The 72,089-nt window shown below is 43.7% G+C and overlaps 1 protein-coding gene across 5 annotated transcripts; it reads left to right on the forward strand.

Annotated features, from left to right (window-relative positions):
- The first annotated feature begins 5,754 nt into the window (after positions 1 to 5,754).
- LOC123091936 (aminopeptidase P1) lies at positions 5,755 to 27,856 on the forward strand. Of its 5 annotated transcripts, none has more exons than XM_044513561.1 (17): positions 5,755 to 5,989; positions 6,158 to 6,221; positions 7,091 to 7,230; positions 7,622 to 7,906; positions 8,040 to 8,162; positions 8,233 to 8,493; positions 9,168 to 9,254; positions 15,301 to 15,368; positions 16,067 to 16,132; positions 16,300 to 16,363; positions 17,704 to 17,838; positions 17,918 to 17,998; positions 18,550 to 18,604; positions 26,278 to 26,382; positions 26,478 to 26,549; positions 26,671 to 26,795; positions 27,469 to 27,856. In XM_044513561.1, exons 1-17 carry the CDS (start codon positions 5,876 to 5,878, stop codon positions 27,634 to 27,636), a joined length of 2,013 nt encoding a protein of 670 aa, XP_044369496.1. In that variant the 5' UTR covers positions 5,755 to 5,875; the 3' UTR covers positions 27,637 to 27,856. The 5 variants fall into 5 exon arrangements, 4 of the variants coding, with proteins under 4 accessions (XP_044369496.1, XP_044369498.1, XP_044369495.1 ...); XR_006443874.1 differs by having other exon boundaries at positions 5,826 to 6,071; positions 26,640 to 26,795; XM_044513560.1 differs by having other exon boundaries at positions 5,827 to 6,071.
- Positions 27,857 to 72,089: the final 44,233 nt, after the last annotated feature.

Here is a 72,089-nt window from a genome sequence, read left to right on the forward strand (position 1 = left end):
GACCGTCACCTTGGATCTCACTACTATCTTTGCTATGCTAGTTGTCTCAATGCTATCGCTATGTCGCGCTATCTACCACTTGTTTATCAAGCCTCCCAAATTGCCATGAAACAACCTCTAACCCTTTTCACCATCCCAGCAAACCGTTGTTTGGCTATGTTACCGCTTTGCTCAGCCCGTCTTGTAGCGTTGCTTGTTGCAGGTGCAGTGCAGGTTGTTCCATGTTTGGGACATGGATATCATGGGATATCACAATATCTCTTATTTAATCAATGCATCTATATACTTGGTAAAGGGTGGAAGGCTCGGGCTTATGCCTGATGCTTTGTTCCACTCTTCTCGCCCTAGTTTCCGTCATACCGGTGTTATGTTCCTTGATTTTGCGTCCCTAACACATGAGGGTCTATGGGCCCTTCTTGGCAGTTCACTTTGAATAAAACTCTTCCAGCAAGGCCCAACATTGGTTTTAACATTTGCCAACATAATAATATTGAATTAATTAATTGGCATAGGGGGTCGCGTCCATGAGGTTCCTTAATTCAACATAATACAGGGGGGCCAATGCTGATGGTGTTGGTCCCAAACTAGAGTCGTGTGCGGCTTCCCTCGGGAAAACTCGGGCCTCAGTTGTTGTACGATGTGCTCATCCGGACGTGGCCTTAGACGAGATACGTGCGGCTACTATCAGGGTGTCGGCGCGCTGGGAGGTCTTGTTGGATTTGTTTTACCATTGTCGATGTCTTGTGCACCGGCATCCTGAGTCTAGTCGGATGTTCCACGATGGAGGTTTGTCTCCGCGGATCGTGAGCTTGTCATGAGCTAAGTTGGGACACCCCTGCAGGGTTTAAACTTTCGAGAGCCGTGCCCGCAGTTATGTGGCAGATGAGAATTTTTAATATCCGATTGTAGAGAACTTGACACCAGATCCGAATTAAAATACACCAACCGCGTGTGTAACCGGGATGGTCTATTTTCGAGTAAGTTGAGAAGAGAACACAGTGGGATTATGTTTGAACGCAAGTAGTTCAGGATCACTTATTGATCATTACTAGTTGGTGACCGTTTGCGTAGCTTCTCATCTTATTCCTGTACTCGTAAGTTAGGCACCATATAATGCTTAGTCGCTTGCTGCAACCTCACCACTTATCCATTTCCATACCCATTAAGCTTTGCTAGTCTTGATACCCATGGTAATGGGATTTCCGAGTCCTCGTGGCTCACAGATTACTACAACAACAGTTGCAGGTTCAGGTAAGCGATGATCCGACGCGAGTGCGGTGCTTGCTTGTTTGGAGTTTTTCTTCTGCTTCTTATTCGATCAAGGGATATAGGTTCCGGGTCGGGAGTCTGGGCTAGAAGGGTGGATGTCGTTCTTCTTTTTCGTTTGATTTCATCCGTAGTCGGATCCTGCTCTTTTGTATGATGCTTGCTATGTATTGATGTATTGTTGTATGAATGTTGTAGCTTGTGGCGAGTGTAAGCCTTTATCCCATACTCCCATCTATTAAGTACATGGTATGTGTAATGATATTCACCTTGCTATGCGCTTGAAATGCGATTGTGCCCCGATCATAAATTCATTACATGATTGGGAATAGAATCGCATCTTGGGTGCTACATGTCATTTGCTAGTAGGTGTGATAAACTGTCATTTGTCCTAGGTAGGACAAAATAATGTTCAATGTGTGATAATGTCACTACTAGTGAGAAGTCGTGACCACATCTTTAGTCGTTTGCAACCAAACGTGTTGTTTGTAACCAAACAACGTATTGTTTGTCTAACAACAACGACACAGGCAACCAAACAACATGCTAACTAATTGCTCCCTCATACATGGAGCCTAATACAGACAACCAAACTACATGCAAATGTTGATTTTTTAGTTTGCATTACGCAACCAGGACAATATGCAAAATGCCCTAAAATAGAGATGTGAACCAAACACATCCTAAGTATATCAGCCTAGTCCCTTATTAATGTTTTATCAAGAATACTTTTTTTTAGTAGAATCAAAGAATATTTTTTGTAGTAGTTGTTGTAATCAAACTTCAGGAAACTAGTAAGCATGCACGTGCAACGCACGTCTCAAATGTAATTCAAGTGAGATTAACATAATAAAAAAATTAATGTTTTTAAAAATATAAATTAAATGGATACACAATGTTTGATATCGCTCAAATTGTATTTTCAAAAGTGAGACACAATAGTGGTTATGTTGCTGCATAGAGTAATCACAGGAAAATATTCTCATTTAAATAAAATCAGCAATTATTTATTAATGCAGTAATATTGGCTTGTAGTGTAGTCTTCTCTTCGAGTGTAGCCAGGAAAAAAAGTATAAACTGCCTTACGGTGCAGCTATATTATTCAAGATGCTTAATTCTCGAATCTTATTTTATTCTACTAATCTGCATAGCAAAATATATACTTGTACTAATTTGGATCAAATTACATATATTTTTTGGTTGTGTGGATTGCCAAAATTATATAGTTATCTACTATGGATAATAGGAAATAGAAGATGATATGTGACTACAACGACTTCTATATAAAATAAAGATGATTTACAAGAACTAATTGAAATGTAAAAGGGCTAAAAGAAATCCAATAATTATCATGATAGAAAGTATTCAGCCAGTTTTGTATGTGTTTATGCTTTGGCAACCATACTAACTTACAATGCTGTAAGACGATCTGTACGTACATATACTGATGAGTTATGAAGAAAAATAAAATAGGTACATTTGTAACAGTGTAATACCTGATCCGAAAAAAGTTATTCATTAATATTATTGGAGGAAAGAGGCGCGCAGACAAAAAAAGAGAGGCGGTGCAAATAAGGCCTTAAATAGTATGTCCTCAAGTTTGCCGATGGTTGCCGTAGAGCATGCCCTGGACGTGGATGGAGTCGTCGCAGTAGCGGCAGAAGAGCACCTGGCCTCCAGGCAGAAGATGATGGTGGCGACAGCACGTGTGTTCTCGGAGAAAGATGAAGCTCCTCGCGCTTCCCACATCGTGGCTAGCGTGCATGATGGCGGCAGGCGGCTCGCGATTAGCTTCCTAATAGGATGGATGCGTCCGAGATAAGTTTTTTAATAGGATGGATTTGTGTGAGATTAGTTTCCTAATAGGATGGATGCACTCTGATTTAGTTTCCTAGAATAGGATGCACCTGTGATTATTAGTTTCCTAATTGCTTAGGTGTGGAGTTTCATATTTTCCTCCACGGTGGAGTACGGCCAGTCAATGTAAATTACTAAGTGCACACAGAAAATGGGTTAGGTTAAGGCTAACCGTTAGATTGATTTTACTTGGCCTAATCGTGCGGTTGTATTGGATCTGTGTACGCTTTGTGGGGGGTGCTTAAAGAAGTTCTTGTTTGATTGTTTAATAGTAGTATAGATGCACACAGAAAATGGGTTAGGTTAAGGCTAACCGTTAGATTGATTTTACTGGGCCTAATCGTGCGATTGTATTGAATCTGTGTACAGTTTGTGGGTGTGCTTAAAGAAGTTCTTGTTTGATGGTTTAATAATAGTATAGATAATCGTGCGGTTGTATTGGATCTGTGTACGCTTTGTGGGGTGTGCTTAAAGAAGTTCTTGTTTGATTATTTAATAGTAGTATAGATGCACACAGAAAATGGGTTAGGTTAAGGCTAACCGTTAGATTGATTTTACTGGGCCTAATCGTGTGTTGTATTGGATCTGTGTACGCTTTGTGGGGTGTGCTTAAAAATGTTCTTGTTTGATTGTTTAATAGTAGTATAGACTAATCGTGCGGTTGTATTGGATCTGTGTATGCTTTGTGGGGTGTGTTTAAAGAAGTTTTTGTTTGATTGTTTAATAGTAGTATAGACTAATCGTGCGGTTGTATTGGATCTGTGTATGCTTTGTGGGGTGTGCTTAAAGAAGTTCTTGTTTGATTGTTTAATCTCTATTCCTAATGGAGCAGTTGGTAGTCTCGCTTTCAGGTTTTTTTTCGTCCCACCTCACCCGGTTTTTTTGGTACTTCTTTGGTACTTCCTCCCACCTCCCACCCGTTTCATTTCGCTGGTTTTTTTCGTCCCTCCCCTACCCCACCGGTTTAGTTTCGCGTCACCCTCTCACACAACGAAAAAAATCTTAACGGATCATAACTTTCCATGCGTCACCCTCCCATCAATGCAATTTGATTTAGGAAACATATAATAAATTTTAAGGAAACAAATAACAGACTTTAAAGAAAAATCCAATTTTAAGGAAACAAATCAATCGATCCATCCAAATCAAACGATCCATGTCATCAATGCAATTTGATTTAGGAAACATATAATGAATGTGAAGGAAACAAATAATAGACTATCTAAATCAATCGATCCATCCCATCAATGCAATTTGATTTAGGAAACATATAATAAATTTTAAGGAAACAAATAACAGACTTTAAAGAAAAATCCAATTTTAAGGAAACAAATCAATCGATCCATCCAAATCAAACGATCCATCTCATCAATGCAATTTGCTTTAGGAAACATATAATGGATGTGAAGGAAACAAATAATAGACTATCTAAATCAATCGATCCATCCCATCAATGCAATTTGATTTAGGAAACATATAATAAATTTTAAGGAAACAAATAACAGACTTTAAAAAAAATCCAATTTTAAGGAAACAAATCAATCGATCCATCCAAATCAAACGATCCATCTCATCAATGCAATTTGCTTTAGGAAACATATAATGGATGTGAAGGAAACAAATAATAGACTATCCAAATCAATCGATCCATCCCATCAATGCAATTTGATTTAGGAAACATATAATAAATTTTAAGAAAACAAATAACAGACTTTAAAGAAAAATCCAATTAACTAATCTCTACTCTTAAAGGCCTCTCGATTGATTTTTGTCCCTCGCTTCCTTTCCCAGCACTTATACAATGGAAGGAATTATAATCCACCTATTTGTTCTCCTATATATCCGTGCAGGCAACACAACATAAACCGGTGAAAAAAACACTCACCTCGCACGTCCCCCTGCCTGCAATCCCGAAACGCCGCCATCGCTCCAGGCTCCAGCCTCCGCCGTCCTACATCTTGCCCCTCTCCAACCTCAGAGACCTCCGCCACCGCCGCCATCTCAGAACCCCAGTTCAGGGCAGGACTCAGAGAGGGTGTGGCTGTGGACGACGCTGCCGCCGTCGCAGAACCCTAGGGCAGGGCGTGGTCGCGTTGCGGGCAGCGCGAGCGATCGTGCGTCTCCCCCGTCAGGCTGTCCTCGGCAGGAACTCGGGACCTCCTCCTGACAGAGCTAAGGCCCTCCGAGGTCCAAGTCGCTGTGCGGCGTGCACAGTAATCTCCCCGGCCTACTCTGTCTTCACGTCAATGCTCATGTGCTCCGATCCTCCCCGACCCCTCCCAGCAAGCAGCAGAGTCTCTCGGGTTCGAGCTCCACCGGGCCGCCGGCGGCGGCGTCCATGTTCGTTGGGCGGAGCACAACGCTAGGTTTGAAATTCACCATGATGCTACTAATGAGGCTCTCCTTCTCCTTTGTTTCGTCTGGGTTTTTTCGTCCCCCTCCCACCACCCCATCTCGTCTGGGTTTGAAATCAATAAGAGCAGCACAAAGTCTAGGTCCCTGTCTCGGTGGCAGACGGAAGGAGAAGAAGGATTGATATGTATGAGAATATTAATATTGAACTCTTAAAGTTAATGTGGCCCCGTTGCAACGCACGGGCGTTCTTCTAGTAGCAGTATAGATATAGAATAGAATAGTTATAATAAAACTTCAAGAACAAATAGTCAATTTCCTCCGCGAACTCATCGCATCCTGAGCGAGCAACCCCCCACACCCTCCCCCCCGGGACCACGTGACGGAGAAGTTGAGGATAATGACGTCGTCGTCGGCGGCGAGGAACCAGCACCTGGATGAGCTCCGCGCTCTCATGGCGTCGCACTCGCCGCCGATCCACGCGCTCCTCATCCCCTCCGAGGATGCTCACCAGGTTGTTGCTCCTGCCGCCCGCGCCTATCGGAACCGATCAGGGTAGATCAGATCCTGTCGGGCTCGACTGCGCCGAGTTTAGGGTTTTGTGATCTCCTCTGCTTTACTGGTTCGTTCCTCTGCTCGATGGTTGAGAATTGGTTTGCTCATCTGGTTCGTGTTCGTGCAGAGCGAGTACGTGTCGGAGCGGGACAAGCGGCGGCAATTCATCTCCGGGTTCACTGGGAGCGCTGGTAAGTGTTAATCCATCCGTCTTCTTAGCTCTTAGTCGATCGCTCCTTTGCCAATTGCAACGAGTTCAGGTCGACAGCACCGCCTATTAGTTGATAAATACTAGGTTTGTGCTGTTGTAGGCTTGTAGCAACTTGTTTTGCCACTTGTGTGCTACATCAATTGCAAGCGGCAGCAGGGAGGTTTTCAAAGTAGCTAAGATAGCATGTCATTATGGTGAACAATTGATCGAATCCAGTATCAGCTTCGTGCTTTGTTGAGGCTTGGTTAGCTTTTATTATGCGATTAGTTGAGTTCCCGTTCGTTGCCATGGAACGACATATATTTTTTCCTCTAAGCGCACTGAGCCACTTCTTCTCCTTTCTGCAGCTGTGATGAATCCGTCATCACGTCCTCCAGTTGTGCACCGGCCCCTTCCCCCTTGCATACTATCTACACTTGCTGTCTTCTCCCTTGAATCCTATAGCGGATGCCCTTTCCATCGTGTCGATCTCTCTGACATCATCTCCTCCTGTCACCGTCGTTTACCACCAATCCCATTATTGTCTCCTCGGATAGCAGGTTGGGGCTGTGGAGCCTCCACCTGTATGAGGTGAACACCAGATGGCATGGCACATCGACGCTCGCCCCCATCAATTCTGTCATAAAGAGTATGGGTAGGGCTAGCTATATATCCGTGTGTTGCCATGGATTAAAATTTTGGATTTTCTTGGCATGTTTCATCAGAAAGGACTTTATTGATTTGAATTATTATGTTGGTATGGATATCTGAAAGTGTGGGTGTTGCAACATGCCGAGCCTGATGTTCATTATTTCCTTTTACTTAGTTGTCACGCGTCTTATTTGGTTCGTATCCTCAATTCCTATACAGGGTTGGCCCTTATCACTACAAAGGAGGCGTTATTATGGACGGATGGACGATACTTCTTGCAGGCCACAAATCAACTTAGCGATCGGTGGAGACTCATGCGCATGGGAGAAGACCCACCAGTCGAAGTCTGGATAGCTGATGTAAGTATTGACCACCTTCCCTTGCACATTTTTGGTTCAATTTTCTAATCTACCACACAGAACTTGTACAAATGATGAGGAACCTACTATGCTGTCCGTTTTGAGTTCTGCCACAATTTCAGTGATGTGAATCTGCAAATGTGGTTTTCTTGTTCACCATAGCAAGGTTATCTCCTCAGAGTTCTGTCTTCATAGATATGAGCGTTCAGCTTCAGCATTTAAGGAAACACACCAATCAATCTGTAATTGAAACTGCTTGTTATTTCATCAAGAGTTGTGGAATATGTCAAAATTGTGAACGCCTTAACTTCATTGCCATCTCACCATCTGTTAATTGAATGCTCGTCTCTAATTTAATTCGTAAAAACTAAATCCACTGTTGTGTTCTCAGAATCTCTCGGATGAAGCGGTTATTGGAATTGATTCATGGTGCATCTCTGTGGATTCTGCTCAGAGATATGAGCAAGCATTTTTAAAGAAGAATCAGACGTTGTTTCAGCTTTCCTCTGACCTCGTCGATGAAGTTTGGAAAGATCGTCCTCCGAATGATGCTACACCTGTAATTGTGCACCCTGTAGAATTTGCTGGGCGTAGTGTAGCACAAAAGATGAAGGAGTTAAGAGAAAAGTTACAACATGAAAAGGCTAGTGGCATTATAATTACTGCCCTTGATGAGGTACAGTTAATTGATTTGCATCTTGGTTTCACTCATTCCGCACGGTCTATTAAATTGAATCTGTTCTATTTTCTCAAATTTTATAGGATTTATGAGCATTTTAATTTCCTCTTTATATAAATCCCCATTTTAGGTTGCTTGGTTGTACAATGTTCGGGGAAATGATGTGCATTACAGCCCAGTGGTTCATTCTTATGCTATTGTAACCCTGCATGGTGCCTTCTTTTATGTGGATAAGAGAAAAGTAACAACTGAGGTCAGTGAGTAAACTGAATATTTAAAATTTGCAATCTTCCCATTGTGGTGTTAATGGCGATCTGGTGCAGGTTAAAAATTACATGTCTGAAAGTGGTATTGATATCAGAGAGTATGATATGGTTCAGCTGGATGTGAGCTTGCTTGCATCTGGACAGCTAAAAGGCTCTGCAGTTAATGGTAGCTTGCACATGGAAAAGGATATCAACGCGGCGGAACATTCCAAAATCTGGATTGATTCAAATTCGTGTTGCCTTGCACTCTACTCAAAGCTTAGACCAGATCAAGCTTTGATGCTGCAATCGCCCATTGCTCTACCAAAGGCTGTCAAGGTTTTTTCTTTTCTTTTCTATGCATGTGTGTTTAATAGAAATTCGTGTGCATGCAATCACCTTTAGCCTTTCCAGTAGACTACAATCACCTTTAGCTTTTCCAATGCACTATGACATACATACCATCTTTTTTTAACTCCCCTAAATCTAGTACTGTTAAGAAAATTTATGCTTCGTGATCAAGCATGGGAACTTGATATTTGCATGTGCCTAAATTGCGCTGGATAAATGAGCTCAGTAATTTCCAGGAGCACCAAGAGGACGCATTGAAAGAAAGAGAAGTGTTAACATTGAGTCACTCAAATGAGTTAATTTGGTATCAGCTATCAAGTATAATGAAGTGTTAAAAACAGGTTTTGCCATAATTGTGTGTACTGATCATATCCCTTTTGATTGTGAACATATATTATCACATTAAACAAATGTTTCATGTTAGAAGTACATCCTGTAACTATTATGCAGAATACAGATAAAAATAGTTTGCATGCTAAAAGTGTATCTTGTTCAAGCAATATTTTTTTTCTTATTTCACTTTGTATTTTTTTGCATAAGCACATAGTGTGCATTTCAGTTAGTACGTACGGGTATGTAAGATAAGCTATATGTCCTTGCAAGTTTAATCATTTAGTATTTTTTTGCCTAAACATTTTAAATTTGTTGTAATGATGATATAGAATCCCATGGAGCTGACTGGTTTGAGGAAGGCACACATTCGAGATGGCGCAGCTGTTGTGCAATACCTGGCTTGGCTGGATAATCAGGTCAGTTAATTAGACTTTTTACTTGTAAATGCTCTGTGACTTAAAACATGGCATAACCCTACTGCTTCCTAGGATCTGATCTCTAGGGTTTTAAGCTGCCTCCCTTGCCGCCATGCATGGGAACTCCAGCAAGAGATCCTAGTGATGCGGTTGCCCTGCTTCACGCCCCCCAACCTGCAGTTTCTACCATTTTCTCAGCCCAAATCCTCTTCTCACCGGGCTAAACGGCTGCGGCTGCTACCCTCCATGCCCTTTCTGACACCACAGGCCGTCACATCACCTCCTTGGGCTGAGTGGCCTCGACAATGTGGCTGCACATAACCCGACTTGGTCGATCTCGTCCTTGCCCTTGAGGACCATGCACTTGCTGGTTTCCATGGTTCTCGTCCGAGCCTACTAGCCCAGTTCTCTGCTCTGGCGTGCTCTCGGGTTTGTTAACGTTGTAAGAGAGGCGCTGTTCGTGAAGCTGCTCTTGAGGATGGGAGGAGGTGATTTACACATCAAAAGGTGGTAGAGCTTTGCCAGCACTAGGGGAGACATATGCCTTGATGGCTCCTGTGCTTCCCCAAGGAGCAGGAGGCCAAGGCTGTGTTTGGTTGAGCTGCAGATTCTGAAAAAGCTGTTGTGAGCTGTGACCTGTGAGAAAGCTGCTGTGAGCTTTCAGCTGTGAAAAAGCTGGAAGCTGTTTGGTTGAAACAACTGCGAAACTATAGATTTGACTGAATTGTCTGTAATGCCCCTGAGACTGTTTATATGCTAATTGACGGTAAAACACTGATATGCAAGTTAATTGACATATAAATTACTACTTCGGGAAGAAAAAAGTTTATTTTTTAAATGTTGCACTATATGTGTACATACAAACATGAGAGCATTATACATCTTTGATTGCACAAGACATGCATAAACAGGAGAGCACTATACATCTTTGATTTCATAGGACATGCATAAACAGGAGAGCAATTTATTTTCATACACGCATGATATACAATGTAGCTCTGGATCCAATTGAGCCAAAGGCAAGACAAAAGATTAACTAGATCCAATTGAGCCAAAGGCAAGACAAAAGATTAACTAGATCCAATTGAGCCATGAGTTTGTTATAAGAATCTGACCATAATCAGCTCAACTACTAATAAACACTAAAATTGTTGGTGATCTCCTAGCTTTCTTCAATTGCTCATGTAGCACCTGAGCTCATATGCAGCAAGCCAACAATCATGCTGAATTAACAATCTTGAAGGCAAACTTTACTATGCAATGATGTCTTCAAGAAAATACTTTATAGGCAATGCTTCACAAACTCTTGTGTTGTCGTCACACAGATCGCCAGATTTTACCTGCAATCTTTGAGCACAAGGGGTCAAGAGTCGTGTGTGTTCCGTCTCAAACAAACAAGAAACTATACTGACGACAACATGAAACAACAACACTATGAGCATGTTTCTCTCCTGCACTCGTGCGAAAATATGGCATCAATGTACAATTTAACAATCAATCACATGCCAATTAACCATTATGTACACACATCTCCCTCTTGCACTGACACTACACACATCTCCCTTCTTGCACTGACACAACATTGCAGAACAAACACTATTCTTCCTGCAGGCATTCTCACAAACACCTTGCAAGCATACTCCATACCATGTACTAAACAAACAGAAGATGATGGAGGGAGGGAGGGGATGAGGGAAGATGGAGGCGGACGCGGGAGGCGGCTTCGGCATAGCTCCCGGGGCGTTGTTGTTGGGCGGGAGGGCGGCTTCAGGGAGCGACGACACTGCTGGGATGGGGGCGGTTGCTCCAAGGGAGGCGTCGAGGCGGGGCAGAGGAGGGTTCGGCGTGGCGGCGGACACAGGAGGCGGCGCCGGCGACGGAGGGTAGGCGGCGGCGCCGGCGACGGAGGGTAGGCGGCGGCGCTTGCGGCGGCTAGGAACCCTAGCTGCCCGTGCTCTGGACGAGTGGAAAGAGACGGGGACGAGGCACTCTCGTGTCGTCGTGGTGGGCTTACGTTCGTGGGGAGAGAATAGATCAAAAGGTTTTCCACTTACCAGTGCCAAAGGTGGGTAAATACCACACAAGCTATCAGGGGACAGCTAAAAACGCCAAGCTGAAGTTGAGGGTACACCGGTTGTGACAATTGCACTACGAGGAAGCTACAACCTTTACAACTTCTGCTTCTCCTTTTCACCCTTTGGCCAGCTTATAGCTTTGAAAAGCCAGAAGTTGGCTACAAAAGTCCAACCAAACACAACCTAAGTTGGGGGTTGAGAGTGAGGAGGAGACCAAGGATGTGTTTGCTTGGGATAGTCAAGGATGGGTTAGGGCCATCCCTATTTTTGGATGGGATAATCCAGTTTGGTTGTTTGTTTGGTTTGAGGGATAGAGATGGTTGGGATGAGTCGGTTGGAGTGTTGGTTGGTGGATGAACATGACCAAGTGGGTTTGTGATGACCCTCTCATCTATGTGGTAAGATTACCCCTATATTTTGCTTGAACAAGGTTTTAAATCGTTTTGTGGCATCATTATAGCTATGCTCGTGGAAACTATTTACAGTTGTGTTTTTAAAGTAAAAGTAGAAGAATAAGTGTAACAAAAAACACTGGCCAAGTAAGGACAAAGGAGAATCATCATTTAATAACTAATTAATGTGGATAGATAGCTTACTTTCTTTCTTGGTTGTCACATCGTGAGTGCCGGTGGGAGTCACTTGGAAGAAGTCGCCAACCGGCTGAAGCTCCAACATAAAACAACCTCCCAAGAAAGATTGGATGCTTCATTGTTAGGGTTTCTATTGTTTCATGTTATTTAGTTACATACATGGTCATTTTGGATTAAGTTTGCGTGTACAAATGATTACAAAATGATTACAGGCTATTTTTGTCCCATGCACACGTACAAGATAATACTAAGCTATAGCTGATAGTGAGCTATACCAAATAGCGTGCTATAGAGGTCGTTGTTAGGATAGTGGTACAAAGTGCCATAGCTTGGCTTTTGAACTCCCAAAAGGCTGTAGCTACCAATTTAAATCCTTGTGTATGAAGTCTAATCCTACAAGAAATATTGTCACAAACATATAAATTATCACAAAAATTGCATTTTGAAGAAATATCATACATGCATAAACTATTAACAACAACAACAACAACAACAAAGCCTTTAGTCCCAAACAAGTTGGGGGTAGGCTAGAGCTGAAACCCATAAGATCTCGCAACTAAGTCATGGTTCTGGCACATGGATGGCTAGCTTCCACGCACCCTTGTCCATGGCTAGTTCTTTGGTGATATTCCAGTCCTTCAGATCTCTCTTCGTGGACTCCTCCCATGTCAAATTTGGTCTATCCCGACCTCTCTTGACATTATCAGCATGCTTTAGCCGTCCGCTATGTACTAGAGCTTTCGGAGGCCTGCGTTGAATATGCCCAAACCATCTTCAGACGATGTTGGACAAGCTTCTCTTCCATCGGTGCTACCCCAACTCTATCTCGTATATCATCATTCCGGACCTGATCCTTCCTTGTGTGGCCACACATCCATCTCAACATGCACATCTCTGCTACACTGACTGTTGAACATGTTGCATTTTAGTCGGCAAACACTCAGCGCCATACAACATTGCGATTCGAATCGCCCGTAGAACATGCCTTTTAGCTTTTGTGGCACTTTCCTGTCACAAAGAATGCCAGAAGGTTGACGCCACTTCATCCATCCAACTCTGATTTGATGGCTCACATCTTCATTGATATCACCATCCTTCCGCAGCATTGACCCCAAATATCAAAAGGTGTCATTGTGAGGTACCATCTGCCCATCAAGGCTAACCTCGTCGTGCCTAGTAGTACTCCTCACCTCATGTACTCAGTTTTAGTTCTACTATAAGCCTTAGACCTTTTGATTCCAAGGTTTGTCTCCATAGCTCTTTAACTTTCTATTAACCCTCGCCCGACTATCATCGACTAGCACCACATCATCCTCAAAGAGCATACAACATGGGATATCTCCTTTTATATCCCTTGTGACCTCATCCATCACCAAAGCAAAAATATAAGGGCTCAAAGCTGAACCTTGGTGTAGTCCTATTTTAATCGCGAAGTCATCAGTGTCGCCATCACTTGTTCAAACACCACATTATGGTACATGTCCTTGATGATGGTAATCTACTTTGTCGGGACTTTGTGTTTCTCCAAGGTCCACCACATGACATTCCACAGTATCTTATCGTAGGCCTTCTCCAAGTCAATGAACACCATATGCAGATCATTTTTTTGCTCCCTATATCTCCATAAGTTGTCGTACCAAGAAAATGGCTTCCATGGTCGACCTCCCAGGCATGAAACCAAACTGATTTTTGGTCACGCTTGTCATTCTTCTTAAGCGCTGCCGTGACTCTCTCCCATAGCTTCGTTGTATGGCTCATCAGCTTAATTCCACGATAATTAGTACAATTTTGCCTTGTTCTTGAAGATTGGTACTAATATATATATATACTCCGCCTCCATTCTCCTGGCATCCTGTTTGCCTGAAAAATGAGGTTGAAAAGCTTAGTTAGCCATACGTCGCTCTCTCCGAGGCCTCTCTGCACCTCAATGGGGATACAATCAGGGCCCATCCCCTTGCCTCATTTCATCCTTTTTAAAGCCTCCCTGACCTCAAACTCCTCGATTAGGCGCACAAGACGTTGTACATGTCCTTAAAAGGATGTCATCGGAGACAACGACTATCTTATCAACCATTACGTGCAAGTCTTAAGGTAAGACTATCTTATCAACCATTGTACATGTCCTTACTGCTTGTCGGAATCGGCACACGATAATCTACCAGAAGCAATCCTTCGTAAAGCTCAAATCCCACCAAGACCTCAGCCTCATTGATGCCCATGTGCACCCGATTTAGCAAAATCAGGGAAAAAGTAGTACATGAAACAATGAATTTTGATCCACAGAAGGTAATGAAAGCATATGTATACAATTTACGTGCTTTCCTGCTTAGAGCATCTCCAGCAACTTCCAAAAAGCCCTCCCTATAAGTGTGTATTGGGGCTCTCCCCATAAATTTATTGGGTTTCACAGGTCTGTAGCAGATCCCCAATACAACTTTCCCTATACTTAGTATGACATATGTGCCACACCTGTCAGTGGCTTATCTCTCTCTTTCTCTCGTGTGCACGGAAGACACCGGCACGGTAGACAGTGGCGGAGCTTCGGCGATCGGCGGCATGGTGGGGTGGGGGCCTGGTGCGGTAGGTAGCGGAGCTAGTGGCTTACGATGGTGGTCCGGCGGCGGTCCTGCGAGCATTGACGGTGGATTGGCGGCGGCGCGCTGACGTGGCATATATTGGGAAAGATATAGGGGAAGATGCATCTCCTCTATATAGGGGAAGATGGGGTGTTTTTGGGTGAGATCCTAAAAATTATTGTGTTTAGGGAAACTGGTGGAGCGCGTTTTCTGTCAACTTCCCCTATACGTGATTTTTTTTGGGAATAGGGGAGCTGCTGGAGATGCTCTTATAACTTACTTTTAACTTGGACGCTCACAAGCCCATGACTGCTACATGTTTTCCTGCTTAAAAAAATAGAAACATATTATTTAACTTTTAAGAGATGTATATTATGAATTGTCTGTGCTGCAAATACTAACAAAATGGTAATGAAAATTCAAAAAAGTATGTTGCTTAATATCCAAAGAGCTATGGTTTTTGAGAATATATGTGTATTTGAGTGAGGTAATTTAATCTCACCATTCTTATGCAAGAGGTGAGCTGATCATACTTATTCCATTCTATCTCTCCAACCAAACGCTAGAATGGAACCATTCTGCTCCATCTGTACGGAACCAGTCCCATTCCAGATTCCGCTGGAATGGAACCATGACATTACACTCCACTTGGTTCTCCAACCAAACACACCCTTAATTTGCATCTGATATGGAGCTCATGTACTTTGATGATGTGGCATGCTTACCAATGATCCTGTTCAACATGCTTAGTTGGTATTTGCTATTTGCTTTGATGTTAATTTATTTTGTTTTCCTCTAATCACAGATGCAAGAGAACTATGGGGCCTCTGGTTACTTCAGTGAGGCCAATGGGTCACAGAAAAAAGAGCATTTGTGAGTTTACCCTTTTATTTTTGCAGTTTGTTTTTTGAGCATCCTGTGAGCTGTCTTTAGTCTTAAGCTAGAGCCAAGCATTACTACACAACGAAAACTATTATATGTTCCTAGAGCAGGCTGCTAGACATTTTACGTGGTTTTCTGGAGTGGGGATTTGCATTAGAAGTGCATATGCCTTATAAGACTAAGTGGCTTTATGATAAATGAACTTACAATTCATCATTGACCAATCTTTTGTAACGAAACACCTAATTATGTCATCATGATTATGATACATAATTAGGCAGTCTTTGGAGCAAAGAGACTTAGGGGGTGTTTGTTTCCAGGGACTTTTTGGTGTAGGGACTAGAAAAAGTCCCTAGCAAACCAAACAGGGTGGGACTTTTTTGGGACTTTTTGCTAAACGTCCTTAGAAGCACCTCCTTGAGAGTCTTTTTCAAAAAGTCCCAGGGACTAGAAAAAGTCCTAGAACTAGAGAAACAAACACCACCTTAACTGGTTCATGATGATTATGGGAGTGCTAGTGTCATTTTTTCAGTAGTGTACGTACTGATAAAAATTGTGGTTCCTTCAAATATCTCACTCAGGCGTCTGATTGTTTTAACTGACCATGAGATCTGTTTCTACTGCAGTATTACTAGTGTGCACTTCTATTGTTGGCTTATTATTACAATAACATATCGTTGGTTCTACAGGCACATCCCTTGTAGTTCCAAGTTTCAACTATCAGACGGAATTTTCTATTTGCATCTTATTTTTCAGTACGTGAAAAAGGATCTTGCATCCATGCTACGTGACCTATTGAATGATTTATTTGCCCTACGCTCTGCATCCTAATGATAAACACATGCATATGTTTTACTGTTGTTTATTGGAGGGTCAGAGACCAGGGATTTGGTTATGTTAATCTGCTCTTTTTGTACTTCAGGGAAATAAAACTTACTGAGGTTTCTGTCAGTGATAAACTCGAAGCCTTCCGCGCAGAGAAAGAGGTATTCTGCAGTATTTATGGAATTTACCATCCCAGCAAGTCACTTGATAGTATTCACGGAATCTGCTTAAACATAAACCACTTTTCATGATCCTATCAGCCGGTTTTGCCGACTTCTTGTGTGTCCCGTTATAAGTTTGTCACAACCGTAAACTGAGGCTTAAGATAAGGCCCCTAGGTGCCTTTTTGTTTTATTTGCAAGTCCAATGTGGGTGTTTTTTTTTTTTGCAGTAAATTAGTAGAGCATAAATATGCAGTTACTATGCCGAGGCATAGTACCCTGGTTCGCAGGTCAAGGGTGCGATCCTCGTCCTGGGGTCAATCGACCCCGATTAGGGTCGGGGACGACGTCGGGTCGAGCTAGATCGATTGCCGGATTGCGACCTTGATCGATGGACGCTGACCTAGATCGATTCATGGGGAATTGACGCTTACCAGGCAAACACACTCCAATAATCTGAACTCTTCCGGCCTGCCGGAGTCCGCCCTTCCATGATCCGCTGCTAAGCTGACGGCCATTTGTGCTGTCCGCTGCCATATGCGGCGTCTCCTGTCCTGCTCCCGCCATTAATACGTCGTACGCGAGCGGTGAGCCACTAGAGATTTCGACGCCGATTAGGGAAGCACGAGGCAAAAAGAATGGCGGGAAAGGCAAACAGGAGAACGTGGAGTCTGATGGGGGGAGGCTTGGAGCTTGATCCATGCCAGACTGGAGCTTTGAAGATGAACTGACGAAGATGGATTTGGTCATAGTTGTGCGACCAACGCTTCGTAGGAAAGTAATAATCACGCCATGGGCTGACTTGTGGCCCCATTTTATAATCAATTTTTATTTTTATTGTGTGAAATTTCAGGCCGGATCTTTTCCCTTCCTGCAATATTGGAAAATATATCAGTGCAGATCGTAAAGTTCTTTCTTTCCCTCCATGCAAAAATTGGGATTGCGTACCATGACCCGATGTATCGTACCGGGGTCATCGACCCCAAAACCTTTGGATCGCGATCCACACCAATTAGCGTCCTGAAGAAGTATACGCCTCGTTGAATCTCGTTCTGGTGGGGTGTCCACCCGCTACCCTCGACCTCATTCCTCGACCAGGGCGACCCAGATTCCCTGCAACTATGTGTCGGGGTGACATTGGTACTAATATGTAGTGTTGTGGTGTTTCTCAAGATATGTGTGTTTTTGGAACATTGTTTCTTGAAATATGTATTTTTTTGGGATATCTTTTCTTAGCATGTTTTATACAGACTTATATTTAATACCCATTCCTCGTGGGCATTTTGCATTCAATCTCTTGGTACATATCAGCTTTGACCAGTCATTATATGTTGCTGCAGCATTTTAAAGGTTTAAGTTTTCCTACGATATCATCTGTGGGGCCAAATGCAGCAATAATTCACTATTCTCCTGAGGCAAATACATGTGCGGAACTTGATGCTGATAAAATATATCTCTGTGACTCTGGGGCACAGGTTATATCTGTCTTGAACTGCAATTTTCTGTTTGCGGATTCCATAGAATCTAATGAATTTAGTGATGGTATACTTGCAGTACCTGGATGGCACTACAGACATTACAAGAACTGTACATTTTGGTAAACCCTCAGAGCATCAGAAATTGTGCTACACTGCTGTAAGTTCTATTTTTGATTACTTGTTCTTAATATATACTATAATTTATTATGAGATATGAAGTCAGCTTGTATATTTTTTGGAATATTATTTCTTAAAGCGTGGCATCAATCACGGTGTTTTCATGTGTTCTCACATTATGAACTCTCCATTTATGGAGTTAAACAATTCCTTGAGCTTACAGCTTAACCTTGTTACTCAGTTAGTAGTTTGATCAATGATTTTCACACAATATCCAAACACCTCACGTGTTAGCTCAGCTACTATTACTATTGGTGCTCTGTGAATGCCTATCCCATTATTCTGCTGTTAGAACACGTGTTTATATTTCAACTAAAGGCAGTTTGATATTTGAAGTAGGCATGCTATTTTATTTACCTTATTAAGTAAAATAGTTCTGATCTTAAATACTTGACTTATGTTTGATCCATTGCCAATACCTTATATGCTGTGATAACTCACATCTAGTGTAATTTCCGCATTAATTTTTTTTTGGACTACTTATGTTTGACCTCATGCTGATACCAAAGTGGTGTTGAATATCGAAAATAGGTCTTGAAAGGCCACATTGCCCTAGATGCTGCTGTGTTCCCTAATGGGACCACAGGTGAGTCGTTTTTTCAGTGTTCTTATGACGTTAACTCTTGTGCCTTCTCAAGAAATCTATGCCTATGCATAGCACTGTGCAGGCAAAGCTTTTGTAGAGAAAATTATCAAAATATTGCAAAAGTTTGACATGTGATCAGCCATGCTTTTACCATTTTCGAGCATGCCATGAACTTCACAAATATTGCTTTGGTCGAAAAGATTGCCTTCAGTTGAATTCATTTCCCTCTCAAATATGTTGATTTTGGTTATACTTTGATTGGATTAACCTTGTGAGGCATGCATCATGTGTGACAACAAATATTACTGTATAAGGCCAGGTCTGAAGTAGGAGTAGGTCATATTTGGAGGACACTATGAAAAGTCCAAACAAAGCCTTGCTATCTGCATAGCATAGTTATTACAATGAAAGAATTGGGAACATGATGAAATATGTTCCGCAACCTTTGTCGGCGAGTCCGGTCCAAGGGCTGCGGAGCGGGAGGCATAGTTGTAGTTTTCGATTACGCAGAAGCACACAAAAGTACAGAAAGTAAATTGACAGAGGAAATATGGGAAGAGCTCTTTACATACTATGGTAAATGTAAACAAACGTGAACGACTACCGATGCATGCTGGAGGGGGTGAGATTGGAGGGGGGAGTGTTTGCGGGTTCTCATTCGCAATTCTCAGCAAGGAAGGAGCTACAGTAATAACGAAACATGAATAAGGTATAGCTAACATAGAGCTTACAACCCAACCGAAATGAGTGTACCAGTTTAGCCTAAGGAACCATATAAACAAACGGGAAACCAGGCGGAGTGAACAAGGGAGCCAATTACTCCAGTGTAGCTGGCAAGCCGGCTAAGCATCTCCTCATAGGAGAACTTCTGCTAGGGTAGCATCAACATCGAGTTAGGGTGGAGGGGTGAACGCCAATGGCTTTACCATGGGCACCTCTAAGGCGCCACCATAGGAGTAGATTGTGCTCCTCTGGACAATGGAGATACCCTGCTCCAAAGTGGTTGCGCAACCAGGTTCTACTCCGTCATCTCATGGAGGCAAACTATGTGCTCCAGCCTCTTGAATTGCTTTTCGAGAGCGATCCAAAAGGGCTAGGGCACTGTTTTCTGCCATGTACTCATTTTGCAGGGTCCCGTGGAGATGGGAGTTCAAGAAAATGCATTGCCTAGGCATTCCCCTATGAGTGGTGAGGACCATCTGGGTCCCCAAGCCTATCGTCCTCTAAATTCACTTGGATTCAAGGATGATCTCCAGGTCGAATGCTTGTTGGGGTAATCTAGCCCATTATGGTCAAGCCGTTGGTCTCTTGTTTTATTGATTTTGGCCATCAACAATTAATGCGAGCTTTGGGGAATTACATTGGGTAATCCATAGCATAAAGGTGATGATGGTTCATATTTATTTATCAAAATGGCATTCTAGTATATTTTAAAACACGCTAATGCAATACTTCACGATTAGAAATACAACAACAACAACAACAACAACAACAAAGCCTGTAGTCCCAAACAAGTTGGGGTAGGCTAGAGGTGAAACCCATAAGATCTCTTGACCAACTCATGGCTCTGGCACATGGATAGCAAGCTTCCACGCACCCCTGTCCATAGCTACTCCCTCTGTCCCATAATGTAAGACGTTTTTTAACACTAGTGTGGTGTTAAAAAACTTCTTATATTATGGGACAGAGGGAGTAGTTCTTTGGTGATACTCCAATCCTTCAGGTCTCTCTTAACGGACTCCTCCCATGTCAAATTCGGTCTACCCCGACCTCTCTTGACATTCTCCACACGCTTTAGCCGTCCGCTATGCACTGGAGCTTCTGGAGGCCTGCGCTGAATATGCCCAAACCATCTCAGACGATGTTGGACAAGCTTCTCTTCAATTGGTGCTACCCTAACTCTATCTCGTATATCATCATTCCGGACTCTATCCTTCCTCGTGTGGCCACACATCCATCTCAACATACGCATCTCCGCCACACCTAACTGTTGAACATGTCGCCTTTTAGTCGGCCAACACTCAGCGCCATACAACATTGCGGGTCGAACAGTCGTCCTGTAGAACTTGCCTTTTAGCTTTTGTGGCATTCTCTGGTCACAGAGAATGCCAGAAGCTTGGCACCACTTCATCCATCCGGCTTTGATTCGATGGCTCACATCTTCATCAATACCCCCATCCTCCTGCAGCATTGACCCAAAATATCGAAAGGTGTCCTTCTGAGGTACCACCTGCCCATCAAGGCTAACCTCCTCCTCCTCACATCTAGTAGTACTGAAACTGCACATCATGTACTCGGTTTTAGCTCTACTAAGCCTAAACCCTTTCGATTCCAAGGTTTGTCTCCATAACTCTAACTTCCTATTTACCCCGTCCGACTATCGTCAACTAACACCACATCATCCGCAAAGAGTTGACCTTCACCAAGAGTTGACCTGTTCCGTCCTTGATGCATTTGACTTGACCAATATCCCTCGTCTTCCTCTTTCGGATCTTGGCCATCTTATAGATGTCCCTTTTGCCTTCCTTCGTGCCTAACCGTTGGTAGAGGTCCTCGTATGCCCGACCCCTTGCTTCACTGATAGCTCGCTTTGCGGCCTTCTTCGCCATCTTGTACTTCTCTATGTTGTCTGCACTCCTATCCAGTTATAGGCGTCTAAAGCAATCTTTCTTCTCTTTAATCGCCTTTTGGACATCATCATTCCACCACCAGGTATCCTTATCTTCGCTTCTCCTTCCCCTGGACACTCCAAACTCCTCCGAGGCCACCTTACGAATGCAAGTCGCCATTTTCATCCACACATTGTCTGCATCCCCTCCTTCCTCCCATGGGCCCTCCTTAATGACCCTCTCCTTGAACGCCTGAGCTACCTCCCCTTGAGCTTCCACCACTTCGTTCTAACGACTTTGTTACGCTTATCCCGTTGGACATGAATCCGAAAGCGGAAGTCAGCAACCACCAGCTTATGCTGAGGTACAACACTCTCTCCAGGTATCACCTTACAGTCTAGGCACGCACGCCTATCTTCTCTTCTTGAGAGGATGAAATCAATCTGGCTAGAGTGTTGGCCACTACTAAAAGTCACTAGATGCGTTCTCTCTTTCTAAAGAGGGTGTTCGCTACAATCATGTCGTAGGCTAGAGCAAAGCTTAAGACATCTTCTCCTTCTTGATTCCTGATGCCATAGCCAAAGCCCCCATGCGCCCCTTCAAAACCTGTGTTAGATGTACCTACGTGGCCATTGAGATCTCCTCCTATGAAGAGCTTCTCGCCAATCGGTACACTCCTAACATGTCTTCCAGGCCTTCCTAGAACTCCCTCTTGGTGTTCTCATTGTGGCCTACTTGCGGGGCATACACGCTGATAACATTGAGAACTAAGTCCCCAACTACCAGCTTGACCAGGATAATCCGGTCCCCACGTCTCTTGACGTCTACCACTCCATACTTGAGGCTCTTGTTGATCAAGATGCCTACGCCATTTCTGTTTGCAGCCGTCCCCGTGTACCACAGATTGAAGCCGGTATCCTCCACCTCCTTCGCCTTGTGTCCCTCCATTTGGTTTCTTGGACGCAAAGGATATCAACACCTCTCCTCACCGTTGCATCAACTAGCTCCCGAAGCTTCCCTGTCAGAGATCCTACGTTCCAGCTACCTAAGCGATCCTCCTAGGCTCGGCTAGCTTCCTTACCCTTCGCACTCGTCGAGTCAAACGCGAAGACCCTTGCTCATTTTCCACTACATCCGGGCGTCGATGTAGCGCGCCACTAAGGATGCGACGACCCGATCCTCGCTCACTTGCCACCGTATCCGGATCAAGATACGGCGCGCCATCAGGGGGGTGACGGCCTGGCCCTTGCCCATTTTCCACCACACCCAGGTTCCGATGTGGCGAGTCGCTGAGAGGGTTACGCCCCAATGAAAATCTTTTGGGTTTCATCTCCATATAAGAGTGGCTGAGTTTTTACGTTGGCTCACCAAGCCCATCACAACCCTCCTCCTTTACCCGGGCTTGGGACCGGCTATGTTGAGACAACATACTTGGCGATTAGAAATAATGGACAATTAATCGAAGACACTAAAAGCATAAATAAAATCGTGTACATTAAGGTAGCATGTTAAGCGCGTCAAAACCTGAAATTAGTGCAAAAACCGCACCCGAGAGGCTTAAGCCTAAAAATGTGCATTTTAGAAAAATAGATAGTTTGGGGGGCTTACGCGTAAAATAATTAACCAGGAATGTTAATCGCATAACTACATAGAAACTATAGGGGCTAAACTACAAATATCCGTGTCGAATTGAAAGACAGTGAGCCAATATGCACCGAATGCAACCAATCTATTTATTTTGAATCAGGCTATATGCCACACAACCCTTAGCGGCCCAAAACCATGGCAATTCGTTACCAGGGTGCGGCGACTTGGGTTTCCACTACTTGGCAGTGGTGGAGACTATGGTTGGGGCTGAAAGCAGCAGCCCACGGTGCAGGACGGGGTGGGGTGCTCGGGAGCCGGAAGCAAACGATGTGGTGATGCCCGTGGCGTGTGAACTAACCCGCAAGGCAGTGCATGACTGGCACTCAACGGCTTGGAGCGGAGTTGGCGCCGCAGTGGTGGAGCCAGCCAGCGTGCTAGTGACGACTATAGACCGGGCACGCTAAGAGCTCGCGATGGCGGGGCTTGGCCTTGCGAGCGAGGTATAGCTCAGCGGTTGCACGTGGTTCAGCGTGCACCAGACGGCGGTGCGTGGCCAGTGTTCGGCGGCTTGAGGTGTTGTCGAGGCCAGCAGGGGCCTAACGGCGAGCTCGGCTCGAGCAAAGTTTGCGGCATGTGCACGGGCGGTGGCCTATGGGCGGTGCGTGAGCATTGCCCGAGTGCGACAATGGCACGAATGCGATGGGCACGAATAGCTGCACGGGCATGCCGGCGCATGGTGTCCAGAATGGCCGACCCGACGGCTTGGGCAGCTAGTGCACATCTGGCGTGGTAGGGCATGTAGGGAGCTCGCGCATGGCATGTCAACGCTCCTCAAGCAGTCGGCAACAGGATTTTGTGGCGGCCATCGAGGCCAAGGCATGATGGAAGTGGTGCAACCCGGCCGTAGTAGTTGGCAGCGACATGGCAGCGGTCACCATTGGGGTGACCGGCAGCTCGGTGTGCGTCGTGTTCAGTGACACGATGAGCTTCAGGAAGACTTGTCTTGTTTGTCTGCCCTGGCACCATCTGCCTCTGGTGTAGTCAACAAACTCATTTATGCGAATAAAGAATCAACACTGGTGAGCGACATCAAGTTTGCTCGGTCTCGCTAGGTGCAAAATATTCCGTAAACTATGGGAATTGCAAAAAACATAATCAAAATTAGACGAGGATTCCATTTTTGAAACAGTATTTTGGGTCAATACCTCTGTGACGATCAACGAGAGCCCACTCGATGGAGGCTCAGGGTAGAGTTGGGGGAGCGGGCGTGTTGATAACGTGTTCTGCAACTTTTAACGGCGAGTCCAGTCCAAGGGTTACAAAGCGGGAGGTGTAGACGAAGTTGTCGATCACGCGGAAGCAAGCGAGTACAGAAAGTAAATTGGCCCAAGTTTGTAAACAAAATGTACATCCGTAATGATACTTGTTTAGATAGAGGTACATCCGTAATGACAAAATCACTTGCAACGAGGCAGAAAAGATCGAAACTAATCATCTCCAAAGCCAATTTTGTTCCAGAACAGTACTGTTTGGTATAGGCTGTGATCTAATTTGGAACAAGCTTCCTGTGCCCGATGCACCTTCTAGGATGTTTGGCTGAGGTGTCTGAGAGGCCTCCCAGTTATTTATGCACCTTGTCTTTGATTTATGCAGATATCTTTGATACTTAACTTGTTTTGTTGCACATGCTGTGACTTCTGTGAACCTCATCTGGAGAGTTAATATTGTTATTGAAAACGAGCAACAAATAATGGTTGACCATTTGTACATTTTTTAGGAACATTAGCATAAATAAAGATGTCATCATGGATGTCAAAATGAGAACCCCATTGGCCACTGAAGTTGTGTAGTTATTTATGAACAGCTAGTGGCTGATATGCGCCTTGGCGCACCCCACCATGGCATATTATATGGAATAGGGGACATAAATGCTGACAGCTGAATGCACCAAGTGAGCAAGAAGAGAGCACGCTCATTCACATCCTAATTTTGCGAACTTAGTTGCGCTGGCTGACGGATTCATCTTCAACATCAATGATGAGCACGAGCGCGCTGTGTTGGACGTCATATGTGTGTGCCCGTCCAACAGCTGCACCACGTGGTTGGTGCACTGTGCATGCTGGCCTTGGCCTTGCCGTTGGAGCAGCAGCAGCAGCAGCAGCAGCAGCGTGTTGTGCTGTCGACCGCCCGCCCGTGCCGGCTGACTTGATCCGGACCCAGCTTGCCACGCCAATAGAGTAGCAGCACGCTGCGTCAATCCGGCTCGCCGGTGCCTGGAGACCTGGTGCGGTGCCCAACCCGGTGAGCATCAGCATGCCATTCCCTGCAGCCCAACATTGCACTCTCCGACAGCGGCCCGGAGGCCTAGCGTCCGTTCTTCATCGCTTCGGTGGACCAAGACGCTCACAGCATGCTTGAGCTGGCTGCGCATAGGCAACAGCGAGCTCCATAGGCCGCCATTGCCACACTCGGTGAGCACTCGAGCTCCAGTGGCCACCACCGTCACGGTTGCCGCGCGCTCGAGCTGCCCCCGGCTCCAGCCCCCGCAGGCGCAGTCGCCGCTGCCATCTCACTTGCACACTGACTTCGGTGTCGAGCTGGCCATCATCCGCGCTCGGTTGTTGTGAGCGGCCCCGACGGTTTTCGTGTGGCCGGAGGACTGAGGTAGCTTGCTCGCCTTGCCTCCACAGACAAGCAGCCGTCGCGTACAGCTCAGTCAAGCCGTTGTGGTCGCCGATGTTGTTCTCTGCAGCCTGGATCTGACGGCGCCTGAGGAAACGAACACAGCTATATGAAGAGGATGAGGTGGGTTGCAACAGCGCAGGAGCACAAGACTGTGGCAACGCACCTCGCTCAAAGAGGCCATTGACGAGCACGAGATAGTAGCGGCGGCGCACCTCCCTCGCTTGGGGGGACTTGTTTCACTTGATTCGTTCCGTCGCACCCGCACTATTCCTAAATTTCTTTTCTGTTTCTATTTTGAAAAAAAGGGGCGTGCGCAAGAGGGGGGAAGAGACGAGGGAGCGAGGCTGACAGCGGTGGCTGAATCTGGGGAAGGGAGAGAGATGCGGAGGGAGACAAGAGAGAGGGAGAGACGGCGGTTGTGAGACGGGAGTGGGAGGAGAACAGGCTCGGGGGCCTGGAAGGGGGGGTGCTGAGCTGAAACCGAGTTTTTCAGGGTTATATTGTGACTTTGGAGGGCTGCCGTGGGATGATCGATCCGCCATCGATTTGTGGCCAAGGTCAGGGAATCATGGTCGAAAAAAAGGGTACGACGTGGATAGTGTGGCTGCGCACCCACTCGCGCAGAGTTTCTCTTGGCGAATTGGACAGTTGAGACTAATCCTTGTATTTTCTTAGCGAAGCTAACTATTTATACGTGTACCTGCATTTGCATTTACATACAAGGAGATGGCATTATCTTTTATTTTTACCGATAACGGAATGTTCTGTGTAACTATTCAGCATTGCTTGTAGGTCATGCTCTTGACATACTGGCAAGAACCCCACTGTGGAAAAGTGGTCTTGACTATCGGCATGGCACAGGCCATGGAATCGGATCTTATTTGAATGTCCATGAAGGTCAGATGGGTGACTCATCCTCTTTATTTTCTCTTAGTTCATCTGAATGAATAGCCATCATGGAATGATGTGACCATCTTTTTCTTTGTAACCAGGCCCTCATCTAATTAGCTTCAGACCTTCTGCTCGCAATGTACCACTGCAAGCATCAATGACTGTAACAGATGGTCAGTGAATATCCGAGCTCACACTGCTGTTAACAGTTCAAAATGGAATTACTTATACTCCAGTGTCAATCCTGTTGTCTCATATCCCAGGGAATGTAAGTTGCATAATCTCTTGTTGCAGAGCCTGGTTACTACGAAGATGGAAACTTTGGTATAAGGTTGGAGAATGTTCTTATAGTCAAAGAGGCTGATACTAAATTTAATTTTGGGGAGAAGGGTTATTTGTCATTTGAACATATAACATGGGTAAGTATTGTTTGTTCATTGTCCACCGCAATAGCTGTTATTGATGTTCTTTGTTTTCACTTTGAACTAGCGCTTCCAATTTAGTAGCTGATGAAGTTAAGACATTCATGGAAAATAGCTGCTTTTCTAGGTTCAGCTCTCTGAGGAGGGTCTTCGATTTCACAATGTTATGAGCCCTGGAATTCTATTCAATAAATAATACATTCTCTTAGCTTTTGCTGCTGTTTTCCTTATCCAAGTCAATATATTTCTTGTCTTATAAGTTGTTTTAAGTATCCTCAGTCCATACTGCCACCTCTGTGCCAAATTATAAGACGTTTTTGTAGGCTAAACTAACCTACAGAAACGTCTTATATTTTGATAGGGAGTGAGTACTATACTAGGATCTGATGTATGACGATTGCTATGTTTAAGTAATGTGTATAATCTGTCCTGGCAAGGAATCCCAATCGTGCCTCCAAAATAAGGGAAGTAGCATCTCTTTAAATCCTGCATGGAGGCCTTTCAGGGGAAGCCTTCAATATTTATCATTGATTCACATTTAATATAAGAAAACTTTGCAGGCTCACCGGCATTTCCATAACCTACTGTTCTTTTCATCTGTTCACTTGAGCATGTGTTTCTTGTCATGTACCACTCCTTCGTATGCTGATGAATTTCTTACGTTGTGCAGGCTCCATACCAGACTAAACTTATAAACACTGCCTTGTTGACCCCTGCGGAGATCGAATGGGTAAACTTGTACCACTCCGAGTGCCAGAAAATCTTGGAGTCTTACCTAAATGTTCAGGAGAAGGAATGGCTGAGGAAGGCCACCGAACCTATAACTGCGAGCAGTTAAGCCAGCCACTTCATGGTTACTGCTGTTGTGCGCCAAACGTAGATAGATGGCTACCCGAATATTTAATCAACTTTAATAAGTGTGAATAGCACCAAGTGAGCACCCGTATTCTTTATGTATTTCGTGTCGCCTAGCTTGAGGCCGGAAATAAGAATACAGAGATACTGAATGAATACTGAATTGTTACTTTGCTTGAAGACGAGTTGACTGGTTCTTGTTAGAGGCGGATGTTATTTTTGCAATGGCATCGGCTCCGCAGCCATATTAAACCACAAGATCACTTAACTTTGACTAAAAAAAAGCCATTTCCATTCCTTACTACTCCCTCCGTTCCTAAATATAAGTCTTTGTAGAGATTTCACTATAAACTACATACGGATGTATATAGATGCATTTTAAATGTGGATTCATTCATTTTGCTTCGTATGTAATCCACGTAATGAAATCTCTATAAAGACTTACATTTAGGAATGGAGGGAGTACATTATTTAATGCGGAACGATCAAAATCTGACTGTCACATTTTTAAGCATGGCAAAACAAATTTTGTCATGAGTATCACAATTTCCTTTAGCAAGCACAACAAATTAAGATTGGACATGTCCAAGATTTGTCATGTTTGCTAAAGAAATTGCCATACTTGCTACAACATAATTTGCCATAAAAATGATGCTAAAAAACATTCCAACGATCGATTTGTGGTAAAATCCATGCTTTAATATTTTTGTAGAAGAAAAGTGAATCCTCACTTTGAGTCTAGTTACACCAACGAGCAAGTGAGTACTTGCAAGTTAACCCGAAATAACGTATATCACCGGGTAATAAGTGGCTTGAAAGCATAGCAGTTCTAACTTATCAAACATTACCTTGACTATGGATCAACATGTGGTTGGATGGTTACAATGACAGTGGTTGACTTGACATTGATTGTATTTCTTAAAATTTATTTCAGGCCTTCCGATGATGTGCATTCAGTGGAAGAAGATGTTCCAGTCAACTACGAAGGCGTCTACGACGACTTCGTCAATCTCAAGATGATGTGTGTGCTCAATCTCTCGAAGATGCTCACAAAGTTAGGGTGTGCGTGCCTACGTTCATAGGGATGAGTGTATGTTCGTGTATGTGAGCGACTTTGATTGTACCATGTTAAAAAAAGCATAAGTAAAGCAATACAACATAAAGGAACGATATCTTCCAAGGTTTTCTTACATCTGCCTGAGATCATAACCAGTCTCATTGTGGCCTCGCATGCCAACATTTCTCCATCTTATCTAACTTTGTGTATTGGTGCATATAAATGATATTCTGTCTGTCATCATGGTGCATCGTGTACGGTTTTCAGCATTCCTGGAATATATCCATTTTACCTTGGTTTTGTTAAATTTGATTTGTTCATCCAAGTTGACAATGACCGGATAGTGTGAATTATGCAGACTCCATCCAAACCGTGGACATGGCTACCGATGAGTCCAAAATTGCATCACATTTTACTTTTAAATTGTGCAATAGTTGGAGGATTGTTAGGACTTTACCGAGTTCGCACACCCTTTTGTTTGATTTCACTAGGCTCTTAACCGAGGAGGAGATCTGTAGCATAAAGGAGAAAACACAAGTATACAGGTCAAAATCACGTTGATTGGTGTGACGGGAACCTACCATAAGAAGCGGCGATCAAACGAAGCAAATTCCAGCTGCAACAATGCTTCCAGGAGAAAGTTAGTGCCTGGTATGAGCGTGCCCGCTCGTACCAGCTGGCGACCCTCCGCCTAGTTGAATATTTTACCCCGGTGGCTTCAGATCGCAAATGAGAGCAACCGAGAGATTAGAAACTTCCCCGGAACCAAGAACCCCAGCCTCCGGGAGGGATCCATAGCGGGGATTGATACAAGGGCTCCGCTACGCCATCAACCAGATCAAGGAGACTCCGGTATCAACCATTTTCATCACCGTCATCTCCATCTCCCTATTCATGTCTTTGTAATACCAAACCCTAGGTGGATTCCTATGTGTATTACTTTGATCATTCATCCATGATTACCATGATGATCCTTTTGATGTTTGTTGTCTCCGTGTACTAGTAAAACCCCTGGTTATTAGGGATATGGAGGAACCCTAGTATGTTTAGGTGCTGAATGCCAAAAGGGCATATAATCCTCCTTTGCATGTTTACGTTCATGTTCTTCATTAGTGTTGTGTAAGGTCGACCACTCAACATCTTGCCTTTATGTCCATGAAGAACATTACTATTGTTGCAATGGTGGGATGGGGAGATAAAAGAGGTGAAAGTAATATCCTCCCTTCCTTCCCGGAGCACTTATAGGGGAATAACAAAGAACCGACCATTCAACACGTCATGGGGTAACCCTTAATCCTCGTTGTTGTAACTTGTCGTGGGGAGGAATGATGGTGCATGATACGTCTCCAACGTATCTATAATTTTTGATTGTTCCATGCTGTTATATTATCACTCTTGGATGTTTTACAATAATTTTATAGCAACTTTATATCATTTTTTGGGACTAACCTATTGACATAGTTCCCAGGGCAAGTTGCTGTTTTTTGCTTGTTTTTTACTTCGCAGGAAATCAATACCAAACGGAGTCCAAACGCAGCAAAACTTTTTAGTGTTTTTTTTTGGACCAGAAGACACACGATGGACCAAGAAAGTACCCGAGGGGGTCTCCGAGGGGAGCACAACCCACCAGGGTGCGCCTGGGGGCCCAGACGCACTCAGGTGGGTTGTGCCCACCTCGGCCGCCTCCCGCACCACCTCTTTGCTCTATAAATACCCCAATATTCCAGAAACCCTAGGGGAGTCGACGAAAATCAATTCCAGCCGCCGCAAGTTCCAGAAACCACAGATCCAATCTAGACACCATCACGGAGGGGTTCATCATCCTCATTGGTGCCTCTCCGATGATGCGTGAGTAGTTCATTGTAGACCTACGGGTCGGTAGTTAGTAGCTAGATGGCTTCCTCTCTCTCATTTGATTATCAATACAATGGTCTCTTGGAGATCTATTTGATGTAACTCTTTTTGCAGTGTGTTTGTTCCGATCCGATGAACTTTGAGTTTATGATCAGATCTATGTTTTTATCCATGAAAGTTATTTGAGTCTTTTGATCTCTTATATGCATGATTACTTATAGCCTCATATTTCTTCTTCGAATCTTTGGTTTAGTTAGGCCAACTAGATTGATTTATTTTGCCATGGGAAGAGATGCTTTGTGATAGGTTCGATCTTACGGTGCTTGATCCTAGTGACAGAAGGGGAACCGACACGTATGTATCGTTGCCATTAAGTATAACAAGATGGGGTCTAATTCCTACATGAATAGATCTTGTCTACATCATATCATTGTTCTTATTGCATTACTGTGTTTTTCCATGAACTTAATACACTAGATGCATGCGGGGAGGAGCGGCTCCCGCCGGTGATTGCCGGGGCTACAGAGCATCTCCGGCGACGCTGTACCCACCAGTGTGCTCAGGAGGCTGCGATGCATTCGTCTAGGTGCTTCACGCACACCGAGGATGGCCGTAGTGGCGACGACTAGGATGGTGGCGGAGGAGGCTGTCGGCCATCTTTGGCCGTGAGCGTCTGGCCTCCCCGGGGGCGAACGGAGGCGATGGAGGGCCTTGCGGTGGAGGTATGAGGGCGTTGGAGTGGCTAGGTGGTGAACAAGAGCTTGGGTTAGCTCGAATTTAGGCGGAGCCCGACGGCGATGCTCCGGACATTGTGGTGGATGGAGGACACGGGGAGAGGGATGGCTGAGTCTGGGCGACACATGCGAGGGAGAGAGGGCGAAGGGGCTCCAGAGAGAGGCCTCGGCCGGCCTTATATAGCGAGGCCGTGGCTCACCGTGGACGTGCCCTACAGGGACCCGTGGAAATGGCTGTAGTGGCCACGAGAGGAGGCTCGGGGCTGTTTGCGGTGCTCGTGGGCGTGGTTCAAGTCGAGTGAGAAGGAGAGAGAGAGCGGGGGAGTGGCTGAGCGCCGCGCGTGTGGGCTCGCCCATTGGGGGCTCTCGGGCGGCTCTGGCGCGCGTGCGAGGGGGCAGCAGGAGGGAGAAGGAGGAGGGGGACCAGGCCGTGGCATGTCGCGGACGCCGAGGCACCTCGTCGGGCATGCTGGGGAGGCCCGAGGTGGTCGGGTGGCTCGGGCACGGAGCAGCTACAGTGCGTGGGAACATTGTAGAGCACGCCTTTGGAATGCCATGGCATAAAGAAAGGGGAAGTGGGCGCAACCACTTGTGTCCAGTAGTGCTAGGGGGTAGTAAAGAAAGGGGAGAGAGCCTTGTATGCTCTGGAGAGGCTCTGGTGAGAGAATAGAGGTGAGAGAGAGAGAGGTGCCATGGCTGTCCAGAGAAGAAAAGTGGATCCCTTGCGCCCTTCATCAGTGCCTCTCGGGAAGGGAAGCACACCCGAGGTAGAGGGGGACTAGGAGAGGTTGTGGGAAAAGTTTCAGCTCATGAAGATAAGTGGAAATGGCTAAAACATGAATTTTGGAATTCTGCCAGAAGGTGTTTGATGCAAGTTTAACCAAGCAAATTAATTCCACTTGATATGAGAATTAACAGGATCAAATGGAATATAGATTTGAGGTGGATCACCAAGTTTGAGTCCATTTGGAGAAAGTTTCCGATGTAACTTTGGCAAACCCTAGAAATGAACAGAAATGGATTTTCCAAGATTTAGTCATGCAAATCTTTTCTCCTTGATGCACCACTTGGTGTAGTCTCATCATTTTCGGATTTGAATAGGTCCACAAAAACTCAGATCAAAAGGAGACACTTGGTAATGCAAAGTTATTCAAACTTGGAAAAGGACATGAATGGTTTTGAGAGGGTTTCACGGGGTTATACTATTCTCCATGACATGAGACTTGTCAATATCACCAAATAGGGAATTTGTGACATGCTAGAATTTTCTTGGGATTTTTAGACAATATTTCCCTTGTAAATATTTCAAAAGCTTGAAATATCCAGAAAGGGTTTTTGATGGATTTGACCAATATTTTGAACATGACCATGTGTTGAAACTCTTATATATGGACAATATATGTCCACTGAGTTTCCCTAAATTTTCACAAATATTTTTGAAGAATTAAAATAATTTTAACCTATTAAAGACCATTTCTGGCCTAAAGAAAAAGCCTTTAAATAAAATAAGAAAATAACTTTTAAAATTATATTTTTGTGGTTTATGGGAGTCCTATATCTAATAGGATTCAAATATACTTCTGGAAAGATTTTCATGCCCTAGATTAAGCACTTGTAGTCCAAGCCTAATTCAGGGGTTTTTAGAAAACCTAATTTAGAAAATACTTTTTGGCCAAATTATTTTTGAAAGAAAATATTATCCTGACCTAAACACATGGCATGATCCTTGGGCAAGGTTTTTGGATCAAGGAGGGGAAGTATGAGAGTTGGAGGATTTATTTGATTTTTAGAGCACTTCCAAACAACAGACAAAATCCAATCAAGGGAAAGTCCAAAACACTCAATTTTTTTTGTCAAACCACTTTTTATCATGATTTATCATCTGAAGTGTTGTGCCATGAAAATCAGGGTGTGACAGCGCCCCCCCCTCAGGCATGCGGCCGAATTGGAGAAGGAATAAAGGGGGTTGGACCCACCTTCCTTTCTCTCTTCTCCCTTCCCTTTCTTCTCCGGTAAAATAAGGCAAGGGGCGCCACTTGGGGAAACCCCAACTCAAATTCGGATGCTATGTGGGGCTCCTCCTGGCTGCCTCTCCTCCCCCACCTATATATATGTGGGGAGGGGGGCTGCGTAGAACACACGACATCAATTCTTAGCCGTGTGCGGCGCCCCCAATTTTTTTATCTCTATTTTTACGCTTTGAGCTCTGGCACCTCTACAAATCCCTACTTCCCTCTGCGAAGGGCCTTTCTTTTACCTTATGTAATTTTTATTTTTTGAGTCTCCATCTTCTCTTATAAAGCACCAACTAAGGTGTAGCTAATATGCGAGTGTGCTTCATGAATGGATCAATGGTTGAGCATAATTGGCTTGGGATTACTTGCTTTAGTGTTGGTATTTTGAAAGACATGGTTGCTTGTTGATATGCTTGAGTATTGAAATATTCATGTCAAAACTAGACCATTGCTTTGAATCATATAAAAGTCCAAATGTCCATGCTACAAAGGAAATATTATTTGATGAACATGTTAGGAAGCATTCCACATCAAAAAATCTGTTTTTATCATTTACCTACTCAAGGACGAGCAGAAATTAAGCTTAGGGATGCTGATATGTCTCCAATGTATCTATAATTTTTAATTGTTCCATGCTGTTATATTATCACTCTGGGATGTTTTACAATCACTTTATAGCAACTTTATATCATTTTTTGGGACTAACCAATTGACATAGTGCCTAGGGCCAGTTGCCGTTTTTTGCTTGTTTTTTACTTCACAGGAAATCAATACCAAACGGAGTCCAAATGCAGCGAAACCTTTTGGTGATTTTTCTGGACCAGAAGACACATGATGGACAAAGAAGTACCTAAGGGGCTCCGAGGGGAGCACAACCGACCAGGGTGCGCCTGGGGGCGCAGGCGCGCCTAGATGGATTGTGCCCACCTCGGACACCTCTCGCACCGCCTCTTTGCTCTATAAATACCCCAATATTCCAGAAACCCTAGGGGAGTCAACGAAAATCAATTCCAGCTGCCTCAAGTTCCAGAAACCACATATCTAATCTAGAAATCATCACAGAGGGGTTCATCATCCTCATTGGTGCCTCTCCGATGATGCGTGAGTAGTTCATTATAGACCTACGGTCCGTAGTTAGTAGCTAGATGGCTTCCTCTCTCTCATTTGATTCACAATACAATGGTCTCTTAGAGATCTATTTGATGTAACTTTTTTTGCGGTGTGTTTGTTGGGATCTGATGAACTTTGAGTTATGATCAGATCTATGTTTTTATCCATGAAAATTATTTGAGTCTTTTGATCTCTTATATGCATGATTACTTATAGCCTCATATTTCTTCTTCAAATCTTTGGTTTAGTTAGGCCAACTAGATCGATTTTTCTTGCCATGGGAAGAGGTGCTTTGTGATGGGTTCGATCTTACGGTGCTTGATCCCAGCGATAGAAGGGGAACCAACACATATGTATCATTGCCACTAAGGATAACAAGATGGGGTCTAATTCCTACATGAATAGATGTTGTCTACATCATGTCATTGTTCTTATTACATTACTCCATTTTCCGTGAACTTAATACACTAGATGCATGCTGGATAGCGATCGATATGTGGAGTAATAGTAGTAGATGTAGGCAGGAGTCGATCTACTAATCTTGGACGTGATGCCTATATAATGATCATTGTCTGGATATCGTCATGATTATTTGAAGTTCTATCAATTGCCCAACAGTAATTTGTTTATCCACCGTATGCTATTTTTCTCGAGAGAAGCCACTACTGAAATCTATGGCCTCCGGGTCTATTTTCTCATCATATACTTTGTGATCTATTTTGCTATTTGCCTTTTTATTTATTTGCAAATTTTATTTTTAGATCTATATTTCTAAAAACCCAAAAATACTTTGCTGCACTTTATTTTACTCGTGATCTATTTATCCAATCTATTACAACTTTCTCCTGTCCACGTGCCAATTTCTGGGGCCGTTACCCGAAAGGGATTGACAACCCCTTTAATACGTCGGGTTGCAAGTATTTGTTCTTTGTGTGCAGGAGTTGTTTACGTGGTGTTGCGTGGTTCTTCTACTGTTTCGATAACCTTGGTCTTATCACTGAGGGAAATACCTACCGTTGCTGTATTGCATCATCCCTTCCTCTTTGGGGAAATACCGACGTAGTTCAAGCAGACATCAAAAGGAATTTCTGGCGCTGTTGCCGGGGAGACATCATCAACATCTACCAGGTTCCTATTCACAAATCTCATCTCCTTGCAACTTACATTATTTTCTAGTTGCCTCTCGTTTTCCTCTCCCACACTTCACAAAAATTTGCCATTTTATTCGCCCTCTTTTTCGTTCGCCGTTTTCTCGTCAGATCTGTTTTTGTGTGCAATTTTGTTTACCACTTTTTGTCGTTATGGATAGTTCTTCTTCTATTGCTTGCACTCCCGAGAACGAGGTTCTTAACTTTAAACAAAGGGGAGTGGAGAATTTAAAAGATTCTTTGTATAGGATTTGCAATGCTCATAATAGATCTATTCGCAAGCAATCTACCGTTATTCTTCTTTGCTGTTTCTATGTGGGCATCACCACTTGGTATAGATTCGTCCTTGATACGACTATCGGTGGGAATTTCTTGATGTGTCCTTCTTTAGACGCTTTTATTGCTATGGGGAATTTAGTGGGATCACCACCTCTTTTGGTAAACGAAACAACTTTAGCTCTCGAACATGTTATGGAGAGGCTAGATGCTATTGAAAAGAAAATGCTCATAGAAGAAAATATTGAAAAATTAGATAAAAGGATGCACAATCTTGCTAATAGAATCGGGTCAAAAGCGGGAGATGCTCTTAAAGTAATAAAGAAAAAGAACCCGCATTCAACGAAAGAATAGAGGAGAGTCCCGCTAGAATTGATAAGTTGGAGGAATTTTTTAGTAATCTAAGCACGACTTTTTCCTCCGCTAAAACTATTGAAAAAACTCAGGTAAAAATAGGCAAGATTACTCAAGCCACTAAAAACAAGGGTGCAATTTCTAATAGTGACAAAGAAGATCTTAAGATGATTAGTATTCACCCTGATTTTGTTGAAGTTATAAGAGATCCTACTTGCAAGAATGAATTTTTCAATCTCTTTCCTAGAAGTATTGTTATTGAAAATTTGTATGCTAAATCTTTGAAGAATTCCAAGTGTTTGATTGAAGAGTTGGAGACTAAAGATGACAACACTTAGATCCTTCGCATTATGCCTAGCTAGGGGCATAAAACGATAGCGCTTGTTGGGAGGCAACCCAATGAATAATTTTTTTGTCCTTTTGTTTCTGCTCTTGAGTGTTTGCACAATTATGCTACTATTATGATTGTGTTTTTTGTGTTTTAATTAGTGTCTCTACCAAGCAAAGCCTTTGAGATCATGTTGGGTGATAGTTGATTTGATCTTGTTGAAAAACAGAAACTTTTGCACTCAGAAAAATAATTTTCATAAATCACAAAGATGTGCTTTTACTCTAATTTTTGTACACAAGATTGATATACAAATTACCCATGTTGTCCTAATTGTTCAGAATTTTGGGAGTTACAGAAGTATACAAAGTTCCCTGATTACTACAAACTATTCTGTTTTTGACATATTCTATTTTCTTTGCGTTGTGTGCTTATTTTGATGAATCTATGGTTTGTATTAGAGGGTATTGAAGGAAATATGCCCTAGAGGTAAGAATAAAGTTGTTATTTTATATTTCCTTATTTCATGATAAATGTTTATTATTCATGCTAGCATTGTATTAATCGGAAACTTGATACATGTGTGGATACATAGACAAAACACGGTGTCCCTAGTAAGCCTCTACTAGACTAGCTCGTTAATCAAATATGGTTAAGTTTCCTAACCATAGACATGTGTTGTCATTTGATAAACGAGATCACATCATTAGGAGAATTATGTGATGGACAAGACCCATTTGTTAACTTAGCATTATGATCGTTCAGTTTTATTGCTATTGCTTTCTTCATGTCAAATATATATTCCTTCGACTATGAGATTATGCAACTCCTGGATACCGGAGGAATGCCTTCTGTGCTATCGAACGTCACAATGTAACTGGATGATTATAAAGATGCTCTACAAGTATCTTCGAAGGTGTTTGTTGGGTTGGCATAGATCGAGATTAGGATTTGTCACTCCGAGTATCGGAGAGGTATCTCTGGGCCCTCTCGGTAATACACATCATAAGAAACCTTGCAAGCAAAGTGACTAATGAGTTTGTTATAGGATGACGTATTACGGAACGAGTAAAGAGACTTGTCGGTAACGATATTGAACTAGGTATGAAGATACCGACGATCGAATGTCGGGCAAGTAACATACCGATGACAAAGGGAATAACGTATGTTGTCATAACAGTTCGACTGATAAAGATCTTCATAGAATATGTGGGAGCCAATATGAGCATCCAGGTTCCGCTATTGTTTATTTACCAGAGAGGTGTCTCGGTCATGTCTACATAGTTCTCAAACCCGTAGGGTCCGCACGCTTAACGTTCGATGACGATATTGTGTTATATGAGTTATACGATTTGGTGACCGAATGTTGTTCGGAGTCCCGAATGAGATCAAGGACATGACGAGGAGTCTAGAAATGGTTGAGAGGTAAATATTGATATATAGGATGATAGTATTCGGACACCGGAAGTGTTCCGGAGGGTACCGGGTACATATCAAAGTACCGAAGGGGTTACCGGAACCCCCGGGGAGAAAATATGGGCCATATGGGCCATAAGAGGGGAGCACACCAGCCCAAAAGTGGTAGCGCCCCCCCTTAGGCATGTGGCCAAATTGGAGAAGGAATAAAGGGGGTTCAACCCTCCCTTCCTTTCTCTCTTCCCCCATCCCTTTCTTCTCCGGTAAAATAAGGCAGGTGGTGCCACTTGGGGAAACCCCAAGTAGGATTTGGATCCTACTTGGGGCGCCCCCTGGCTGCCTCTCCTCTCCTTCCACCTATATATATGTGGGGAGGGGGGCGCCTAGAACACACAACATCAATTGTGAGCCGTGTATGGCACCCCCCTCCATAGTTTACACCCCCGGTCATATTCTCGCGGTGCTTAGGCAAAGCCCTGCGCGGATCACTTCACCATCACCGACACCACGCCGTCGTGCTAACGGAACTCATCTACTTCCTCGACATCTTGATGGATCAAGAGGGCGAGGGACGTCATCAAGCCGAATGTGTGCAGAACTCGGAGGTGCCTTACGTTCGGTACTTGATCGGTTGGAGCTAGAAGAAGTTTGACTACATCAACCGCGTTGTCAAACGCTTCCGCTTATGGTCTACGAGGGTACGTAGACACACTCCCCCCTCTCATTGCTATGCATCTCCTAGATAGATCTTGCGTGAGCGTAGAAATTATTTTGAAATTGCATGCTATGGTCCCAACAGTGGTATAAGAGCCAGGTTTATGCGTAGATGATATGCACGAGTAGAACACAAAGAGTTGTGGCCGGTGATCGTCATACTGCTTACCACCAATGTCTTATTTTGATTCGGCGGTATTGTTGGATGAAGCGGCCCGGACCAACCTTATATGACCACGTTCACGAGACCGGTTCCACCGACACATATGCAATTAGTTTTGCATAAAGGTGGCCAGCGGGTGTCTGTTTCTCCTACTTTAGTTGAATCGAACTTGACTACAGCGCGATCCTTGTTGAAGGTTTAAACAACAAACTTGATAAATTACCGTTGTGGTTTTTGTGCCGTAGGTAAGAACGGTCCTTGCTAGAAGCCCGTAGCAGCCACATAAAACTTGCAACAACAAAGTAGAGGACGTCTAACTTGTTTTTGTAGGGCATGTTGTGATGTGATATGGTCAAGACATGATGTGGTATACGCTATTGTGAGATGATCATGTTTTGTAAAAGATATCAGCAACCGACAGGAGCCTTATGGTTGTCTCTTTATTGTATGAAATGCAAACACCATGTAATTGCTTTACTTTATCACTAAGCGGTGGCGATAGTTGTAGAAGCAGTAGTTGGCGAGATGACCACGACGCAACGATGGGGATCATGACAATGCTTTGGAGATGGAGATCAAAAGCACAAGATGATGATGGCCATATCATGTCACATATTTTGATTGCATGTGATGTTTATCTTTATGCATCTTATTTTGCTTAGTACGACGGTATCATTATAAGATGATCCCTTAACTAAATTAAAGGTATAAGTGTTCTCCCTGAGTATGCACCATTGCGACAGTTCGTCGTGCTGAGACACTACGTGATGATCGGGTGTGATAGGCTCTACGTTCACATACAACAGGTACAAGACATTTTTGCACATGCAGAATACTCGGGTTAAACTTGATGAGCCTAGCATGTACAGACATGGCCTCGTAACACTTGAAACTGAAAGGTCGAACGTGAATCATATAATAGATATGATCAACATAGAGATGTTCACCATTGATGACTACTCCATCTCACGTGATGATTGGACATGGTTTAATTGATTTAGATCACGTATCATTTAGATGACTTGAGGGATGTCTATCTTAGTGGGAGTTCTTAAGTAATTTGATTAATTGAACTTAATTATCAAGAACTTAGTCCTGATAGTATTTGCATATCTATGTTGTAGATCAATGGCCCGTGCTACTGTTCCCCTGAATTTTAATGTGTTCCTAGAGAAAGCTAAGTTGGAAGATGATGGTAGCAACTACATGGACTGGGTCCGTAACTTGAGGATTATCCTCATTGCTATACAGAAGAATTATGTCCTTGATGCATCGCTAGGTATGCCACCCCCTCCAACAACTGCAGACGTTATGAACGCCTGGCAGTCGCATGTTGATGACTACTCGATAATTTAGTGTGCCATGCTTTACGGCTTAGAATCAGGACTTCAAAGACGTTTTGAACATCATGGAGCACATGAGATATTTCAAGCAAATGCCCGAGTTGAGAGATATGAAGTCTTCAACAAGTTCTATAGCTGCAAGGTGGAGGAGAACAGTTCTATCAGTGAACACATACTCAGAGTGTCTGGATATCATAATCACTTGACTCAGCCGGGAGTTAATCTTCCCATGATAGTGTTATTGACAGAGTTCTCCAATCACTGCCACAAAGCTACAAAGGCTTTGTGATGAACTACAATATGCAAGGGATGGAAAAGACTATTCCCAAGCTCTTCGCAATGCTCAAAGCTGCGGAGGTAGAAATCAAGAAGGAGCATTAAGTGTTGATGGTTAACAAGACCACTAGTTTCAAGAAAAAGGGCAAGGGAAAGAAAGGGAACTTCAAGAAGAATTGCAAGCAAGTGAAGAAGCCCAAAGTTGGACCTAAGCCTGAAACTGAGTGCTTCTACTTCAAAGGGACTGGTCACTGGAAGCGGATCTGCCCCCAAGTATTTGGCGGATAAGAAGGATGGCAAAGTAAACAAAGGTATATTTGATATACATGTTATTGATGTGTACCTTACTAATCATCATAGTAGCACCTGGGTATTTGATACTCGTTAGGTTGCTCATATTTGTAACTCGAAATAGGAGTTACATATTAAACAAAGATTGGCTAAGGACGAGGTGACGATGCACGTCGGGAATGGTTCCAAGGTCGATGTGATCGCCGTCGGCACGCTACCTCTACCTCTACCTTCGGGATTAGTTTTAGACCTGAATAATTGTTATTTGGTACCAGCGTTGAGCATGAACATTATATCTGGATCTTGTTTAGTGCGAGGCAGTTATTCATTTAAATCAGAGAATAGTGGTTATTCTATTTATATGAGTAATATCTTTTATGGTCATGCACCCTTGAAGAGTGGTCTATTTTTGTTGAATCTTGATTGTGGTGATGCACATATTCATAATATTGATGCCAAAAGATGGAAAGTTGATAATTATAGTGCAACATATTTATGGCACTGTCGTTTAGGTCATATCGGTGTAAAGCGCATGAAGAAACTCCATATAGATGGACTTTTGGAATCACTTGATTATGAATCATTTGATACTTGCGAACCGTGCCTCATGGACAAGATGACTAAAACTCCGTTCTCCAGAACAATGGAGCAAGCCAATGACTTATTGGAAATAATACATACCGATGTATGAGGTCCGATGAGTGTTGAGGCACGCGGGGGTATCGTTATTTCTAACCTCCATAGATGATTTGAGCAGATATGGGTATATCTACTTGACGAAACACAAGTCTGAAACATTTGAAATGTTCAAAGAATTTCAGAGAGAAGTGGAGAATCATCTTAACAAGAAAATTAAGTTTATACAATCTGATCGCGGAGGCGAATATCAAAGTTACGAGTTTGGCCTTCATTTAAAACAATGTGGAAAAGTTTCACAACTCACGCCACCTGGAACATCACAACATAATGGTGTGTCTGAACGTCGTAACCATACTTTATTAGATATGGTGCGATCTGTGATGTCTCTTACCGATTCACCACTATCATTTTGGGGTTATGCATTAGAGATAACTGCATTCACGTTAAATAGGGCACCGTCTAAATCCGTTGATATGACACCGTATGAACTGTGGTTTGGCTATAAACCTAAGCTGTTGTTTCTTAAAGTTTGGGGTTGTGACACTTATGTCAAAAGGCTTCAACCTGATAAGCTCGAACCCAAATTGGAGAAGTGCGTCTTCATACTAAGGAAATAATTGGGTACACCTTCTACCACAGATCCAAAGGAAAGATATTTGTTGCCAAGAATGGAATCTTTCTAGAGAAGGAGTTTCTCTTGAAAGAAGTGAGTGGGAGGAAAGTAGAACTTGATGAGGTAATTGTACCTTCTCTGAATTTGGAAAGTAGCTAATTCGAGAAATTCGTTCCTATGATGCCTACACCAACTAGAGAGGAAGCTAATGATGATGATCATGAAACTTCAGATCAAGTTACTACCGAACCTCGTAGGTCAACCAGAACACGATCGACACTAGAGTGGTATGGTAGTCCTATTTTGGAAGTCACACTAGTACGCCTCGGTGCTATACAAATGGTTTTTAACCCCTTTCTGCAACGGCATTCGGAACCGTCACCTAGTGAGTGTGGGCGATAGGGGGGTCCTTCCCACAGGACCCAGAAACCATCGGGGATATGCCCTCCTGGCACACACGCTTGACAAAATGAGGTCGTGTGCGACCGACGAGCGAGAAAATACGGTTATACATACAATAGTGCTAAAAAATACAATTATACAGGTGAAATCATTTCCGGTCGTAAGTACATCCCACACAGTCAGTCCCCGCTAAACGTTTCCGTTCATATATACATCCCACACAGTTGCTGCAAGCAAAACATTTCCATTCATAGGTACATCACACACAGTTTTTCCCGTTAAATCATTTGTGATAGCGTTCCCATCGCACACAATATTAATAATTTTATCGTTTGCACAATGTACATGGAAGAAACTGTGTGGCAAAGGCTATCCATCACACACAACCTTTATGCGGTAAACGTTTGTGCAAGTTGGCCTAACACAAACAATTTTGAAGAGAATGTCGTGTGTGATTGTTCATTGATCCAATACGGTTTATTCCTGGAAACTGTGTGCGCTGCCTTAGGTTATCACTCATGGTATTTTCTCAATAACCATTTGCAATAGCAAAAACCAATTAGCAGGCTAATTTCCCTATTATTAATAATCCATTTATTGATCTAATTGAAATTCATATTGAACACATAATATATTTCGTTCCCATATTAAGGAAGCAGGATTTCATAATTGAAATACATCAGAGTACAACATGATATAGCTTCAGCACTCAGCTACCCCATTACACAACTGTACCAGCACCAAGTTTCACATGCAACATCTAGAACCTTTCGAAATAGCATCATAGATAGTACATAGACAGATGCATCTCATCAGGAAAACTGCTGAAGCGGAAGGCGAATATTGAGCCTTCATTGACCCTGAAGGTATTGGCAACTTTAGGCTAGTGCCTGTGGATGATTGACCGTCCATCCTTCGTCCTCTTCAGGAACACTTCAATATTGAACCGTGGGTGTTGTATGAATACCTTCCTCGCCTCCTGTCCATACATGTGGTTTGAGAGGTAATCATCAGTGAACTGTTTTGGAAAGGCCTGAAAACAAGGATGTGCATAAATATCTTCTCTATATTGTAAATGGGGCAAAGGAATAAAAAAGACAAGGTATAATAGTTAGTACCATCCTGTGAACTGATGTCTTCTTCATTGTGCAGACAAAGATCTTGTTGTTTTTTGTCGCTAATTTCTTTGTCCTAAAAATCTTTCTGAGTTTCTTGACTTGACTGATATTCATGGACAACTCAGCTCCCCATATGCAAAAAGGGTCGAACAGTGGGTCAAAACCTCTGACAGCAGGACCTACATGTGCAAGACCAAATTGTTTAAAACCTAAGTATTAGAATGGTTCCTGTAATTGCACAATAATGTGCTATTAGACAAAGGACCATGCATGCGCAAACCTCGATTGTAAACCTCAGTGCTTCCCATTGCTTCCCTGCAACACATATAAGGTAGGTAGTGATCAGGTAAGTGAGGGTCCGCATGCTATTAGTAAAATATGTTGATGAAAAATAAGCACATTGCAGATTCATCAGATTAATTCAAGCCACATGGAAGACCCATTTATCCAAACCAAGCATCATTAAGAATTAGGAAATATAGCAATGTATATGTTTCCCATGTATTAAGTGCAACCAAATTCGATTATTCCTTACATGCACAACAATACAACAAAATTCTACCCACGACAATTGGACATTGCATTGCAGAATTTAACCAAGCAGTTAACTAAACACCACAACAAATGAACCAAACATTAACTAAGCACCACATTGCACAATATAACATACTCCTAATAGAAGACCAGACAGTTAACCAAACCAAGCATGCTTAACAACTTGGAAATATAACAATTGTATTTGTTTCTCATGTATTTAGTATAGCCAAATTCAATTTATTTCTCACATGGTATACAATAACGGAATGCACCCACAACTATTGAACATCGCATTGCAGAATGGAACCAAACAGTTAACTAAACACCACAACAAATGAACCAAACGTTCACTGAGCACCACATTGCACAATGTATAACATACTAGAAGATCAAACAGTTAACCAAACCAAGCATGCTTGACAACTTGGAAATATAGCAATTGGATTTGTTTCTCATGTATTTTGTAAAGAAAAATTTGATTTATTTCTCACATGGAAGACAATACAAAATTGCACCCTGAAGAATTGAACATCACATTTGCAGAATTGAACCAAACAATTAGCTGAACAAGAAAACTAATTGACCAAACATTTAATAAGTGAGCACCACATTGCACGGCATATAGAACATATACACTAGAGCAAAAGATTGCATGGTAAAAGTGGATAGCGCAATTCACTAGAATTTGTTAAGGAAAGGCAGGAGCAACACGCGCAATGGGTAAACCGAGCATGCTTAACCGGCGTAGCTAGCAAATGGCAAGGTGCTCCTCCAAGATCTGGGGGTCGGCACGAATGGCAGCCATCGTGACCTCATCTGCGCGTGCGGCCGCGATTTGCTTCTCCGCTGGCAAATGCTCCTTGAGATCCTGGCTATACTGCATGCACCATGGCTTAGGGCATTGCTTATTTGGTGGAGGGGGTCGGTGATTTGGGTGGAAGGTGTCGCGCTCACACCGGTGGTCGGGGCATGTGGGATGTGGAAGGAGGAGGATGGGGGTCAGGTGTGGATTACCTGCCTTGATAGGTGAGGCCGAGCAGCGTGAAGGAGGGTCGCCGGTGAGGGGGGTGGCGCTGCAAGCAAGGAGTGAAGGTTTCAACTTGGAAATGAAGGAAGGAACATGGGAAATGTGGCTTTTGGTAAGGGGGAGGGGGCGGGGAGGTAGATATTTCCGCGAAAGCCGAAAATTTGGAATCGTTTCAGCGAAAAAACTAGCACGCAAAGTGTCATCAAACACGGTCCCTTATTCAGAACTGTGAACGATATGTGAACATCACAAACGATTCAGATAGCTTAACCCGCGTGCGATGAGTTTGAGCGTCAAAATTTTTTGGTTCCAATTTCCCTGGTTACAGTGCTCATTCACGTCATTGCACGCGCTCTCACCGGAGTGGGCCACCGAAGTTGCCCTTGGGACGTGGGTCCACGTCCCCATCTTTCACTGGCGACGATTGAACAGTGAAATGATATTGGGAGAGCGAGCTAGTGTGCTTGACACGCCAGCTGTGGACTGTAGCCGACGAACTGTCTCGCGTAAGCCATAGGCATACTATACACCGACGGTGCTCGAGGATATTTTGTACTGCATCTCACATGGTTGGTGATAATAAACTGTGTGGGATCTACTTGATTTTTCTTCTTGATTTGAATTACATAATGGGGTCACAACTGCAAAGGATGGTGTTTGAATTGCTAGAACTTTTATCTGTAGTGATTATGCAACTATAGGTGTGTCCTCAAAAAATTTGGAATTATTTAGGGTTCGTTTGGACATTTTTATACGGTAACTTGGTTTTCTAGGCATTTCTGGTGCACAATTCAAAATTAAACTACATGCACATGCTCCGGTGCACCAGAATGGGTTGTAAAATGATATATGTGTCCATGAGTTCATGCTAACGTCCCATTCAATAAATGGGGATGAATTTCAAACACCACGGCACCGTGGCTCTCCAGCAAACGTTGAGGTGCTTGCTTTTGTAATTCTACTAAATACAAAACTCATCTAAAATTCATGAACCTTGGCATGCTATCATGGAACGACATCAAGATGCCAGGGTAAAAAAATATTGTCCCATTTGGGCCAGGTTATGGTATAAGCTTCTCGCAAACCAGAGCTTCTCTCACAACAAGCATGATGGTTTCGGTAGGGAACGTGCCACCTTGGGGGACGAAACGATATTTTTTGCATCTTCTTATTTTCAAAAATTTTCTTGTGTCAACACAGAACAACATGAGTGTTTGCAGTTTTTTGGGATATTTTGGGGTTCGCGTGGACATTTTTATACATTAACTGAGTTTTCTATGCATTCATGTGCATAATTCAAATTTGAATTACATGCACATGCTCGAGTGCATATAAACAGGTTGAAAAAAATCAAATGTGTGTCCTTGGTTGCAACCTTAGGTCCCATGCAAGAAATGGGAATGTCCAACACCTTTGCCACCGTCGCTCGGCCGCTAACATTGAGATACATGGTTTTGAAATTCTAGTAAATCGAAAACTCGTCTGAAATTCATGAAACTTGACATGCTATCATGGAACGGCAGCAACATGCAGTGGTAAAAATATTATCCCATTTGGGGCAGGTTGGGGTATAAGCTTCTCACAAACCAGAGCTTCTCACAACAAGCCTCATGGTCATGGTAGGGAACGTTTCACCTTTCTGGACGAAATGATATCCGTTGCCTCTTCTTGATTTCAATTTTTGCTCTAGTGTCAACATAGAACAACATGAGTGTTGTGTTAAATTTTGGAATTTTTGGGGTTCGTTTGGAAACTTTTATGCATTAATTGACCTTTCAATGCATTTATGTGCATAATTCAAAATTGAATTACATGCACATGCTCTAATGCATATAAATTGGTTGAAAATTCAAATCTGTCTCCTTGGTTGCATGCTTAGGTTCCATGCAAGAAATGGGAATGAATGTCAAACACCCTGCCACCGTCACTCGCCACAAACATTGAGATACCTGATTTTTAAATTCTAGTAAATCCAAAACTCGTTTGTAATTCATGAAACATGGCATGCTATCATGGAGCGGCAACATGCCGTCGTAAATGTTTTGTCCCATTAGGGGCAGGTTTGGGTATAAGCTTCTCACAAACCATAACTTCTCACAAAAAGCCTGATGGTTTTGATAGGGAAGTTCCACCTTTCTGGACGAAACGATAGCCGTTACCTCTTCTTGATTTCAAGTTTTTTCTCTAGTGTCAACATAGAACAACATGAGTGTTGGGTTAAATTTTGGAACTTTTGGGGTTCGTTAGCACATTTCTTATGCATTAGTTGAGTTTTCAATGCATCTATGTGCATAATTCAAATTTGAACTACATGCATATGCTCTAATGCATATAAATTGGTTGAAAATTCAAATATGTGTCCTTGGTTGCATGCTTAGGTCCCATGCAAGAAATGGGAATGAATGTGAAACACCCTACCACCGTCACTCGGCATTGAGATACCTGGTTTTTAAATTCTAGTAAATCCAAAACTCGTCTGAAATTCATGAAACCTGGCATGCTATCATGGAATGGCACCCGACATGCCATGGTAATTTTTTGTCCCATTTGGGGCAGGTTTGGGTATAAGCTTCTCACAAACCAGAGCTTCTCACAACAAGCTTGATGGTTTCGGTAGGGAACGTGCCACCTTTGGGGATGAAATGATACCCGTTGCCTGTTATTGCTTTCAAATTTTTTTAGTGTCAACATAGAACAACAGGAGTGTTGTGTTCAATTTTGGAATTTTTTGGGGTTCGTTTGGACATTTTCATATAATAACTTGGTTTTCTAGGCATTTTATGTGCATAATTCAAATTTGAACTACATGCACATGCTCCAGTGTATATAAATTGGTTGAAAGATCAAATCTGTGTCCTTGGGTGCATGCTTAGGTCCCATGCAAGAAATGGGAATGAATTTCAAACACGAGCACTATTGACTGCCGGCAAAATGTTGAGATACTTTGTTTTTAAATTCTAGTAAATCCAAAACTCGTATGAAATTCATGAAAGTTAGATGCTATCATGGCATGGCACCCGACATGTTGTGGTAATTTTCGTATCCATTTTGAGAGAAGGCTCACTCGAATAACAGTCAACAAAGGCATTTTGAAACAACTAGCTGCCACTCTAACATCGCAAACATTTTAGATAGAACACCCGTATGTACACTGACAACTTCCCTAGTAAGCCAAGGGAAAATGTGCCGAGCAGGATTTGCTAAGCTCTTCATCACAAATGTTTTAGATAGAACACATGTATGTAAAGTGAGAGCTATGGTCTTCCGCAGTAAGCCAAGGGAAAATTCGCTGCGCAGGATTTGTGCATCTCTTCAACGCAAACGGTTCAGATTGAGTAATGTATGCAAAGTGAGACTTCAGCGCTAAGCCAAGAGAAAATTTGGCAAGCAGGATTTCTACCTCCCTTCAACATAAACGGTTTTTTCGGATGACCCGTGTGCAACCACGTACATACAATTTGGTAAGATTTGCATCTGTCATATTGGGTATATTGCCATTTTTCAAACTGGAAAGATTGACATATGTTGATCTAGTAACATTGCCATTTGTCAATCCTTGTAACACCGCGATTTGTCAAAATATGCAGCTAAAAATCACTAGCACTATCTAAGTTTTGCACTAAAATTCAGTAATTAAGCATAGATTTCATTCATAGATTAAGAAGTCGTGCTTAATTTATACAAATAGTTCAACTTTACAGCTGAACCGACAAACATTTCCCCAATTGTTGCCAACCACGTACTAAAATAGCTAGTTCAACTATATATGCTAGCTAATTTTAAGTACGTTGTACAGTTCCACCACATCTATTGTCAGATGAACTGAATGAAATAGCCCCTAAATACTACTACGGAGGGTCTTTGTACTACTTCCGGCAGCTTCTCCTCTGTCGAGCGCACTCAATAAGAGGAAGAGGAGGAGGAGCCTACCGACGAGCTGGACAACTCCAATACGGTGCCTGCCGCTGCTGCACCTTCAGCGACCCTCGAACGCCCTCGTCCGCTCCAGACGATCCCTCTCGAAGTAGTGGTTCTCCTCGTAGATCTCCTGATTCCTCGCCTCTGCATCGACGTGTGCTGCGGCCACGGCGGTGGTAAGGCTCTTTGCGTGCTCGACTAGGCGCTCCTCCTCCTCCCGCAGGAACTCGATGTAGCGCGTAAGGTCGCTGCCGCACGTGCGGGCCTCCACCTCCGCCCCCCTCCTGCAAGCGGTGGTGGCGGAGCGGGTGATGATCCCAGGGGTCGACGGTGGGCTAGCGACCACGACGGACGACGATGGGGTGGCGGCCATGACCACCACCTCCCGCCTTCGGGCCACGGTGGTGGAGCGGGTGATGGACACGGTGGCCGGTAGTAGGGTGATGGCCACGGCGGCAGAGCGGGTGATGGCCCTGGCTTTCGACGGAGCCGTGGAGGCAACGGTGGCCGGCAACAGCTGCCGACGGGCACTGGCGGCTGAGCATGTGGTGTGTGTTCCGTGCACGCCCAACTGGGATGCCGCGCACTACACTACGCCGGGGACTGCACTGCCGCCATGGTGTAGCCTCCCAGCTGGAGCTGTGCTTTGATGACGGTGGAGTGGCTGAGTGACGACGACGGTCCGGTGCCATTGCCGATTTTGGGAGAAGCAGACGAGATAAGCTACATGGTGGAAGGGGAAAATGCGATGCAGGACTCGCCAGCCGTGAGGGTTTATATAGTGGGCTGATAAGCATTGGGATTTTGGGGGATTTCACCGAGTCGGGCGGGAAGCTTACGCGAGAATGGGCTCAACACCATTTGGCCAAAAGAATGTCCCGCGCGCCGCTCAAGCTTGCGCCCGAACCGTGTGCGGCAACGGGGTGACAAGACGTGCGAGAGAAAGACGAAAGGACACGTACACATACATTTAATAAAAAAATATTTGCGATTTAGTTAACTACTATACGCCCGTCCTAGTTTATAAGTAGGATTTAATTAATAAAATGCGAATGCATGTCGCCAAATATTATATCGTCAGATTCGTATTTGAACATAGTTTCCAGTTATATAATTTTTGTAACATGCATTATCATTTTGTTGGTTAAATTTGAGGTTATATACCAGCAAGCCTTTGCCCACAACACACACGGCGCCGGCCTCTGCTCGCCGTTAGGCGCCGCGGCGCGCTCAGGTTGTGGATAGCTTTTCCTTGCGTGTTCAACTACTATATGCATATATATGGTTGCTCACCGTTGAGGCGACCGCGGAGCGCTCTGCTCATGTCCCTCCGCGCGCGCTCTGCCAGCGGTTGGGCCTGCGCACGATCATGTCGGGGCCCCATATGCATGCGGTTGCGCCGCGCGCGTTGCCATGCGATGCAGTTACGTGCGACACGATGGAGTTACGCGCTGCGAATTAGAACTGCCATCAGGGCGTGTCGATCGATATTCCAAGCAGTCTGGCTTCCCCTTTAATTCCCGCGGCCATTATAACCTTAGTCTCTTCAACCTTTCGATCGCGCCCCACAACACAACAAGCACACCCACGACGACAGATAGAGAGGGGATGTCTAGTGGCGCGCCAATGGAGTTCGGCGAGCATAAAGTGGAGACCCATGCAAGGGAGAAGGATCTCTCGGTGGTGTACACCATCAAACGGGCCGTGGTGGATGACTACATCAACACCGTTGAGCAGTTGCTTGCTGGAGACAAGTACAAGGTGGTCGGCATCGACCTCTAGTACACCACCTGTCGTCCCGACATAGATCAGAAGGTTGCCGTCGCCCAGTTGTGCATGCGCCATCATGTACTCATCTACCACTACTGCATGGCCAGAGAGCCTTGCGACTGTTTCAACAGGTTTGTCAACAGCATCGACTACAAGTTCGCAACGGTGGAAACCACCGACGATGTAAAAGCGCTCAGTGTTACGGGCTTGGCCTGCCAGAACCTTGTCCAAATCCATGACCACTATAGGGTCTGGGGCAGCACGAAGAGGGACTCCCTGATCGAACTCGCCTCAGCCATCATCGACCCCTACTACAAAAAGATGAAGCAGGATGCCAAGAGAACAAATGCCGTATCCTAGCACACGGCCTGGATGCGGTGACTGGATGAACCTCACCTTAGGTTCGCGACCAAGAGCGTGTACACATTCTACGAGATGCACAGGCGGATCATTGCCATGAGGAAGTGCCTCGTTACCCAAATCGACGAGCTCGGATCGAGCCACAAGAAGAGCAAGCGTCACAAGAAGTAGATGATGATCAGATGATCGTTTATGCTAGTTAATCATGCATGTAATATATAGTTTACTTTATTGGTGTGTGGAAGTGTCATGTGTGTAGTAGCTACCAATGAAATTATGCATGTAATAGTTTACTTTGGTGTGTGCAAATGCCATGGTTGTAGTAGCCACCTATGTAATTGGATGTTTAATTTGGTTAATCATGCATGTAATATATATGTTGTTGTTCTGTATGCAATCCCATCGCACAATGCACACGTCATATTAGCAGCAACCATTTGTGTTATTATTGGTCTTCGCACACATTTCTGATTACAGACCTGTTTGTCGCGATCACACACATCTTGTTATATTGAACCGCTTATGTTCTCTTGTCTCAACACAGATAGTTCATTCGAGTGAACCGCATGCTGTATATCGCACACACCTTGATCTGGCTGACCGTTTCTTTTGTGTTGCCCAATCACAAACAGTTCATGCTAGTGAACCGTATGTTGTGTATGGCACATGCCTTCATCTGGCTGCCCGTTTCTTTTGTTACTCCTCATCGCAAACAGTTAATTGAACTAAACTGTATGCCCTGCATCCCACACGCAACTAAAATCTGAACCGTGTTTGATGCATTCATCATCTCAAACGTTTTGGACATTTTTGATGGTTCTCTGACACCACCCTTTGTGATTATTGCATCGCACACAGTTTCTCGAAGGGTCTCTGATCGTAGTGTCGCGTTAGCACCATCCTGGACTAGTGTCATGTTACTAGACCATGGCGAACCTACAAACTATGAAGAAGCTATGATGAGCCCAGATTCTAATAAATGGATTGAGGCCATGAAATCTGAGATAGGATCCATGTATGAGAACAAAGTATGGACTTTGGTGGATTTGCCCGATGATCGGCGACCCATAGAAAATAAATGGATCTTCAAGAAGAAGACCGATGCTGATGGTAATGTTACTGTCTACAAAGCTCGACTTGTCGCAAAAGGTTTTCGGCAAGTTCAAGGAGTTGACTACGATGCGACTTTCTCACCCGTAGCGATGCTTAAGTCTGTCCGAATCATGTTAGCAATTGCCGCATTTTATGATTATGAAATCTAGCAAATGGACGTCAAAACTGCATTCCTTAATGGATTTCTAAAAGAAGAGTTGTATATGATGCAACCAGGAGGTTTTGTCGACCGTAAAGGTGCTAACAAAGTGTGCAAGCTCCAGCAATCCATCTATGGACTGGTGCAAGCATCTCGGAGTTGGAATATATGCTTTGATGAGGTGATCAAAGCATATGGTTTTATACAAACTTTAGGAGAAGCCATTATTTACAAGAACGCGAGTGGGAGCTTTGTAGCATTTCTGATATTATATGTGAATGACATATTGTTGATTGGAAATGATATAGAATTTCTGGATAGCATAAAAGGATACTTGAATAAGAATTTTTTCAATGAAAAACCTTGGTGAAGTTACTTACATATTCGGCATCAAGATCTATTTGGATAGATCGAGATGCTTAATAGGACTTTCACAAAGCACATACCTTGGCAAAAAGTTTTGAAGAAGTTCAAAATAGATCAGTCAAAGAAAGGGCTCTTGCCTGTATTGCAAGGTGTGAAGTTGAGTAAGACTCAAAGCCCAACCACGACAGAAGATAGAGAGAGAATGAGAGTCATTCCCTATGCCTCAGCCATAGGTTCTATAAAGTATGCTATGCCATGTACCAGACCAGTTGTGTGCCTGGCTATGAGTTTGGCAAAGGGGTACAATAGTGATCCAGGAGTAGATCACTAGACAACGGTCAAAATTATCCTTAGTTACCTTAAAAGGACTAAGGAAATGTTTCTTGGTTATGGAGGTGATAAACAGTTCGCCGTAAAGAGTTATGTCGATGCAAGCTTTGACACTGATCTAGATGGCTCTAAATCTAAATCTAGATATGTATTGAATGTGGGAGCAACTAGCTAGAGTAGCTCTACGCACAACATTGTAGACTTAGAGATTTGCGAAATACATACGGATCCGAATGTGACAGACCCATCGACTATACCTCTCTCTCAAGCAAAACATGATCACACCTTAATACTCTCTGGATGTTAATCACATGGTGATGTGAACTGGATTATTGACTCTAGTAAACCCTTTGGGTGTTGGTCATATGGCGATGTGAACTATGGGTGTTAATCACATGACAATGTGAACTATTGGTGTTAAATCACATGGCGATGTGAACTAAATTATTGATTCTAGTGCAAGTGGGAGACTGGAGGAAATATGCTCTAGAGGCAATAATAAAGTTATTATTTATATTTCCTTATTTCATGATAAATTTTTTATTATTCATGCTAGAATTGTATTGACCGGAAACATGATACATGTGTGGATACATAGACAAAACACCGTGTCCCTAGTAAGCCTCTATTAGACTAGCTCGTTAATCAAAGATGGTTAAGTTTCCTAAGCATAGACATGTGTTGTCATTTGATAAATGGGATCACATCATAAGGAGAATGATGTGATGGACAAGACCCATTCGTTATCTTAACATTATGATCGTTCAGTTTTATTGCTATTGCTTTCTTCATGTCAAATACATATTCCTTCGACTATGAGATTAAGCAACTCCCAGATACCGGATGAATGGCTTGGGTGCTATCAAACGTCACAACGTAACTGGGTGATTATAAAGATGCTCTACAGGTATCTCCGAATGTGTTTGTTGGGTTGGCATAGATCAAGATTAGGATTTGTCACTCTGAGTATCGGAGAGGTATCTCTAGGCCCTCTCGGTAATACACATCATAAGAAACCTTGCAAGAAAAGTGACTAATGAGTTAGTTGCAGGATGATGTATTACGGAACGAGTAAAGAGACTTGCCGGTAATGAGATTGAACTAGGTATGAAGATACCGACGATCGAATCTCGAGAAAGTAACATACCGATGACAAAGGAATAACGTATGTTGTCATAAAGGTTTGACCGATAATGATCTTCTCATAACATGTGGGAGCCAATATGAGCATCCATGTTCCCCTATTGGTTATTGACCGGAGAGGTGTATCGGTCATGTCTACATAGTTCTCGAACCCGTAGGGTCTGCACGCTTAATGTTCGATGATGATATTGTGTTATATGAGTTATATGATTTGGTGACCGACTATTGTTCGGAGTCCTGAATGAGATCACAGACACGGCGAGGAGTCTCGAAATGGTCAAGAGGTAAAGATTGATATGTAGGATGATAGTATTCAGACACCAGAAGTGTTCCGGAGGGTACCAGGTACATATCAGAGTACCGGAGGGGTTACCGGAACCCTCAGGGAGAAGATATGGGCCATAAGAGGGGAGCACACCAGCCCACAAGGGGTGACGCGCCTGTGGGGACCCCGACTCATAAGTCGTGATCACCGATTGCACGTGTACAGTGATCCCAGAGATCAATGCTCACTGAACACGCAGAAGCCGACTAACAAGAGTCTTACATCCATACATACCGTTTTACACAAATTATGACCATTATGGTCAAGTCTTTAGTATATCATCGCAGCGGAAATCTTTGTCGATAACTTGAACCCATGCCATCTGCCTTAACCCTACAGGCATTCTGACTGGGAAGCGTCCTAGCTCGCACGATCGTCACCCAAGAACTCTTCGTCATATCATGTTCTTTCATAGCTGACCAATTAAATGACCAGTGGCAAGCCAATGAGTACTTTGAATGTACTCGCAAGCAACCCAAGAGTGATAACAAAATAATTATGCAAAGCTCAACTGGTTAATTGGCATTTTTGCAGAAAGCTAGTTTTTCTCATGCAAGTATGATCAACATTTACCAAGGACATGAATGCGTCTGCAGCAAGTATCAAGAGGTTACAGACATCAGCCTCGAGAAAGGGTTATGAACAACTCATGCTCATGCTCATTGTGACTTCCTTATGAATCACATCAACAATATGTCCAAACCGTGTTGTTTTTCAGAAACATATGGACATAGACTAAGCACCACCACCCAACCGTCCTTGACCATGGACACGGCTATTCGAATAGTTTGACACTCTACAGAGGTTGCACACTTTACCCACAAGATCTGGGAAGCTTTTGTGTCATCCACGATCCCGCGGTACCTCAAGTACCCGTGGTAAGCACCCGATCACTACCTTTCCCTAGCCGTGACTAACAAGGAGTCCACTCGATTGGTAGTAGCCCCCGTGCCCAACATTGTCACAAAATAAATTCTTTTTGTAAAGCCACACTCCCATATTAATCACATATCACAAGCATGGGGACCAACGGTGTGTCCGGAGCCCTATAAAAACAGTCATGGCTGCCCTACCTGGCACGACCCATCCCGAGAGTGACCACAAATCACTCCTGTCACTAGTAATGCGGGCATCCATGTTAGCACGAACTAGGTAATCAATAATGCCCTTTCCCATATAAGCGTAGAGTGGTTGCGCATGTAGGGTTGGGACGGTCAACAAATCTTAAATCTAATCCGTCTCTGTAAACAACACTTTCATCAAGCCTTGGTACACTACCTCTCCACCAAGTAGTGACCTAGTTCATCATCATGTCCTAGGTGCATTAGTGGCACCTACTGGGGCTATTTGCAAGTATGTCAAACCACACTTGTTCCTTACCATGCATAACTCTGACCCATTTTGCTCAGCCAACAACTATAGCATATTTCTACAACCCACGAACACAACTCTAAACAAGGATAGTCATGAACAATGAAAGTATCAACGGGTATGCAACAAAGGCAAACCTAGCAAGGTTGCCATTCAAGATATCATGCATTCGACAATCACGAAAAGGAATGCTACTATGATAAAAAGGGTTCATCATGGTCAAAGGGATGCTTGCCTGGTTCATCAGAGTCTTCAAATCTTCCGGTCCTTCTCCAAGTACTCCATCTACTTCGTCAACTAACGCCGGAAACAAAGACAATAAGCAACACCACAAGGCAAAAATAAAAGTGCTCTAAAAATGTGAGTTGGACTTTTCTAGGATACCTTTGCTCATATGAGGTATGACCAAAGTGGTTTCATTAGGCTTTGATCAATGGATAACTCTGAACATTTCAATATGATGGAATCAAGTGGATTTACAAGAATTGTACAGAAATATTATTTGTAAAAATGAGCAAAGGCACCCATTGAACAAAGAATGATTTTAGAAGCATCTAGGAGTTGGTTTCACTGGATTTGGAGTTCAAATGATTTTCCTATGAATTTTCAAAAATTGACAAATATGAAGAAATGGCTCATTATTTTGTGTGGCACAGAAACTCTTAAGAAAAATGTTCATGAACTAAGTTCTGAACTTATAATCATCTAGGAATTTGAATCAATGGATTTGGATCAATTATGGGCTCTTTATGATTTTCTAATGTTTATCACAGAAATGGAAAAGCAAGATTTGATAAATGTTTGTGAAGAAAAGTTTCTGAAAAAATGTGCAAATTGCTCCATGAGATAGATCATGATTTTACAAGCTACTAGAAATTTGAATCATCAAATTTGGAGTCTATTTGAATTGTTTATGGATAATTGAAGCTTACTGCAAAAGAAAAAGAAAAGGTTTAGGTTTATACCTAAAACCCACACTGAACGAGAGATAGCTAGTGGGCCGGCCCAGCAGCACGGCCGCACGGGCGATAGCGGTGACGTCGAAGGTAGATTTGGCCGAAGCCGTTTCCACTTAAACGGGCGGGGCCCGCCCACTGGGTCACTGACGCGCGGGGCCCAGCGGCAGGTCGCCTTCATCCTCCCACGCGCGCTCCGGCCGCGGGGAGGAGCGGCTCCCGCTGGCGATTGCCGGGGCTACAGAGCATCTCCGGCGATGCTCTTCCCACCAGCATGCTCAGGAGGCTGCGACGCATCCATCTAGGTGCTTCACGCATGCCGAGGATGGCCGTAGTGGCGACGGCTTGGATGGTGGCAGAGGAGGCCGTCAGCCATCTTTGGCCATGAGCGCCTGGTCTCCCCCGGGGCGAATGGAGGCAATGGAGGGCCTTGAGGTGGAGGTATGAGGGCGTTGGAGTGGCTAGGGGGTGAACGAGAGCTTGGGTTAGCTCGAATTTAGGCTAAGCCTGATGGCGATGCTCCGGCCATTATGGTGGATGGAGGGCACGGGGAGAGGGATGGACGGGTCTGGGCGACGCGTACGGGGGGGGGGGGGGGGGGGGGGAGGGCGAAGGGGCTCCAGAGAGAGGCCTTGGGCGGCCTTATATAGCAAGGTCGTGGCTACTGTGGACGTGACCTACGGGCACCCGCGGAAATGGACACAGTGGCCACGGGAGGAGGCTCGGGGCTGTCTGCGGCGCTCGTGGGTGTTGTTCAAGTCGAGGGAGAAGGAGAGAGAGAGCGAGAGCGGGGGAGTGGCACAGCGCCGCACGTGTGGGCTCACCCATTGGGGCTCTCGGGCGGCTATGGTGCGTGTGCGAGGGGGTAGCAGGAGGGAGAAGGAGGAGGGGGACCAGGCCGTGGCGTGTCGCGGACGCCGAGGCGCCTCATCCGGCGTGCTGGGGAGGCCCGAGGTGGTCGGGTGGTTCGGGCAGGGAGCAGCTACAATGCATGAGAACACTGTAGCGCGCTCTGTAGCACGCCTTTGGCATGCCGTGGCATAAAGAAAGGGGAAGTGGGCACGACCACTTGTTTCCAGTAGTGCTAGGGGGTAGTAAAGAAAGGGGAGAGAGCCTTGGATGCTCTGGAGAGGCTCTGGTGAGAGAACAGAGGTGAGAGAGAGAGGTGCCATGGCTGTCCAGAGAAGAAAAGTGGATCCCTTCCCCCCTTCATCATTGCCTCTCGGGCAGGGAAGCACATCCGAGGTAGAGGGGGACTAGGAGAGGTTGTGGGAAAAGTTCCAGCTCATGAAGATAAGTGGAAATGGCTAAAACACGAATTTTGGAATTCAGCCAGAAGGTGTTTTATGCAAGTTTGAGCAAGCAAATGAATTCCACTTGATATGAGAATTAACAGGATCAAATGGAATATAGATTTGAGGTGGATCACCAAGTTTGAGTCCATTTGGAGAAAGTTTCCCATGTAACTTTGGCAAACCCTAGAAATGAACCGAAATAGATTTTCCAAGATTTAGTCGTGCAAATCTTTCCTCCTTGATGCATCACTTGGTGTAGTCTCATCTTTTGAGGATTTGAACATGTCAACAAAAATTCAGATCAAAAGGAGACACTTGGTAATGCAAAGTTATTCAAACTTGGAAAAGGACAAGAATGTTTTTGAGAGGGTTTCATGGGGTTATACTATTCTCCATGACATGAGACTTGTCAAGATCACCAAATAGGGCATTTCTGACATGCTAGAATTTTCTTGGAATTTTTAGACAATATTTCCTTTGTAAATATTTCAAAAGCTTGAAATATCCAGAAAGGGTTTTTGATGGATTTGACCAATATTTTTGACATGACCATGTGTTGAAACTCTTATATATGGACAATATATGTCTACTGAGTTTCCCTAAATTTTCACAAATATTTTTGAAGAATTAAATAATTTTAACCTATTAAAGACCATTTATGGCCTAAAGAAAAAGCCTTTAAATAAAATAAGAAAATCACTTATAAAATTATATTTTTGTGGTTTATGGGAGTCCTATATCTAATAGGATTCAAATATACTTTTGGAAAGATTTTTCATGCCCTAGATTAAGCACTTGTAGTCCAAGCCTCAATTCAGGGGGTTTTAGAAAACCTAATTTAGAATATACTTTTTTGCCAAATTATTTTTGAAAGAAAATACTATGATGTCCTAAACACATGGCATGATCCTTGGGCAAGGTTTTTCGATCAAGGAGGGGAAGTATGAGAGTTGGAGGATTTATTTGATTTTTAGAGCACTTGCAAACAACAGACAAAAGCCAATCAAGGCAAAGTCCAAAAGACTCAATATTTTTTGTCAAACCACATTTTATCATGATTTATCATCTGAAGTGTTGTGCCAGGAAAATTAGGGTGTGACAGACCTACCCCCCTTACAAGAATCTCGTCCCCGAGATTCCCAAACAAGGCGCGAAAAGGAGTACGAAAACTTGGATTTGGGGTAGTCTTCACGTCCTCATACTGCCTCTGCTTCCGAGTGGTGCTCCATTGAACCTTGAAGTACTTGATGGTGTGGCTTCGTGTATGACGTTCTGCTTGATCCTGGTTGCTAAGGGGTTTCTCATGTAGGTCAGGTTGGGCTAGGGGGCGATGGCTCGGTGATCGATGTCCTTGTTAGTGATCGAGCTAGCTAGGATGTCAAAACCACTTTCGGAGTTGTGTCGTGTGGAAACATTACACATAGTGGGTGACTCAGGTGGTGACTCAAGCTGGTAGTTGTCTACTTTTCGTCTTGCAGTGACCTCGGAGGGGGCCAGTAAATCTTGGTGCGAGCTTCCTTTTGACATGGAAATGCTTGGTTCCTTCGAGAGGACTGGTTTGCAGGTATGCACGGTCTTCGACGAGGAAGCTCACTTCTTGACGATGGTGGTTGGTATAGTTATTCCTCCTTGACATGGCAGTCTTCAGATGTTCCCTAACTAGATGAACGGTTCTTCTTCTGTCTTCGGGTAGACAAGTAGGTCACCAATCCAAGTCCTCCCTGAAGTTTCCATTCATGGGGTACATAAGGTGGGCTGGGGCATTGATGGTGGTAACGGTCGAGTGTTGGCCAAGGTCTTCTCGATCTAGAGCCAAAACCTATGGTCATGGTCTGACCATGTTATGGCTTGGTAGTGCGTAAGGGTTTCAAGGATTCTGATGTGTGGGTGAGCATTTATCATCTTATCCCGAAGCACAGTTTCTGAGATGCCAATTGTTCTATCTAGTCTTCCAAACAAATCGCATCATATTTCCAAAAGAAACATCCCGTATAGGTCAACTCCAATCATCTCTCATGCTATTTATATCCTCATGGCTCCCGAGAGGAGGTCTTAACAAAATCATACATGTCTACTATCCCCAAACTCATGTGTCTGGCTATCCTCATGTAAAAATCCATGGGTAGAACATACAACTGCCAAACTTGAATTAAACATGACAATCCAAGTGCTCAACCTGTTCTTCCAAGGTCCAAGATATTGCATCTCCATCCTAAGAATACACGTCGTATGGCACTCCAAGATCTTGTTTCCTTCCTATGACTCAACTCCAACAACCCATTTACCTTCATCAATCACTACATAATCCATTAATTCTACAAATCCAATGTCTATGGTGTTCCACATGATCTACTAATGTCCTATAATCCCCGAATACTTGAATGGGCTATCTGTATTATAGTAAGTCCACCAATTCCCATTATCGGGGTCAAGTAAAACCCAAGGTCAGGCTTATATAGATCCCTATATATACTCTGACAATTGATCCAATCTCCTAGTTTATTGTCCACGGAGAAACATGGTATCATGATCGAGATCATCAGTCTAAATCAAATTTACTTCGAACCATGTACACTTACTCAGTATCTAGACTCCACTAGGATCACCTACTTCAGTCCAAATCTCATGTCCAATAATAATTTCTACAGGTTTCCCCCAAATTGACATCGTAATGTCAACTATCTCCGACCGATATCATCTAATCAAGTCAAGTTCTTATACTTCCAAGAATCTCAGCCTGTGATTATCATTGTCCTACTAAATCCAATTTACTCCAGGGTGATGAAAGTTACACTACTCTATTAACACAATCCCACCAAGTTCATTTACCAATATGGAAGCCTCATACCCCACCAAAGAGTGTCGAATATTTCCTCAAGGTTACTGGTATAGCTCCATCAAGTCATTTGTCCTCTATTTCTATATCCTCAAACTGGTCTTTCCTATGGCATCGTCAATTCTTGTGCTATATTAGGATGACAATGTGCTTGCTCACTACGTCCACTAGTTCTATAAGGAACCCAGTGTTGTGCAAGGTTACGGAGGCTTAACTGGTTCTTTTGCAAATTTGTGGGTTAAGCACATGGTTAAGGATTCGAGCTGGAGTATCTTGTGAAGTCTCGAAGGGTCTAGGGATGGGTTTCTAGTCTTGAGGGTCAACATAACCCCACGGGGTTGCACTTGGTCAAGGAGGCCGCAAGAAAAGTCTCAGTGCCAGTTGGTTGCCAAAGTAAAATCGTTGGTGTATCTTGCCCTGCCAAAAGTCTTCAGTTGAGGAGAGAGATGAGAGGGAAAAGTAGCATAGAGGAGGGGAATGCAAAAAGGGGGTTCTATAGTGCACGTGCGAAGAAAACAGGTGCCGAAAAGGGACAGACCCAAGCATTAAGAGAAGGTAGGTGATATAGTCACGTACTCGTTGCCTAGGGCAAAAAGGGCGACTGATATCAAAACACAAACAAATAAAAACAAGCAACACACAATCATGGTTCTATTCGAACCATCATACGGACTTGGCTGTGCATAGGGGGTACACGACTCATCTTACCCTAGGGGTTCTCGGACTCAGTAGTCGTGCCTAGTGCCTCGTGCAGTCTCCTGAGTTTTCCTTAGGTGTTGTTACGTCTCTTGTTTGATGAATCGATCTGGGTTGAGCCTGAAGAATCTTCAACAACTTCTCGCCTGATGAGGTGATGGGGTGAAGGTGGCTCCTCATGGCTGGCACTGACTTGGTCTTCTCTTGTCTTCTTAATCATGATGATCACTTTTGCCTTTTTAAGCTGTTGGCGGTTCCAGTGGCAATCCTTTATGCAATGACATTAACAAGGCATAATAGAGGTCCAATCTGTTGGACACATTGTTGACAATGTTGTCACTGAGAGCGGGGGATGAAGAGAACCGTTTTCCTGCTCACTATAGTGAGGCAGACCAAATGGCTAGGTTCTCACCCACCGGTGGTTGCCGATGCAACAACGATAAGGACATGGTTGCTCTATTAGCGATGTATATCATGATCTTGCATTTTCTATGCCCTGATCATCATAGGCTAAGGTCACATCATCTTGGGGCAGTGTCACCATCTTCTGGGTCTTCATGTCCTCATTCCTCAAGGATGTATCTTCTGTTGGTATCGTCTATTGTGGTGTCACCAATCTTGTGTTCAGAAGATGTGGGTGAATGTCTGACAAAGCATCCTCCTTCTAGACTATCCACGAGGATTTCAAGGAATCCAGTGGTCAGGGGCATAAGGGTTCTAGCGACCAAAGTTTTGAAGGGGGAAGATATCAATAAGGAAAGTTTACCTTACTTTTCAAAAAACTAAGAAGGGAAGATAAGTATAGATAGTTTTGAAAATTAGTAATAGCTTTGAAAATAGTTTTACCCTATCTAACGACCATGCTAACTAAGGCTTCCTACAGTCAGGATGGCTCTGATACCAGCTCTGTGGGGACCCCGACTCATAAGTCGTGATCACCGATTGCACGTGTACAGTGATCCCAGAGATTAATGCTCACTGAACACACAGAAGCCGACTAACAACAGTCTTACATCCATACATACCATTTTACACAAATTGTGATCATTATGGTCAAGTCTTGAGTATATCATCGCAGCGGAAATCTTCATCGCTAACTTGAACCCATGCCATCTGCCTTAACCCTACAGGCATTCTGACTGGGGAGCGTCCTAGCTCGCACGATCGTCACCCAAGAACTCTTCGTCATATCATGTTCTTTCATACCTGGCCAATTAAATGACCAGTGGCAAGCCAATGAGTACTTTGAATGTACTCGTAAGCAACCCAAGAGTGATAACAAAATAATTATGCAAAGCTCTACTACTTAATTGGCATTTTTGCGGAAAGCTAGTTTTTCTCATGCAAGTATGATCAACATTTACCGAGGACATGAATGCGTCTGCAGCAAGTATCAAGAGGTTACAGACATCAGCCTCGAGAAAGGGTTATGAACAACTCATGCTCATGCTCATCGTGACTTCCTTATGAATCACATCAACAATATCTCCAAATCGTGTTATTTTTTAGAAACATATGGACATGGTCTAAGCAGCACCACCCAACCGTCCTTGACAGTGGACACGTCTATTCGAATAGTTTGACACTCTGCAGAGGTTGCACATTTTACCCACAAAATCCGGGAAGCTTTCGTGTCATCCACGACTCCGCGATACCTCAAGTACCCGGGGTAAGCACTCGATCACTACCTTTCCCTAGCCGTGACTAACATGGAGTCCACTCGATTGGTAGTAGCCCCCGTGCCCAACATTGTCACAAAATAAATTCTTTTTGTGGAGCCATGCTCCCATATTCATCACATATCACAAGCACGGGGTACCAACGGTGTGTCCAGTGCCCTGTAAAAACAGTCATGGCCGCCCTACCTAGCACGACCCCGTCCCGAGAGTGACCACAAATCACTCCCATCACTATTAATGCGGGCATGCATGTTAGCATGAATTAGGTAATCAATAATGCCCTTTCCCATATAAGGGTAGAGTGGTTGCGCATGTAGGGTCGGGACGGTCAACAAATCTTAAATCTAATCCGTCTCTGTAAACAACACTTTCATCAAGCCTCGGTACACTACGTCTCCACCAAGTAGTGACCTAGTTCATCATCATCTCCCAGGGGCATTAGTGGCACCCATTGGAGCTATTTGCAAGTATGTCAAACCACACTTGTTCCTTAATATGCATAACTCTGACCCATTTTGCTCAGCCAACAACTATAGTATATTTATACAACCCACGAACACAACTCTAAACATGGATAGAGTCATGAACAATGCAAGTATCAATGGGTATGCAATGAAGGCAAACCTAGCAAGGTTGCCATTCAAGATATCATGCATTCAACAATCACAGAAAGGATTGCTACTATGATAAAAAGGGTTCATCATGGTCAAAGGGCTGCTTGCCTGGTTCATCAGAGTCTTCAAATCTTCCGGTCCTTCTCCAAGTACTCCGTCTACTTCGTCAACTAACGCCGGAAACAAAGACAATAAGCAACACCACAAGGCAAAAATAAAAGTGCTCTAAAGATGTGAGTTGAACTTTTCTAGGATACCTTGGCTCATATGAGGTATGACCAAAGTGGTTTCATTGGGGTTTGATCAATGGATATCTCTGAACATTTCAATATGATGGAATCAAGTGGATTTGCTAGAAGTGTATAGAAATATTATTTTGAAAAATTAGCAAAGGCACCCATTGAACAAAGAATGATTTTAGAAGCATCTAGGAGTTGGCTTCACTGGATTTGGACTTCAAATGATTTTCCTATGAATTTGCAAAGTTGACAAATATGAAGAAATGGCTCATTTATTTTGTGTGGCACAGAAACTCTTAAGAAAAATGTTCAAAAACTAAGATTTGAACTTACAAGCATCTAGGAATTTGAATCAATGGATTTGGATCAACTATGGGCTCTCTGTGATTTTGTAAAGTTTATCACATAAATGGAAAAACAAGATTTGATAAATGTTTGTGAAGAAAACGTTTCTGGAAAAATGTGCAAATTTCTCCAGGAGATACATCATGATTTTACGAGCTACTAGAAATTTGAATTATCAAATTTGGAGTCTATTTGAATTGTTTATGGATTTTTGAAGCTTACTGGAAAAGAAAAAGAAAAGGTTTAGGTTTATACCTAAAACTAGCACTGGACGAGAGATAGCTAGTGGGTCGGCCCAGCAGCACGGCCGCACGGGCGATAGCGGTGATGTCGAAGGCGGATTTGGCCGAAGCCGTTTCCACTTAAACGAGCGGGGCCCACCCACTGGGTCGCTGACGCACGGGGCCTAGCGACAGGTCGCCTTCAACCTCCCGCGCGCGCTCCGGCCGCCGGGAGGAGCGGCTCCCGCCGGCGATTGCCGAGGCTACAGAGCATCTCCGGGGACGCTATACCCACCAACGTGCTCAGGAGGCTGCAACACATCCGTCTAGGTGCTTCACGCACGCCGAGGATGGGCGTAGTGGCGACGACTTGGATGGTGGCGGAGGAGGTTGTCGGCCATCTTTGGCCGTGAGCGTCTGGCCTTCCCGGGGGCGAACGGAGGCGATGGAGGGCCTTGTGGTGGAGGTATGAGGGTGTTGGAGTGGCTAGGGGGTGACCGAGAGCTTGGGTTAGCTCGAATTTAGGTGGAGCCCGACGGCGATGCTCAAGCCATTGTGGTGAATGGAGGGCATGGGGAGAGGGATGGCCGGGTCTGGGCGACGTATGGGAGGGAGAGAGGGCGAAGGGGCTCCAGAGAGAGGCCTCAACCGGCCTTATAGAGCGAGGCCGTGGCTCACCGTGGACGTGGCCTACGGGCACCCATTGAAATGGCTGCAGTGGCCACGAGAGGAGGCTCGGGGCTGTTTGCGGCGCTCGTGGGCGTGGTTCAAGTCGAGGGAGAAGGAGAGAGAGAGTGAGCAGGGGAGTGGCAGAGCGCCGCACGTGTGGGCTCGCCCATTGGGGCTCTCGGGCAGCTCTGGCGCGCGTGCGAGGGGGCAGCAGGAGGGAGAAGGAGGAGGAGGACTAGGCCGTGGCGTGTCGCGGACGCCGAGGCACCTTGTCGGGCGCGCTGGGGAGGCCTGAGGTGGTCGGGTGGCTCGGGAAGGGAGCAACAACAGTGCATGGGAACACTGCAGCGCGCTCTGGAGCATGCCTTTGGCATGCCTTGGCATAAAGAAAGGGGAAGTCGGCGCAACCACTTGTGTCTAGTAGTGCTGGGGGTAGTAAAGAAAGGGGAGAGAGCCTTGGATGCTCTGGAGAGGCTCTGGTGAGAGAACAGAGGTGAGAGAGAGAGGTGCCATGGCTGTCCAGAAAAGAAAAGTGGATCCCTTCCCCCTTCATCATTGCCTCTCGGGCAGGGAAGCACACCCGAGGTAGAGGGGGACTAGGAGAGGTTGTTGGAAAAGTTTCAGCTCATGAAGATAAGTGGAAATGGCTAAAACATGAATTTTGGAATTCTGCCAGAAGGTGTTTTATGCAAGTTTGAGCAAGCAAATGAATTCCACTTGATATGAGAATTAACAGGATCAAATGGAATATAGATTTGATGTGGATCACCAAGTTTGAGTCCATTTGGAGAAAGTTTCCCATGTAACTTTGGCAAACCCTAGAAATGAACCGAAATAGATGTTCCAAGATTTAGTCATGCAAATCTTTTCTCCTTGATGCACCACTTGGTGTAGTCTCATCTTTTGAGGATTTGAACATGTCCACAAAAATTCAGATCAAAAGGAGACACTTGGTAATGCAAAGTTATTCAATCTTGGAAAAGGACAAGAATGGTTTTGAGAGGGTTTCATGGGGTTATACTATTCTCATGACATGAGACTTGTCAAGATCACCAAATAGGGCATTTGTGACATGCTAGAATTTTCTTGGAATTTTTAGACAATATTTCCTTTGTAAATATTTCAAAAGCTTGAAATATCCAGAAAGGGTTTTTGATGGATTTGACCAATATTTTGAACATGACCATGTGTTGAAACTCTTATATATGGACAATATATGTCCAGTGAGTTTCCCTAAATTTTCACAAATATGTTTGAATAATTAAAATAATTTTTACCTATTAAAGACCATTTCTGGCCTAAAGAAAAATCCTTTAAATAAAATAATAAAATAACTTTTAAAATTATATTTTTTTGGTTTATGGGAGTCCTATATCTAATAGGATTAAAATATACTTTTGGAAAGATTTTTCATGCCCTAGATTAAGCACTTGTAGTCCAAGCCCCAATTCAGGGTTTTTTAGAAAACCTAATTTAGAAAATACTTTTTGGCCAAATTATTTTTGAAAGAAAATACTATCCTGTCCTAAACACATGGCATGATCCTTGGGCAAGGTCTTTGGATCAAGGAGGGGAAGTATGAGAGTTGGAGGATTTATTTGATTTTTAGAGCACTTGCAAAGAAGAGACAAAATCCAATCAAGGGAAAGTCCAAAACACTCAATTTTTTTTGTTAAACCACATTTTATCATGATTTATCATCTGAAGTGTTGTGCCATGAAAATCAGGGTGTGACAGCGCCCCCCCTCAGGAATGTGGCCGAATTGGAGAAGGAAGAAAGGGGGTTCGGACCCCCCTTCCTTTCTCTCTTCCCCCTTCCCTTTCTTCTCCGGTAAAATAAGGCAGGGGCACCACTTGGGGAAACCCCAACTGGAATTCGGATGCTACGTGGGGCTCCCCCTGGCTGCCTCTCCTCCCCCACCTATATATATGTGGGGAGGGGGGCACCTAGAACACACAACATCAATTCTTAGCCGTGTGCGGCACCCCCAATTTTTTTATCTCTATTTTTTACGCTCTGAGCTCTGGCACCTCTACAAATCCCTACTTCCCTCTGCAAAGGGCCTTTCTTTTACTTTATGCAATTTTTATTTTTTGAGTCTCCATCTTCTCTTATAAAGCACCAACTAAGGTGTAGCTAATATGCGAGTGTGCTTCATGAATGGATCAATGATTGAGCATAATTGGCTTGGGATAACTTGCTTTAGTGTTGGTATTTTGAAAGACATGGTTGCTTGTTGATATGCTTGAGTATTGAAATATTCATGTCAAAACTAGACTATTGCTTTGAATCATATAAAAGTCCAAATGTCCATGCTACAAAGGAAATATTATGTGATGAACATGTTAGGAAGCATTCCACATCAAAAATTCTGTTTTTATCATTTACCTACTCGAGGACGAGCAGAAATTAAGCTTGGGGATGCTGATATGTCTCCAACGTATCTATAATTTTAATTGTTCCATGCTGTTATATTATCACTCTTGGATGTTTTACAATCACTTTATAGCAACTTCATATCATTTTTTGGGACTAACCTATTGACATAGTGCCCATGGCTAGTTGCTGTTTTTGCTTGTTTTTTACTTCGCAGGAAATCAACACCAAATGGAGTCCAAACGCAGCAAAACTTTTTGGTGATTTTTCTAGACCAGAAGACACATGATGGACAAAGAAGTACCTAAGGGGGGATCCGAGGGGAGCACAACCCACCAGGGCGCGCCTGGGGGCGCAGGCGCGCCCAGGTGGATTGTGCCCACCTTAGACGCCTCTCGCACCGCCTCTTTGCTCTATAAATACTCCAATATTCCAGAAACCCTAGGGGAGTCAACAAAAATCAATTCCAGCTGCCTCAAGTTCTAGAAACCACAGATCCAATCTAGACATCATCACGGAGGGGTTAATCATCCTCATTGGTGCCTCTCCGATGATGCGTGGGTAGTTCATTGTAGACCTACGGTCCGTAGTTAGTAGCTAGATGGCTTCCTCTCTCTCATTTGATTCTCAATACAATGGTCTCTTGGAGATCTATTTGATGTAACTCTTTTTGTGGTGTGTTTGTTGGGATTCGATGAACTTTGAGTTTATGATCAGATCTATGTTTTTATCCATGAAAGTTATTTGAGTCTTTTGATCTCTTATATGCATGTTTACTTATAGCCTCATTTTTCTTGCCATGGGAAGAGGTGCTTTGTGATGGGTTCGATCTTACGGTGCTTGATCCTAGTGACAGAAGGGGAACCGACACGTATGTATCGTTGCCAGTAAGTATAACAAGATGGGGTCTAATTACTACATGAATAGATCTTGTCTACATCATATCATTGTTCTTATTGCATCACTGTGTTTTTCCATGAACTTAATACACTAGATGCATGCTAGATAGCGGCCGATGTGTGGAGTAATAGTAGTAGATGTAGGCAAGAGTCGGTTTACTAATCTTGGTTGTGATGCCTACATAATGATCATTGCCTGGATATCGTCATGATTATTTGAAGTTCTATCAATTTCGCAATAGTAATTTGTTTACCCACCGTATGCTATTTTTCTCGAGAGAAGCCACTAGTGAAATCTACGCCCCCGGGTCTATTTTCTCATCATATACTTTCACCTCTATTTTGCTATTTGCCTTTTATTTATTTGCAACTTTTATTTTCAGATCTATATTTCCAAAAACCCCAAAAAATACTTTGCTGCACTTTATATTATTCATGATCTATTTACCCAATCTATTACAACTTTCTCCCGTCCACGTGCCAATTTCAGGCGCCGTTACTCGAAAGGGATTGACAACCCCTTTAACACGTCAGGTTGCAAGTTTTTGTTCTTTGTGTGCAGGAGCTGTTTACGTGGTGTTGCGTGGTTATCCTACTGGTTCGATAACCTCGATCTCATCACTGAGGGAAATACCTACCGTTGCTGTGCTGCATCATCCCTTCATCTTTGGGGAAATACCGACGTAGTTCATGCAGACATCAGTGCACTACTGGGAAAATCCCTATTGGTGAACTATAAATAGTGGCCGGCAGGGCAGGTCACCCGCCACTGCTACTTTTCCAAAATAGCAGTGGTGGGTACCTAGACGTACCCGTCATAGCTACAGGCAATCTAGTGGTGGGTGCTACCAATCACTCATCATAGGTAGGCTCATCCAATTATGCCTCCGAGATGGAAATTCTAGTGGCGAGCGGTAAGCTAGTGCCTGCCACTGGTTTATGGGTAAGTAGTGGCGGGCCCAATCAGGTGGTCGCCACAACTAAATTTTGGCAAGCCGCGCGAAATAAATCAATTTTTTCAAAAAGTTTGTTCTGGCGGGCGTCTGTTGTCGCCTACCACAGCTCTCCACGGACAGTTCCCTTTTTGTGCCCGCCAAACCATCCACAACCTTTTCATTTCCACCATTTCCTTTTCTCTGCCAATTCCTCTCGCCCCCCTTCCACGCCGTCCTGCGCCTCGACCGCCGCTGCCGTCCCTCTGACCAGCTGGCGGCTCCTTCCACGCATCCGCCGCCGCGACCGCCGCCAGATCGGCTCACCATTGCATCGTCCGCCTCGATTGCCCCCACGCCATTCTTCGCGTCGACCGTGCGCAACCCCCATCCTCTGCATCGACCGCCGCCGCCATCCTCCACCTCAACCGCCGCCACCATCCTCTGCCTCGACCGCCGTCACGTCCGCGGCCGGAAAAGCCGCCAATGTTATACTATCTCTGTGAATAAGTTACGCTCTAGGGTTTAGAATTTACATCTTATTAATTTCTAAATTAACTTATAGTTTAGGGTTTCAATGTCAGCAATAGTACTAGTTGTACATCATATAATAGAGCAGCACAACAACATGACCAATACTAGATAATTGAAATAGCTCTTTTTTGTATCGGTAGGTGTCTGAATATTAGGAACATTTCTAAATATGACAAGTGGCAATGTTGGTTTAATTTTCTTACATGTTATTCATAGGGATATGAAAAAGGGTGACAAAGTTTTTTCAAACATTGATTCATTTCTATTTCGCCAAATTTCTGTCACTCCATTTGTCAACTTCGTAAGCAAAGTTCATGCTGAATTTCATTTGGTATGACAATATTGTTTAATTTGCTTACATATGACAAGTGCATGGGTTTAGCATGAACATTTCTAAATATAACAAGTGGCGATGATGTTTGAATTTTCTTACATATGAGAATAGCATGGTGCTTCATGTTATTCACAGGGATTTGAAAAAGAGTGACAAAGGTTTTGCGAAACGTTGATTCATTTTCATTTCGCCAAATTTCTGTCACTCCATATGCCAACTATTTAAGCAAAGTTCATGCCGAATTTCATTTGCTATGACAATATTGTTTAATTTGCTTACATATGACAAGTGAATGGGTTTTGAAAATGAGTGGCAACATTTTGATGAAACGCTGATTAACTTCTGTTTCATCAATTTTTTGGTACTCAAAATATGTTCAATATTCAGCAAAGTCATGCCAATTTTTCTTGAACCCAGCGAGTTCCTCCTCTCAAAATTACTTTCATAAGCTAGTATTCATGGCAACCATTTACAATCGATAAGTTCTTCGTAATGATTACTGGAGATCATGAGGCGTTAGATCTGCCATATCAACAAATGTCCATGTATGGACAGAGTGGATACTGCAGTAGATTTCTCACTCTTCTTGACGAAACTTATTCAAAAAATCAGTGGTAACAGCCTTTAACTTCAATAATATTCTATTCTAACCATTTGTATAATTACTATACTGAATTTATTGTTAATGATTAACCACTGCATAGTGTATCCCATGCAACATAAGGGTTGACTTCCACAATTTATGCAGTAATGTTATGTACTTTGAGGATGATATTAGGTGCACTAGATGTGCGCAAGCGAAAGGGTAGAACCATCATATATGGTGATGGATGGGAGGAGTACATTGCACAGAATAATTTCATGAGAGGAGATTACATATCCTTTTACTTGAATGGAGATGTCAACCGGTTAAGGACAATGTATTTCTGCAGCGATGATGATGATGACTAGGATAATGACGATAGCCAGGATCACTAGGATGATGGAGACAACCAAGATGATGAGGAAAACCATGAAGATGAGGAAATATTGGATGATGATGACAGCCAAAATGACGAGGGTGAGTAAGTGATGACGATGAGGAAGATGTTGATGATGGTCCATTCAATTATGCAATTTTCTCTCAAAGAATGAGGAAGCTTACTCATGATGAAACCATGAATGTTACAACGATGTTACCATCGAGTGTGGACTTCGTGGGGAATCCCATTGTGCATCGTTTAACTAAAACCAACATCATGGAAAAAGTCATGGAGAGATATTTTGTATTCTTTTATCTTTTTTTGTTCATAACCAAGTATGGTGAGATGTCTAACATTACGTGCTCTCTCTTTCCTCTTAATGATGGGGAATTCAGAATTTACCTATGCAGATGTTTTCCGGAGTGGACATCCCCGCCGTCGGCACCGTTGGAGTACGCCATGGACCAAGAGGGCGTGTCACCAACGTTCAGTACAAGACGGAATCAGACGAACACATATCCTTCTATGAGTCCAGCCGGTGGGGGTTCCTGACGGGAAAGAGATAACTAAGGGTGGACACCCTTGTGATAATCACCAT

Source organism: Triticum aestivum, chromosome 4B (genome assembly GCF_018294505.1).
Source record: "Triticum aestivum cultivar Chinese Spring chromosome 4B, IWGSC CS RefSeq v2.1, whole genome shotgun sequence".
Taxonomy (NCBI): domain Eukaryota; kingdom Viridiplantae; phylum Streptophyta; class Magnoliopsida; order Poales; family Poaceae; genus Triticum; species Triticum aestivum.

Bases quoted from the DNA above. Each gene is read 5' to 3' on its own strand.
- LOC123091936 (XM_044513560.1), top strand. From the start codon at position 5,913: ATGAGCTCCGCGCTCTCATGGCGTCGCACTCGCCGCCGATCCACGCGC. The intron at 18,605-26,277 runs GTGAGTCGTTTT...CATTGCTTGTAG, and splicing joins GTTCCCTAATGGGACCACAG to GTCATGCTCTTGACATACTG. The intron at 26,550-26,670 runs GTCAGTGAATAT...CTCTTGTTGCAG, and splicing joins ATCAATGACTGTAACAGATG to AGCCTGGTTACTACGAAGAT.